The sequence below is a fragment of the Quercus lobata genome, chromosome 1, assembly GCF_001633185.2.
Source record: "Quercus lobata isolate SW786 chromosome 1, ValleyOak3.0 Primary Assembly, whole genome shotgun sequence".
In the NCBI taxonomy this organism is placed as follows: Eukaryota; Viridiplantae; Streptophyta; class Magnoliopsida; order Fagales; family Fagaceae; genus Quercus; species Quercus lobata.
The window spans coordinates 15,950,884-16,017,252 of NC_044904.1; the positions used below are offsets into that span (position 1 = coordinate 15,950,884).

General features: G+C 34.1%; 6 protein-coding genes and 1 pseudogene across 8 annotated transcripts in view; 5 read left to right on the forward strand and 2 right to left on the reverse strand.

The window, feature by feature from the left end:
* Positions 1 to 3,551, forward strand: part of LOC115980872 — a 6,378-nt pseudogene extending 2,827 nt beyond the window's left edge. Inside the window, exons 4-9 of the transcript XR_004089347.1 lie at positions 235 to 1,001; positions 1,231 to 1,452; positions 1,565 to 1,636; positions 1,738 to 2,019; positions 2,293 to 2,652; positions 3,021 to 3,551. The product of XR_004089347.1 is annotated as a cell division cycle protein 48 homolog (transcript). The remainder of the gene's footprint in view (positions 1 to 234; positions 1,002 to 1,230; positions 1,453 to 1,564; positions 1,637 to 1,737; positions 2,020 to 2,292; positions 2,653 to 3,020) is intronic.
* Positions 3,552 to 7,378: 3,827 nt separating this feature from the next.
* On the forward strand, positions 7,379 to 15,864 carry LOC115980888 (cell division cycle protein 48 homolog). Its single transcript, XM_031103092.1, has 9 exons — positions 7,379 to 7,864; positions 7,953 to 8,118; positions 10,359 to 10,587; positions 12,297 to 13,063; positions 13,302 to 13,523; positions 13,635 to 13,706; positions 13,806 to 14,087; positions 14,360 to 14,719; positions 15,345 to 15,864. Exons 1-9 carry the CDS (start codon positions 7,737 to 7,739, stop codon positions 15,678 to 15,680), a joined length of 2,562 nt encoding a protein of 853 aa, XP_030958952.1. The 5' UTR covers positions 7,379 to 7,736; the 3' UTR covers positions 15,681 to 15,864.
* Positions 15,865 to 24,860: 8,996 nt separating this feature from the next.
* On the forward strand, positions 24,861 to 28,553 carry LOC115980896. The gene is made up of 4 exons (XM_031103098.1): positions 24,861 to 24,948; positions 26,303 to 26,454; positions 27,925 to 28,073; positions 28,152 to 28,553. The coding sequence occupies exons 1-4, from the start codon at positions 24,903 to 24,905 to the stop codon at positions 28,237 to 28,239; spliced, it is 435 nt and encodes a 144-aa protein (XP_030958958.1). The 5' UTR covers positions 24,861 to 24,902; the 3' UTR covers positions 28,240 to 28,553.
* Positions 28,554 to 28,806: 253 nt separating this feature from the next.
* LOC115982001 (high-affinity nitrate transporter 2.1) lies at positions 28,807 to 31,254 on the reverse strand. Its single transcript, XM_031104505.1, has 3 exons — positions 30,434 to 31,254; positions 30,221 to 30,336; positions 28,807 to 29,886 (listed from the first exon to the last, which is right to left on the reverse strand). The coding sequence occupies exons 1-3, from the start codon at positions 31,244 to 31,246 to the stop codon at positions 29,220 to 29,222; spliced, it is 1,596 nt and encodes a 531-aa protein (XP_030960365.1). The 5' UTR covers positions 31,247 to 31,254; the 3' UTR covers positions 28,807 to 29,219.
* A 9,608-nt stretch (positions 31,255 to 40,862) lies between these two features.
* Positions 40,863 to 47,945, forward strand: LOC115980903 (dr1-associated corepressor-like). The gene is made up of 6 exons (XM_031103104.1): positions 40,863 to 41,230; positions 45,510 to 45,582; positions 45,912 to 46,005; positions 46,431 to 46,547; positions 46,645 to 46,702; positions 47,120 to 47,945. Exons 1-6 carry the CDS (start codon positions 41,198 to 41,200, stop codon positions 47,603 to 47,605), a joined length of 861 nt encoding a protein of 286 aa, XP_030958964.1. The 5' UTR covers positions 40,863 to 41,197; the 3' UTR covers positions 47,606 to 47,945.
* A 1,838-nt stretch (positions 47,946 to 49,783) lies between these two features.
* On the forward strand, positions 49,784 to 53,793 carry LOC115980911 (ankyrin repeat-containing protein BDA1-like). Its single transcript, XM_031103110.1, has 2 exons — positions 49,784 to 50,428; positions 52,958 to 53,793. Exons 1-2 carry the CDS (start codon positions 49,856 to 49,858, stop codon positions 53,657 to 53,659), a joined length of 1,275 nt encoding a protein of 424 aa, XP_030958970.1. The 5' UTR covers positions 49,784 to 49,855; the 3' UTR covers positions 53,660 to 53,793.
* A 681-nt stretch (positions 53,794 to 54,474) lies between these two features.
* LOC115980922 (cysteine proteinase inhibitor-like) lies at positions 54,475 to 57,130 on the reverse strand. Of its 2 annotated transcripts, none has more exons than XM_031103121.1 (3): positions 56,836 to 57,130; positions 55,841 to 56,048; positions 54,475 to 54,678 (listed from the first exon to the last, which is right to left on the reverse strand). In XM_031103121.1, the coding sequence occupies exons 1-2, from the start codon at positions 56,938 to 56,940 to the stop codon at positions 55,845 to 55,847; spliced, it is 309 nt and encodes a 102-aa protein (XP_030958981.1). In that variant the 5' UTR covers positions 56,941 to 57,130; the 3' UTR covers positions 54,475 to 54,678; positions 55,841 to 55,844. The 2 variants fall into 2 exon arrangements, with proteins under 2 accessions (XP_030958981.1, XP_030958978.1); XM_031103118.1 differs by having other exon boundaries at positions 54,477 to 54,678; positions 55,845 to 56,048.
* Positions 57,131 to 66,369: the final 9,239 nt, after the last annotated feature.

Below are 66,369 nucleotides of genomic sequence, written 5' to 3' on the forward strand. Positions count from 1 at the left end.
CTGATTTCAGTAGAAAAATTGAAACACCGACCATAATAGTTTAAAGTACTTTGATAATGCACTGTTTTTCTTTTAGTGTATGACATTTGCTTCTGTTCAAGGTTATTTAATCCTTGAGATTTCATATTTAATTATCTATTTCATCCTTTTATATATATATATATATATATATTTTAAAATCTTATATGATACTGTTTCCAAATTTTCTTTTTGTTGCCAATGATGGGTTTGCAGCGTATTTCTTGGATGCTTATCGCCCTGTAAGGAAGGGAGACCTATTCCTTGTCGAGGGAGGGATGAAAAGTGTACAGTTCAAGGTTATGGAAACCGACCCAGGGGAGTATTGTGTGGTTTCCCCAGACACAGAAATCTTTTATGAGGGGGATCCTGTCAGAAGGGAGGATGAAGATAGGTTGGATGAAGTTGGATACGATGATGTGGGTGGAGTTCGGAATCAGATGGCTCAGATTCGTGAGTTAGTGGAGCTGCCTCTAAGGCACCCTCAGCTTTTTGAATCAATTGGTGTGAAACCACCTAAAGGCATTTTGCTTTATGGACCCCAAGGTTCTGGAAAGACGTTAATAGGTAGAGCTGTGGCTAATGAAACTGGAGCGTTTTTTTGCAGTATTAATGGACCAGAGATTATGTCCAAATTGGCTGGAGAGAGTGAAAGCAATCTCCGGAAGGTGTTTGAAGAAGCTGAAAGGAATGCTCCATCCATCATTTTCATTGATGAGATTGATTGCATTGCTCCTAAGCGGGAGAAGACACATAGTGAAGTTGAAAGGAGGATTGTTTCACAACTTTTGACTCTTATGGATGGACTGAAATCTCAGGCCCAAGTTATCTTTATTGGGGCTACAAATCGTCCAAATAGCATTGACCCGGCTTTGAGAAGGTTTGGTCGTTTTGATAGGGAAATAGATATTGGTGTTCCGGATGAAGTTGGCCGCCTTGAAGTTCTTCGCATCCATACCAAGAGCATGAAACTCTCTGATGATGTAAGCTCACCCCTTCTAACCTTTGTTATTAAGTGAGATATATTGCATCAAGCAGATTCTGGTGGTGGTGGATCTGGGTCCAATTACGGATACAATTGTGCAGAATCTACTTATATGAGCTTGGCATTTGCTTGATTTTTTTTTCCCTCTCTTGTCTTCCTGTTTTAAGATGCTTATTTATTATGTTTATTATCATTTTTCTGATAATAAATGTTCTACCCCCGTCCAGGTTGATTTGGAAAGAATTGCAAAAGATACCCATGGGTATGTTGGTGCCGATCTTGCTGCTCTCTGCACTGAGGCTGCACTGCAGTGCATTAGAGAGAAGATGGATATGATTGACTTGGACGATGAATCTATTGACGCTGAGATACTTAATTCTATGGCTGTTACTAATGAGCACTTCCAGACTGCTCTTGGAACAAGCAACCCATCCGCTTTACGAGAAATAGTAATTTTTTTCCCCCCTGGTGAAATCTTTTATTATGTGTCAGATGATTATGTTGTACAGATATCAATCTAATATTCAAATTTTTTTTGATCGATTGATTTTTGGTAAACAGGTGGTTGAAGTGCCCAATGTCAGCTGGGAAGACATTGGAGGCCTTGAGAATGTTCAGTGGGAACTTCAAGAGGTAATTATTTTTGCTAAATTGGTTTCAGTGCATTTCTATTGTCATGTGATTCTTAACAAGCTTATAGCTGAGACTTTCTTTTTGCCTTCTATTCCTCACAGACTGTACAGTATCCTGTGGAGCACCCAGAGAAATTGGAGAAATTTGGAATGTCACTTTCAAAAGGGGTCCTTTTATATGGTCCCCCAGGATGTGGGAAAACTCTATTGGCCAAGGCAATTGCAAATGAATGTCAAGCAAACTTCATCAGTATCAAGGGCCCTGAACTGCTTACAATATGGTTTGGTGAGAGTGAAGCCAATGTTCGAGAAATTTTTGACAAGGCTCGACAATCTGCACCATGTGTCCTTTTCTTTGATGAGCTTGATTCAATTGCTTCCCAGGTTGGTTAAGGTTTTTTTTAGTGTATAAAATCTCCTCTTAGCATAAAAAAGAATTAACTCTGGACTAGTCTTGTTGGGAATTGTCATTCAAAACTTTGGATCGTAGACCTTATGGGCAATTCAGGCGCGATTGTTTACAGATAAGTTAGATTATAACTTTGGCTGTGAATTGAGATGAGTTGTTGATATTTTACGTTGTGTGGGTTACATAATTAAATCCAGTTTATAGTTGGTCTCTCATTTAAAATGTTAATACCTCGATTGTTGTTGCAGAGAGGAAGCAGTGTTGGGGATGCAGGTGGTGCTGCTGATCGGGTTCTGGACCAGCTTCTTACTGAAATGGATGGCATGTCTGCAAAGAAGACTCTGTTCATAATTGGGGCTACCAACAGACCTGACATAATTGACCCAGCACTTCTGAGGCCTGGTCGTCTTGACCAATTGATTTATATTCCTCTCCCTGATGAGAAGTCACGCTATCAAATCTTTAAATCCCGCTTGAGAAAATCACCTGTCTCTAAAGATGTTGATTTGAGAGCAATGGCCAAACGTACTAAAGGCTTCAGTGGAGCTGACATCACAGAGATTTGCCAGCGAGCATGCAAGTATGCTATAAGAGAGAACATTAAAAAGGTATTCTCTTCTTCCGGTTCCTCGATTTAACTTTACACGATCACTTTTGAGTACCTGGAGAAATCATTCACCTGCATGCATATATTTTGGATTACTCAATACTTTCACTCATCTTACTGATCAAAAGAAAGAAAAAAAATCACTCATCTTGTTTCTGTCTTAACCATGCTTTATTACCATTTTGCGTCCTTAGGCTTTTTAGGAATGCATTTGAATTGTGATGGTCCTTTTAATTCCTTGGAGATAAACAAACGAGCACCATTAGTGTTCATGGCTAAGTGGAATACCCTTCCTGGTGGAGATATATATTAGTATTGTTCCAGTTGAAAATACATTGACTGTAAGTTTGGAATTTGTTATTATTGCAGGACAGAGAGAAGGAGAGGAGGAGAAGCAAGAATCCTGAGGCTATGGACGAGGATGACAACAATGAAGTGGCAGAGATTAAAGCTGCTCATTTTAAGGAGTCCATGAAGTTTGCCCGTAGGAGTGTTAGTGATGCTGATATACTCGAATACCAGGCATTTGCTCAGACCTTGCAGCAGTCTAGGGGTTTTGGAAGTGAATTTAGGTTCTCTGAGACACATACTGGGGCCAACATTAAATCTGATCCATTTTTAACTTCTGCTAGGCTGATGAAGATGATTTCTTTTTGTTTAGTTTTTTATATTTTTTTGAAATGGTTAGGAACTTAGGAATACATATATTCTAGTAGGCCTGTTTGCACTGAAGAAACTGGCGGGCGCCCCGGATTGACCGTAACAAGGCTCCACTGTAGGTGTCTAGTATGGTGGGTGGGTATTAGAGAAATATAGTGAATATGAATGTTTTTTTTTTTTTTTTTTTAATGATCTGACGTGGTTTGGGTGTGTTAATTGCATTGTGTTTGGTTCTTGAGAAAATGGAGTACAAGAAAGTAATTTTAGTTGAATAATCAAAATAATCATACCTCACTTTGTGTATACTGGTTTCAACCTTTCCACAAGTAAGGTGTGGTTAGGCAGGAGGGGAAATCGCCTCTATAGGTCAAAAAAGGGCTCAAAACCAACAGTGCCGCACTGCTGATATATAATAAAATGCTACAATATTAACAACTTAACCCCTTTCTCCTTGAACCTTTAAGCGCTTAGTGCATGGTTCAAAATATATGAAGATAATTTGACATTATCTTTCTCAACAGTTGAATTAACAAGTTTTTACTGATTCTCATCTAAGCTCACAACTGATATCACTTTTTTACCAACACTAGTACTTTGCCATATTAAAAGGTGTCAAATTTTTTGTGTCTATAGACTTGCTCAAACTTTAGTGAAGAATGATAAATAAAAGAAATCAAAGTTCAAATTTATGCCCGGATATTTTTACTACTACTTCTAGGTCTTGGTTGGTAACTCTGATGTGGCATGGTAATTTTCCCTCAGGTAGGCCCCGGTTTAATGGACCTAGCCAAACTTATGACTGCTTATTATAAAGCATACTCTAATATTGTCTATGTGCACCCCAACCAGCATAAATCTGCAGGCTTAAGCATAACAATCAAGATTATCTTGCTCGATGCAGCTGAGTTTGGTAGCTGATTTTTGTGTCTCATTCATGTGAATGTAGTGATGATGCATAACTGTTTGTACGATACATTTGAAAAGGTGTAATGAATATTGAAGCGTTTACCTCTTTGCATTTAAAAGCTGAAGAGTACATTTATCAATACCTGGGAAATTTTTGTATTCATCTGTGTATATACAAAAAATATACTAAGTCCATACATATGTTAAAAAGAACTAATAGACAGATGTCTGTTAAATCTTTCTATTATATTATAGAAGTCCTAATCATTACATAGGTCGAAGTGTGAATATTGGTTGAAGACTTGAATGTATATATAGAAATGGTAAGAGTGTATATATATATATATATATATATATATATTATATAGTGTATTTAGTATTTGGTATGTGGGGTATAAGTGTGAAGGTTTATCTTACTAGATTGGAAGTGACTTAACTTTATACGATCGCTTTTGAGTACCTGGAAAAATCATTCACCTGCATGCACATATTTGGATGACTCAATACTTTCACTCATCTTACTGATCAAGAGGGGAAAAAAAAATCACTCATCTTGTTTCTGTCTTAACCATGCTTTATTACCATTTTGCACCTATAGGCTTTTTAGGAATGCACCCCATAAATCTAGCTTAGGCATAATTCGAGTATCTTGCATGATGCAACTGAGTGTAGTTGATTTCGTAAAATTATTGTAAAATAGTTTGTGTCTGTAGCATAATTTTTTGTCTTAACTCTCAATTATGTGAATGTAGTGATGATGCATAACTTTGAAAAGGCGTAAATTGCGTAATGAATTAAGGCGCTTTCGGCTCTTGTGGGACTCTTTTATTTTATTTTTATGTGAGCTCTTGTGGGACTTACAATAAGCTAAAGAGTGCATTTATCAATTTCTGGATAATTTTTGTTTGCATCTAGCCGTGTTGAAGTTATCTATAATGTTTGTATGCATATAACCAAAAAAAAAAAAAAAAAAAAATTTGTCCATATATTAAAAGAACTAGAACTAACAGACATTTTTCAAGGGTCAAAATCAACATTTAAAAAAGATGTAGCACTTCTATCAACAAAAAAACAAAAAACAAAAGAAAAAGAAAAAGAAAAAAAGTAGCACTAGCACATCATTCTTGTGGGACTTACAATAAGCTAAAGAGTGCATTTATCAATTCGTGGATAATTTTTGTTTGCATCTAGCCGTGTTGAAGTTATCTATAATGTTTGTATGCATATAACCAAAAAAAAAAATTGTCCATATATTAAAAGAACTAGAACTAATAGACATTTTTCAAGGGTCAAAATCAACATTTAAAAAAGATGTAGCACTTCTATCAACAAAAAATGAAAAAAAAAAAAAAAACAAAAGAAAAAGAAAAAGAAAAAAAAGTAGCACTAGCTATAGCACATCATTGTCGTTATTATTATTTTTTCCTGCTAAATAGCACATCATTGTCATTAACAAAGTAGTCAATTAAATCTTATCATATTATAAGAAGAAAGCAATTGAAAACGTAAAGTGTCCTAAAATCATTACGTAGGTCAAATTTTGAATATTGGTTGAATGGCTTTTTAGAGCGTATGTATTAAAATGGTCAAAGTGAGATTGAGCTCTGGGGTATAATGTTTTGGAATTTTTTTTTTCATTTAGCTTTATTTTTATAATATTTTAGTTAGTTGTCTAGTTTGCAAAATTATTCAGTAAGTTAGCATCTCGAGTGTCTAAAACTCGAGTTGCAAGTGGTGGAAGCTGATGTGGAAAAAAATCCACGTGGACCTCGAGTTCTTAAGACTCGAGTTCCATCGTTTACTTTTTGTGTTGCTTCTTCTTCCCTTGTTCTTCTTTCCTTCACTCGTGATTCTTCTTCATCGGATCAACCAGTGATTCTTCTTCGTCGAATATGCATTCTCTAGCCCATGATTCTTCTTCGTCAGATCTGCGTTCTCTAGAGAGGTTTTCGGATCTGGTACTTCTGCTTCTTCTTCCCATTTTGGTTCCCCTATTCTGCTTTTTCTTCCCATTTCTGGTTCTTCATCATTATCGTCATCTTCGTTCGTCTTTTTCTTTGGAACTCGAGTTCCATGTGGCAAAAACTTGTCCATCTCAGTAATCAGAACTCAAGTCTTTGAAGCTCAATTTTTCCACCAAACTCGAGCCTCACAAGCTCGAGATGTTATTTTCCTAATTTCTTTCCAGTTCTTGCTAACTAACTATATAGTGTGGCAAACTCCTACTATTCTACAAATTACCCCTAATGTTTTGTGTTTGAAAAGCAGAGAAAGGTTTAAGTAAATCAGTGTTGGGAATTTTTTGCCCTTTGGCCCATTTTTGTTATGCAGCCCCAAAACAAATATATTAGTTAAGTAGCATTTCGAGTCTTAAAGACTCGAGTTTTAAGAGTTAGAAAAATTGATGTGGACAAAAAATCCATGTAAAACTTAAGTCTCTAAGACTCAATTTTCTTAAAGAAAACAAAGAGAAACTCTGACCCTGCTCAAATTCACTAGCACAAAATACAAATTCGCCAAAAATGCAGCTTCAAGTACTCAAATTTTCACATACACACTAACTCATTTACATCTCCCTTGCAAACCCAAACTTAACAAAAAACAAATTTATGCGCCACCATCTTATCTTGATCTATGAACCTCTCAACCTCCTTTTCATAAATTTGCTACCTACGCACTACCTAGAGTCCCAGAGGGTATTCGATCAGATAGAGAGAAGGAGGGGAAAGTTCATGGGCTTTGATATGGGGTTTTGACTAAGAGAGATAGGGAATGAGATAGAGCTTGAGGGAACCACCTCAATGGTGGCTCATGGTGTTTGTGCTCGAGCTCAATGAGTGAGCTTCGGCCTTGGAGGCCTGATTTAGGCTTGATCTAGAGAGAAAGCCAAAGAGAAGAGAGAAGAAGAAATTATCGATAAGGCTAAGGTCAAAAAAATTTCTCTTGGTTTTCTTTGAGGGACTCAAGTTTCTAAGACTTAAGTTCCACGTGAGATTTTTTTTTCCACATCAATTTTGTCATCTCTTAGATCTCGAGTATCTAAAACTCAATATGCTACTTAACATTATATATATACTTTTGGGCTACATAATGGAAATGTTAGCAAAACTTGGGCCGAAGGCTAAAAAAAAATAAAAAATAAAAAATCCAATATCAGCAGTGACTTTAATCGGGTCTGTATCAAACTATCAATGTAATCCTTCCCTCCAATATTAGGTACAAGACAGCCTGTAATCCTTCCCTCCAAAACAACCGGATTTGAAAGGGTGGTTGTGTTGTGAGGACCAGAAGTAGAACAAAGAGTAATCTCCAAACTGCAGAATGATGAGAGCTAATGTGGTGAAAAATAACGGAACAGACTACAGTTTGCAGCAAACAAATCTACGACGGAACGAGTATTATTATCATGTATTTATAGACGATACTGTATCGATGTATAACCAGACGTGGGTGTGCTTTTGGTGATTTCTTTGCTACAGTTTCATCGAAAATGCTTTTATATGCAATTTGCATCTCCGGATGCGAATGCTTTACCTTCGTCTCTTTCTCTCTCTCTCTCTCTCTCTCTCTGCATTCGCTTCGTTTTGCTTCGAAACTTTTCCGATCGCAACCACAATGGCGCGCCGCCAGGGCGAATCTTCCGGCTCGTGAGTCAACTCGTCACCCCTCAATTCATTACCAACTCTTTTCGAACCCTAATTTCCCGAATTCAATGTTCAATTCTTTCTTTTTCAGGAAATCGGCGAAGAAGGACTTCTCGACGGCGATTCCGAAGTGGAAAATGTCGCCGAATCGGCTTGTCGTTGACTCGGCGATCAACGACGACAACTCCGTCGTCGCTTTGCACCCTAACACCATGGAAAAGATCCAGATTTTCCGTGGCGACACGATTCTCATCAAGGTATCACAGATTTTATGGAATTCTCATTCTCTCCCATTGTTTGAGACATGGGTTTGTGATATTAAGCTCAAAAGAGTGAGTCTTTAAAGCTTTTCCGATATACCCATTTGATTTTAAGCACAAAGAAGAAAGAGAAAAGTCTTTCTTTGTTGTGTCCACAAAAATCTTCGAAGCTTTTGAAACAAACCCATTAGATTTTTACCAATCTTAAGCTGATTCCCACCTCAAAGTTTCAATCTTTATTTATTTATTTTTTTCTCTTTCTTTATTGTTTCCGAAGAATTTTTAAGACATGAGTTTTGCGATTTTAAGCACAAAAAACCAAGTTTTTGAAGCTTTTGCAGCAAACCCATTTGATTTTAAAGCACTTTCAGTGTCATTTTTTTTTTCTTTTAATCTTCTTTTCCTTAAATGTGATCGTCATTATCATTAATACGTATTCGAAACCCAATGTTTCAGTGTTCTTGCTCTTCAATTTAACACCCAATGTTTCACTGTCCTTCGTCAAACACATCCCTACAGAACTATCAGCCACTCCAGAACCATCTCCAGCAAGAACTCTTTTAGGAGCTCCAACATTTGACGAGGAATGGGAAAAATGAATTGGGTTTCAAAGCTCAAACCAGAAAAATTTGGGAAGCTTCTAGATTTTTGTTTTCTCGTCAACCCCACAACGGCACAATCAACAATTCCAGTGGTTTTTCTAAAGGGAGTTTGCTGAAAGGAGTTGAGAGAGAGAGGGAAATTATATTTGATTTGGCTAAAAATTATATTTGATATGGCTAAATTTTTAAGCGTTAGGTTTCTTCTCTGCGACGTGTCTTCTATCTAGATAAAAATGGAAGAGAATGGGAGGGGAGCCGGACCCGGGAATTTTAATGTTTTTGTGGTCTTTTTTTTCTTTTTAAAATTCGGTTCTGAAGTTTTGGTTTGTGTTGTTTATGTGAATTGTTGTTGTGTTGTGGTTTTTGTTTGTGTGTGTGAAACTTTAGAGTTTTGTTTTGTGGGTTTAGTGTATTAATAGTTAAGCTTTTTAGTTTGGGTTTGAAAAAGTTTGGATTTTGTTTTGTGTTTCAATGAGTTTTGTGAAGGAGGTTTGGTTGTAAATTTGAGCTTTGAGGAGCTGACTATCTGAGTGTGTTATCGTTTGTGTTCTGGTTTGGCTTATGCTTACCTTTTTATTTTTTATTTCAAAACTAATAATTTTTTTAGGGGATTGAGTGTTTCGGAATCTTTCAGTACCTTATTTTTTGGCCAAAGAATGGAGTTCATGATTATGAGCCGTATCTGGGTAGTACAATGGCTTTGAATGCCATAAGATGGTTTTTGTTAGTTTGAATGTTCTGGAATCAGAATTATTCATCTCTGATTCCTGGTTCACTGTTAGGTTGCTAGAAATGAAAGTAGGATGAAGGGTTTTTCCCACATTATTGAAACTCCAAGTTGAATCCCAGTTTGCACAAAAAATTCTGCTCCTAAAAATTTTCTTTTCTTTTTGGCAGTAGGGAACTTTTCTTTTTCTGCCTTTTTTTGTATAGGAATACGATCATGTGTGTTTTGAATTTACAACAAATTGGTAGGGACTTACAACAAGTAGTAGGGGTTTGCTGCACTACTCTTCCAAGTTCCAGTGGACTAAAACGGTAAAACTTGGGTTTTGCACTTTAGTTACTGTTATGGTCGTTCTGTTGTGCCTGCTTGGGTATCTGTTTCTCTAAAATGTATAAATGTGGTGTTTGTGATAACTAAAGAATGGGAATCTTTTGGTTCATTTTTTAGCTCCTGGCTGATGTTGAACAATGTAGGAAAATAAGGATAAAAGAGAAACAAAAGGAACAACAGAACGAATCCTAGAATCTACCTGCAAGCCTTAGGCATCACCACCTAAGGGTTTTTGGCATGACCACCAAACAGAGAGAACAAATGAGGAGACATATTTTCTCAACTCATCATAATAATTTTTATTCCAAATCATACAGCTTTTCATGATTACAGCAGTACTAGTTAAATAGGGTTTAGGGATTACACCAATGGAAAACATCTAATTAAATCCCTTTAAAACCCCCCAACATTAAAACCGAATTCAAAATTTAAATTCCAAAAAAAAAAATTTAATTGCAAATTGAAAAATAAAATCTTGGACGATTTTGGTGCTCCTTGTATCACTGGCAGTCTATGTTTTACAATGTTTTTCATTTAGTGCGCTCAGTTTTATTTATATTTGGTGAACTGGATGGCAGGGCAAGAAACAAAAGGATACAATCTGCATTGCTCTTGCTGATGAAACATGTGAGGAGCCAAAGATTAGTATGAACAGGGTTGTTAGATCAAATCTGAGGGTTCAGCTTGGGGATGTTGTATCTGTGCACCATTGCTCTGATGTTAAGTATGGAAAGCGTGTCCACATACTGCCTGTTGATGATACTATAGAAGGTGTTACTGGCAATCTGTTTGATGCATACTTGAAACGTGAGTTTCTAACCTGCATTGCAGACAAATTTTTCTTCATTTGATGTGTTTGTCAGTGTTTCTTAGGGTCCTCCATTTCAAACAGATAAGTGTACTGGTCTTTTTCTGTTGCTGTCTACCCTTTCATAGTGATTTTAACTTTTTTGTAACTATTGTGATTTATTTGGTAGTAATGAAGTTATATCGCATATTTTTAGTAGATTTATGAACATGTATTTTAATCAGGTTATCCCATTCTCAATCTTTCTCTCTCTCTCTCTCTCACTCCCACCAATGAAGAGATTATCCACCACTAAAATGTTTATACTTTATAGATTGTGGGAATGTGAAAGCTTTGCCATCATTTGTGGCTGTTACTTCTTCCCCTGCTTTGCAATATCTGCCAGAGCATAACACAGTTCCTGTATTTTTCATGGATGATCGCTTTATACAATAGGGTTGTGTGCTCTCCGTTTATGTCTCACTGTACGGGTACTCAAAAAACATTTGAGGCATTCTCAAAGAAATATATACATACACATGCACACACACATAATTTTAATACAGCTTAATTAATTTTTGGTATATGAGCTCCAAAATCAATGAATGTTGATTTAATATTCCTAGCAATGAGGCCAATTAGCTCTTATCTTAGATGACCCTTTTCCCATTGTAAGTGCAAGGTGAAGGGTAAGCTCATGGGTTCAAGACCCACCACAGTCAAGAAATATTTTTGTCTGTGATGTTAAACAAAAAGAAAAGAAAAGAGAGGAAGCATTTTTAGCTGTGTGATTAGGAGTTTTTAATTTTGAAACACCAGAAGGCCTATACAAGTGGTTAGTTAGTTGAAGATTTATATTTAAACTATGTCACACATGTTTGACATCCTGTATTAATTGGTAAAGAGTTCTTTATCTTCTAGTTACACCAAATAACATCCCCCCTGCTTCCTCTCCCCCAACCCCCACCCCCACCCCCTCCCCCCCTGCCCCAAAAGAAAAAGCTCTTTTGGTGGTAATTTCCTCTAGAATTTCCTGAAAATTTTAAAGTTGGATTAAGGTATTCAACATGGAGCATAGAATTTGTGTTTCAACTTATTTTCTCTTGATTCTATAGTGAGTCTAATCCTATATGAATATATGTTGGTTGCAATTCATATCAAATGGACCTTGGATCGATCCTTACATGTATATCACCTGATTTCAATAGAAAAACTGAAATACCTACCATAATAGTTTAAAGTACTTTGATCATGGTTTTAAAAACCGTACCGGACTGGCTGTCCGACCGGTTCAACCGGGAACCGGGTACCGGTCCAGTCCAGCAAAAATGGCCAAAACTGGTCAAAAACTGGGAAAAATCGGGAACTGGAGGCAAATCCAGTTTTGCCCCTGGTCTGGTTTTTAAAACCATGACTTTGATAATGCCCCTGTTTTTCTTTTAAATGTATTACATTTGCATATTTCTTTTTTGATAGGCAAGAAAAAAAAATTAATAAAAAAACTACTCCATCAAAAAAATGAAGTAGGCAACGAAGATATATACAAGCAGCAAAAAGAAGACATAAAACTATGTATAAGACATTTGCATAGTTCAAGGTTATTTAATCCTTGAGATTTCATATTATGGTCGGTTAGATTTCATATTAAATCATTGATTTAATAGTTTTTTTGATCTTATATGATACTGTTTCTAAATTTTCTTTTTTGTTGCCAATGATGGGTTTGCAGCGTATTTCTTGGAAGCTTTTCGCCCTGTAAGGAAGGGAGACCTATTCCTTGTCAGGGGAGGGATGAGAAGTGTAGAGTTCAAGGTTATTGAAACTGACCCAAGAGAGTATTGTGTGGTTGCCCCAGACACAGAAATCTTCTGTGAGGGGGTACCTGTCAGAAGGGAGGATGTGGATAAGTTGGATGAAGTTGGATACGATGATGTGGGTGGTGTTCGGAAGCAGATGGCTCAGATTCATGAATTAGTGGAGCTGCCTCTATGGCACCCTCAACTTTTTGAATCAATTGGTGTGAAACCACCTAAAGGAATTTTGCTTTATGGACCCCCAGGTTCTGGAAAGAAATTAATAGCTAGAGCTGTGGCCAATGAAATTGGAGCTTTCTTTTTCTGTATTAATGGGCTGGAGATTATGTCCAAATTGGTTGGGGAGAGTGAAAGCAATCTCCAGAAGACGTTTGAAGAAGCTGAAAAGAATGGTCCATCCATCATTTTCATTGATGAGATTGATTGCATTGCTCCTAAGCGGGAGAAGAGACATGGTGAAGTTGAAAGGAGGATCGTTTCACAGCTTTTGACTCTTATGGATGGACTTCAATCTAGGGCCCATGTTATCTTTATTGGGGCTACAAATCGTCCAAACAGCATTGACCCAGCTTTGAGAAGGTTTGGTCGTTTTGATAGGGAAATAGACACTGGTGTTCTGGATGAAGTTGGGCGCCTTGAAGTTCTTCACATCCATACCAAGAACATGAAGCTCTCTGATGATGTAAGCTCACCCCTTTTTAACCTTTGTTATTAAGTGAGATATATTGGTTTGAGCAGATTCTGGTGGATCTGGGTCCAATTATGGATACGATTGAGCAGAATCTGCATATATGAGCTTGGCATTTACTTGAATATTTTTTTCTTTTAAATTTTTTTTTCCTCTCGTCTTCCTGTTTTTAGATTCTTATTTATTATTATTATTATCATTTCGCTGATAATAAATGTTCTACCTCCCCTAGGTTGATTTGACAAGAATTGCAAAAGATACCCATGGGTATGTTGGTGCCGATCTTGCTGCTCTCTGCACTGAGGCTGCACTGCAGTACATTAGAGAGAAAATGGATGTAATTGACTTGGAAGATGAATCTATTGATGCTGTGATACTAGATTCCATGGCTGTTACCAATGAGCACTTCCAGACTGCTTTTGGAAAAAGCAACCCATCTGCTTTACGAGAAACAGTGATTTTCGCCCCTGGTGGAATCTTTTATTAAGTGGCAGATGATTATGTTGTACAGATATATTAATCTAATGTTCATCCATTTTTTGATTGATTGGATTTTGCTGAACAGGTGGTTGAATTGCCCAATGTCAGCTGGGAAGACATTGGAGGCCTTGAGAATGTTAAGCGGGAACTTCAAGAAGTAATTATTTTTGCTAAGTTGGTTTCAGTGTATTTCTATTGTCTTGTAATTCTTAACCAGCTTATAGCTGAGACATTGCTTTTGCATTCTCTTCCTCAGACTGTACAGTATCCTGTGGAGCACCCAGAGAAGTTTGAGAAGTTCGGAATGTCACCCTCAAAAGGGGTTCTTTTCTATGGTCCCCCAGGATGTGGGAAAACTCTATTGGCCATGGCAATTGCAACTGAATCTAAAGCAAACTTCATCAGTGTCAAGGGCCCTGAACTGCTTACAATGTGGTTTGGTGAGAGTGAAGCCAATGTTCGAGAAATTTTTTACAAGGCTCGACAATCTGCACCATGTGTCCTTTTTTTTGATGAGCTTGACTCAATTGCTACCCAGGTTGGTTAAGTATTTTTATTGTATAAATCTCCTTCTCACATAAAAAAGAAAATGTATAACTCTGGCCTAAGTCTTATTGTGAATTGTCATTCAAAACTTAGAATTGTATAGCTTACAAGGGATTCATGTGAAATTGTTTACAGGGAAAGATTAAAACTTTGGATCCGAATTGGGCTGAATTGTTGATATTTTACATTGTGTGGTTTACATAATTAAATCCTGTTTATTGTTGGTCTCTCATTTTACAAGTAATACCCCAATTGTTGTTGCAGAGAGGAAGCAGTGTTGGGGATGCAGGTGGTGCTGTTGACCGGGTTCTGAACCAGCTTCTTACTGAAATAGATGACATATCTGCAAAAAAGACTCTGTTCATAATTGGGGCTACCAACAGACCTGACATAATTGACCCAGCACTTCTGAGGCCAGGTCGTCTTGACCAGTTGATTTATATTCCTCTCCCTGAAGAGGAGTCACGTTATCAAATCTTTAAATCCTGCTTGAGAAAATCACCTGTCTCTAAAGATGTTGATTTCAGAGCACTGGCCAAAGGTACTCAAGGCTTCAGTGGAGCTGACATCACAGAGATTTGCCAGCGAGCATGCAAGTATGCTATTAGAGAGGACATAGAAAAGGTATTCTCTTCTCCGTCCCTTGATATAACTTTATATGATCACTTTTTGAGTTTTGAGTACCTGGAAAAATCATTCCCCTGCTTGCAGAGATTTTGATGACTCAATACTTTCACTCATCTCGTTTTTGTCTTTTTAATGCTTTATTACCATCCTGTGTCTTTGTTCTTTCACCTTGTCCTTAAAGTTCAGCTTCTATGCCTCTTTAGGAATGCATTTAGAATTGTGGTTGTCCTAATTCCTTGGGAATAAACAAACGAGCACCATTGGTGTTCATTGCTATGTGGTATATCTCCGCCCATCCTGGTATAGGCCTGAGGTTTTAGCCCTCCTTTTTTTCCTTTGTTTTGGGTGTTTTTCTTTTGGTTCCTTTATTTGTTGGGGAAAAAGGGTAAGGGTTGCAATAGGCTAAAATAGACTGAAGCAATGCTTTCTTTAAAAACTAATCTGTTCAAACAAAGTGGACCCAATTATTAACCAAGATAGCTCCTTCGCATTATGGGACTGAAATTGCAATGATATTATCATATACCTTAGCCCTATGCTTTGCTTGAAATGGAGTAGATCTTAATATTTGTCCCCGTTGAAAATACATTGACTGTAAGTTTGGAATTTGTTATTATTGCAGGATATTAAGAAGGAGAGGAGGAGAAGTGAGAATCCTGAGGCTATAGACAAGGATGAAAATAATGAAGTGACAGAGATTAGGGCTGCTCATTTTGAGGAGTCCATGAAGTTTGCCCGTAGGAGTGTTAGTGATGCTGATATATGCAAATACCAGGTATTTGCTCAGACCTTGCAGCAGTCAAGGGGTTTTGGAAGTGAATTTAGGTTCTCTGAGACACGTACTGGGGCCAACATTGGATCTGATCCATTTGTAACTTCTGCTAGGCTGATGAAGATGATTTCTTTTTGTTTAGTTTTTTATATTTTTTTGAAATGGTTAGGAATACATATATTCTAGTAGGCCTGTATGCACTGAAGAAACTGGCCGGCACCCTGGACTGTCTATGCCAAGGCTCCACTGTAGGTGTTTAGTGTGGTGGGTATTAGAGAAATATTGTGAATATGTATGTTTTTTTTTCTTGCATTTTTTTTTTTTTGTGCGCGTGTGGAATATTTGGGTTTTTTATTATTATTTATTTATGATTCTGATGTGGTTTGGGAGTATTGACTGCATTGTATTTGCTTCATGAGAAAATGGAGGAAAAGAAAGTAATTTTAGTTGAATAATTAAACTAATCACACTGCACTTTGTGTAGATAGGTTTCCACCTCTCCACCACAAGTGAGGTGTGGTCAAGCAATAGGGGAAATTGCCCCAATAGGTGCAGTGCCAAAAAAGAGCCCAAAACCAGCCGCATTGCACTTTGAATATATACTAATATGTTGCAAACCTAGCAACTTCACCCCTCCCTCCTTTAACCCTCAAGCGCTTAGTGCATGGTTCAAAATATATGAAGATGAATTGTCTGATTAGGTTTTATATTTATCAAATCTTTAGTTATACGTTATCAAAGACTCTATACATGTCTTTTAGGGTTAAGAATTTTGTAACTCAACTGATATCTTCAAGTATTTTTAGGTTCAAATCTCCTCTAGAATTTATCAAAAAAATGTATGCCTCTTTGGATCACAATGTCAATGGGGTAAGCTTTCGTGTTAGTCACTGCTTTTTCCTTTTTGTACTTTCTAGGCCTAGGTTAAACACTTAAACTTAAACATGAGGTTTTTAGTTCTCGTACTTCATTATTAATGGATGAAAATTTGGGAGAAATGCTACATGCACGAAAAATTTGATAATATTTTTCACACCAATTAACTTTGCAAGTTTTTACTGGTTCTCATCTAGACTTACTATTGACATCATTTTTTTACCTATCACTAGCACTCTGTGACATCAGCAAATGTCAAATTTTGTGTGTTTATAGACTTTCTCAAACTTTAGTGATGAATTGGAAAACTAAAGAAATCAAAGTTCAAATTTATGCATGTATATTTTTAGAACTACTTCTAGTTCTAGGTAGGTCACTCTGATGTGGCATGGTAATTTTCCCTCAGGTAGGCCCCGGTTTGATGCACCTAGCCTAATTTATGACTGCTTATTATAAAGCATAATCGAATATTGTCTATATGCACCCCAACCAGCATAAATTTGCAGGCTTAAGTATATCATATATGATCAAGATTATCTTGTACGTGCGATGCATATATCTGGCTGAGTTTGGTAGCTGATTTCTGTGTCTCATTCATGTGAATGTAGTGATGATGCATAACTGTTTCTGTTTGTCCAATACAATTGAAAATTTGTAATAAATATTGAGGCGCCATTTACCTCTTTGCATTTAAAAGCTGAAGAGCGCATTTACCAATGCATGCATCTACTTCATGAAGATATCAGTGCGCCGTTTTGCAGATATCTTTAATTTCTTGATATATTTTATGTATCTGTATGTACAAAAAAAATTATGCTATGTCCACATATATATAGACATTTTTTTTTTCATGTGTCAACATCAACATTTAAAAAATGTAGCACACCATTTTCATTGACAAAGATGTCTATTAAATCTTACTATTTATATTATAAAAGAAAGCACGAAATTGTAAAATGTCCTAATCATTACATAGGTCGCAACGTGAATATTGGTTGAAGACTTGAATGTATATATTAAAATGGTAAGAGTATAGTGACTGTGTATTTTCTTTTTTAATAGAATATATTGACAGTGTATTTAGTGTTGGGTACGTGAGGTATATGCGTGGAGGGTTTATCTCGCTAAGATTTTACATTTTTATTTATTTAGGGAAAAAAAATTGTGTTTCTTATGAAATATTTTGGCAATCCAACGGAAAAGAATTGACAACATTGGTGCGTCGTCTCAAAATTATCACAAGTTTTTTAATGTCTGGAATGTAGAGGCCAAATTCATTTATTACCCGACTTTGAAGTGAGAAACTCACATTGAATCAGAACACATTGTTGTAGGTGGGAAGGAGGTGATGGCGGTAGCAGAAATTAAAAGCATGAAAAATCATATTTTTACGCCTAAATAAATGAAACTTTAGAGTAATAGTTAGCATCTTAAAGAAGAATTGAATTTGTGAATTATGAGGGTTGGAGAGTTTTCTATTGCTCTTTTTTAAAAGCCTAACTACTTTCATGTTACATTTTCTTGTCAAATTTAAATCCAACACCTATCCCAATTCACTCAATAAATTACTTGCTCTTATAGCCTGCACTTGGTATATCACATTCACATGGCTATGGAAATGAAAGAATTACTCGGCGACTAGAATTTGCACATGCTAATCTCTTAACATCTAGCCCAAAATAGAGAAGAAGAAGAAGAAGGAAAAGGAACAACTACACCATGAATATAATCATCATCACCAAAATTATAATTATAAGACCTCTTATAATTAATTCTCTTAAAATATGATGGAAAACATAAAAAATTTAAATAAGCACATAACTCAACCGCCCCATGAAAACCCAAAAAACATATACAAACATCACCTCCATATTTCTTAAACTCCCATGCATATACCATGCATCAAGGCTTTTTTCTAGAAAAACACCCTGCAGACGAGCCACCAAGTGTGTGGTAGTTCACAAATCGGCTAGGAGCCGATGAATGTCTAAACCCTTTAGGCAAGCAATTCTTCACTTCTTTCCCTCGAAAAACCCGATGTTTGTGCTTAAACAAAGGCTTCATGGTCACATAATCTTGAGCTTCAGAGACTAATGGCCTCACAATTGTACTAGGAGCACTAGATGGGATTTTTCTTGCTGCCATGTTTGTGTCTATTGAAGACAACAAGAGGAGAAGACACAACACCAATGTGTAATAAAATGAGGTAGACATTTGGGTTTAAGTGTTGCTTTTGTGAGTGTGAGAGCTTATGGGGTTTGGAGGGTTTATATAGGAATGGGAGGGAGAGTTTGAATTGAAAGAGAGTGAGGTGAAATATGTGGGTGGGGGTTGGTCCTTAATTGGGCTCGTGAGTAGCTGAAGAAGGCAGATCTTTCAATTCACACAATTCATTGCTACCAATTGATATTACTTTGGGGGTGTGGTGGTGGTGAGTTAGTGAGGTGGGTGCCTTTTTTTTTTTTGAATGTGGAAGTAGTGATGAACCCCGTGAGTTCACGTTATTGCATTTTAAATGTTTCAAATCAAATCTCTTTCACTATATTTGTTTTGTACCATACCTTATGTTTTCTCTCTTATGTTTGGTCTTTTTCCAACCAATATAAAGTTGTGATTTTGGGGAGAGTTGTGTACTAGTGATTAACTAGGTTGACAAAACTTTCTCAAAAAGGAAACTAGGTTCACAAAAGATCTGCCCAAGAGTATTTTAGTTCGGTTGCATTGGTTGATCTTGTGGCTTAACGACATTATTTGGTATTGGAGTTATATGGTTGACATTTTTTATGAAGAGAATCAATGTTCAAATCTCTTCTCCCCTACTTCTTGTAATAGTTGAATTATCAAAAAGAAAAAAAAAAAATCTAACACCAAAACTCTATTTATCTAGATTAAAGAAAAAAAACAGTTATTTAAATATAATATGGATATATACTGCTAAATCGGATTTGATCATAATATCTCTTGGATATTTATGTATATATCAAGTATTGTTCTACCATCCAATTAGAGTCACTTTAAATATTGAAAATGTTTCTTGCTTAAAAAAACAGAGAGATAAATTTGGCCTCATAAATGGCCGACGAAAAAGTTGCAAATTGTAATTAATAAATATTGAAAAAATTTCTGGAATTTTTTAATACAAGAATGGTCATTGTTTTCATGTGCTGCACCCTTTATGTCCGTTGGGTCCTTGAGATTAAAGTTTCAGGCCAATTGGGAAACTTCGAAACACCATCGCCAAGTCTTTAATCTTAATTATGAAAGCAGAGGCTTTCTATCAAAGGAGTGGATGGCATGAAGTCAGCGATTAAATACTTGTGGTTCCTCATCAAAACCCACCCCTACGAAAGGGTCCCTATTTAATACACATAATTATGATTTAAAAATATGCCAACAACTTCCCCTGTGAAGTTTATTACATGATTAATTTTGATGAGTTTTCTGCAGGGGATTAACTTAACTGGTTTATCTCATGACCCTTGATGTTTCTAGGAAGTGTTGATCAATTGAGCTAAAAGATTATTGGCATTTTGTACCATTGTTGAATAGTATGTAAAAATCAACCTTAATAACTTTATTATTGTCAAGTGGGATTTCGGCTAAGCAATGATTATCATATACTCATTGTTACACACATTTCAAGCTCATGTTTTAAAAGAATTTAAACGAAATATGTGCAACAGTGAGTGTGTAACAAAATTTAACCTTTTCGGCTTGCGATACATGTAACAAAAGTATAGTGGAACTTGGAAGGTGAATGGAGCTCATTGCTGAGCTATGCAGGCTGACAAAGATTTAAAAAAACAAATCTAACATGTCACCCCCTTTGGGACACTTGTCAAAGTTATGGCCCAACCGACAACTTTCGAGGCTCATGCCACGCAGCACAATACAATCCCATGAAGGCATTGAGGATAAATTTAATGCAGGTTGCAATTGCATAGTTGTTGGGTTGTTGCTTTTGTTTCTTTGTTTTTGAGAGTGAATTTGAGAGAGAGTGACTTTGAGAGAGAGAGTAGGTACTATATCAACTTATCAAAGTAGCAAGCAAGAGCAAGAGCTAGTATATGGGGCCCGCTTGTGTGTGAGAGACCCGGCATATATGCCAGTTACAAGATATAATTTTCGAGCAAGAGAATGCAACAACAATAGTAACAAAAGTGTATCATTAATTGGTGGGTGAAACATCGTGCAATGCATGTACACAATGAATGACTATGGGTGGAAGGAAGCGAGTAGCACAACTTGTTTTCTAAAATTTACCTAACTTGCTCTCATATTCAAGATTTTTTAGCTTGCACAAGTAACACTGCCTGATAATTCTGACCATACCGTCTGATATGTTTGTCCCTTATATTTAACCTCAGCCCCAACAACATTTGTTGGTGCTAAATTTTCTGGCTAGATTTACTCGACCTCTTCATCTTCGAACCGTTTGCAATCATAGTCTATTTTTTCGAGGGTCCTATATATAACTCTTCAGCTGACACCAACTCACTCACATAATGACCAATAACAATTTGAATTAATTACTTACCCCTACAAAATTGAATTCATGGTTACAAAAGAAAAAAAAATAATCATATTTTTCTGTATAATAAGATACTAATTATTACAATAAATAGAGAAGAGAAATTTAAACATGGTTCTTCTCATATAGGCAATCGAGATCAGACAGTGTCATTGAGCTACACAGCTTTTGGTAACAAAAAATCATCCATATTCCTAACTCTTATAGAACTTACTAATTAAGGGGGGAAAAAGCCTCAGCCAAAAAATTCTTATAGCAGTTGTATATCTCATTGTTATGATATGATTGATTTGCTCGACAGGTTACATGTCTCATTCACATTAATTCGAGAGCCTTTAACATCGTTTTATATCATACATCACGTTGTAAAATAAGAAACTTGTGCAAGAGAACTTGGTGTGTATAGTATGACATTTACAAAATAAAATTGACTGCAGATTGTTCTCCCCTGGACGAGAGAGTATGGTCCCGAGTGAAATGGGACACAAAGATACAAAAATCAATGATTTTCGGCTTAATAGATCTATGCCATGCTTAACTAGTTGGGCTACTCGTTAGTTTTAAACTAATTTTTAAATTTTTTTAATTCTTAAAATCAAAATTCAAAATTTAAACCATATATATAACAAGGTATAGAAAGTAGGAATAGAACACAACCTTTAACCTTATATTTTGGTATATTATATAGTATTGATTTTCTTAAGGTTATCCATCCATACCATAACTTTACTATACGTTTGGGAAAAGTTTTTACTTTTTTAGAGAACTTTACATGGTAGAGTGCTTTAAGACCTTTAGAGGATTTTTTTTTTTTTTTTTTTTTTTTTTTTTTTGAGAATGAAAACAAAGGACCTTTAGGGGAATTTGATCCTTGTTTATATGCAAAATTTTAAAATTTCACTTTTTCCTAAATACTGGCGTGCCCATGCAAGCATGCCATGGCCTTGGCTGCGTGCCTTGGCCTTGGCAGCATGCACGCAAGCATGCCTTGGCCTTCGCTGCCTGCCCATGGGGGCTGCCTTGGCCTTGGCTGCTGCATGCCCCGGCCTTGGGCAGCATGCCCATAGGGGGCTGCCTTGGCCTTGGCCTTGGCCTTGGATGCATGCCTTGGCCTTTGCCTTGAATGCATGCCTTGCCCATGGCCTTGGCTGCATGCCTTGGCCACATATTTGGAGTGATTTCCTAAAAATGAGGGTTTTTTGGAAAATGAGGTTATTTCCCCACGAGCAGGCAGGCAGTGGGCATCCCAGGGGCATGCCCCTGGGCGCAGGCAGCAGCAAGGCCCTATCATGCCCCGTGGGCGAGGGCGTGGCATGCCCCGTGGGTGGGATGCCAAGGCCGTGGCATGCCCTTGGGACCCCTACAAGTATTTTCTCAAGTTGCTTAGTATTCCCTCCATCCAATCTTGTTGATTTTCTATTTTCTTTTGAAATGCCTAAAAATTATGGATCCTAATAAGTAATGAACACAACATTAATAAAAATTTAAATTTATCCTTTGATGCGATTTGGTTGTGCTTTAATTTGTCACATTTTTTTTCTTTCCTTTGATTGATAGATGTTGTTCTATGACATTATATAGTATATATGATGATATAATATTATTTTATTACATCACATGACTTGGATAATTTGGTGTTTACAATTAAATATTTTCTTTTGAGTATTCTTCTTTTTATTTTTTTTTTATTATATAAATTTGCTATTTCTCCCACATTCTCTTCCAATGGTATATTTATTGGGCATCTTTTTCTAGTGTTATAGCATTGTAACTTGTCCCCAAATTTTTTAGAAGGCAACATCCATTGGACTTTGGGTAATTTGTCTCTTGAAATATTGGACATTTCCAATAACATGCTCTTAGGGACAATTGCACAAAGTTTGACTACAAATGGCAGCTCATACTCATTGGTCTATTTAAATCTATCAAATAGTAATTGTAAGAAAAATACTTCAGGGGGACTTTGACATGCCATGGTTGGAGTGCTAAGTGGCAATCACTTTGAAGGAACCATCTCACTCACTGTATCAAACAACCCCTCATTGATAACCCTAGATGTTAAATAGAGTTACTTGTTTGGAAATATTCCAAGGTGGTTGTACAATCATCCTAGTTTGGTAGCCGTTCTTTTAAGATGAAATCATTTTCGTATGTTTACACTTTTTAAAGAAAATATTTTCTAAATTATCAATGTATTTGACTGTTCAAAGCATATAAAAGAAAAACAATGATAATGGAAAAAATGATAAATAAGAAGTAGTTCTTGCAATTCTTTAAATCCAAGATTAAAAAAAGTACAAAATAAAATATATTTATTAATAATTTTAAAAAATCCTTAAGTTTATTATTTTTATGAATTTTTGTATATATACAATTCAATAATTTAAGGAATATGCATATTTGTTAAACTAGTCGTTTTTCGTTTATGTAAATAATTAATTGTTGAATTTAATATGTTCTTTTATGTATATACATATGTTTATATTTATTTTTATTTATATAATAAAATTTACCTTTTAGAGTCAAATACTTGGTCTATCATTGATTGAAATTTGATATTTTCCTTGATAGAGCAATAAAATACATAATGTTGATTTTGATTGTTGATTTCTTGCCAATGTGTTTGGGAAAAAAAAAAAAAAAAACAATGCTTCATACATCTTAGACCTATAAATGATTAAAAAAAATGTTAGAAATGTGACTCATTAGTAACTAGATGCAAGTTATAAAAACAGAGTACGGAGGTACAAAAATTCATCCAAAGCTTAGGATGAATATAACAAAGTGGTCTAAAAGTTGTGGCAACCCAAATTATTTTTAAAAAAAAAAATTAAAATTTGATATTGATAGACTACTTTATCAATTTAGCACAAAGAGAAAAAAAAAAGGTAAAAAATGAGATACTTAAAAGGGATCTTGCTCAAGCTCTAAAGTATATTGTGTTATGTTATGAGGGTCATAACATAAATACTTTCGTACTTTGAGAAATTAGTTTCAGGAAGGGAGTCCGTCGATAATTAGCATGAGATTTTACTATACCTACCGTTTTTAGTCTTCATATTTACTTAATAAGGTATTGTGGTTTCAGTGGGGGACTTGGATTGATGATTGGTTGGATCTTGAACATAATTGGATTACTCTTCTTTTCAATGGCTCATGATCAAGATGTCTACAACATGTATCATATTCAGCCGTTATGCGCATGGTTGTCTGTAGCAAGAGTGAACTCAAATCTGAGATGTTTTTTATGATCAGTAAAAAAATGTAAATGAAAATATAAGATAAAGACAATAATTTTTAACAAAGTATATTCTACAACAAAAAAAATTATATATGTATAAATATATTGTATTTTAGATGTATAAACATATATTATTTACGATGTTTTTATTTTTATTTTTATATATATATAATTCATTGGCATATAAAGAATATTTTTTAAAAAAAATTTAATATGTACAAACATTTATTAATTGTTATGTAACTATTTACTATTTGATAATAAATACACTCATTGTACATGTATTAACATACAAATTTTACATTCATCAATTTAAACTAAAAACAGAAAAATATTATATTGATTAAAAAATTATTTCTAATTTGATAAACAAATGTGACTACAAAAACTAATTTTTACCTTAAAAAATGCATAAGTTAAGTATTAAAATTTTCAAAATAGAACTGTACTTTTATTATTATAGCATAAACATATACGGGAAAATAACATCATCCAAAAACACACTAAAAATGTTGGATTTTCTAATCATGATCAATTCAACTAGAGAAATGTATGTTGAGACAAACAAGTAAATGAAAGTAACTGAATGTAAGTGGAATTCACAAGTTGGCATTTAGGCACGTGCTCTGCACGGATATTAAATTGAATGGCAGTTCTGGAATTGTACGTATTATCAAGGGCTTTACTGAAAACATCCCCAGCTGCCAGGATAAGGGAACTAACTAACAATGCTGGAAATTAAAAAGGTCACCTTTTTATAATGGAGCTCTCTCTGCGCACTGTCTCAATTCCCTCATTTTCTAAGAGTAAGATAATAAATGATAACTCCCTCTTTCTCCTGTGTGTGTTTAACTGAATTTCCAGGTTTCTTTTAACCGTTTACCTGCCTTGTCATTGTCTGACACCTCTAAATATTTTTGTCCCAAGTTGTCTAGTTCATCGTAGTAATTTCTTCTCTTTCTTCTTAGTAAATGGAACCATTCAATATATAGTATATTGTTTAATTATATGCTTGTTTGGTATATTAGGTAGTGAAACTTAACCAAGAGAAGATACCCTTTAAGAGATTGTTAAATAAAAGTGACAGCAGTAGTTGGTTTATATTAAAATGACTTGCTTATTTGATGTATAGGTTCTGCAAGTTGGTGACGGTAGTTGATACATTTGTGGGACGAAATGGGATAGTGATTAAATGGAGAATCCAATTATAGATTGAGTTATTGGGGGCTTTTATTAGTATGCGGTTGTTGATGGGTAAATTATATGTCTGCATTTGAGTGTTATTTAGAACTGGGTTCTTGCTGATTTGGTGGTTTCACCATACCTATTCATTGTAATCTTTATGGAGGAAGGTTTGTGCTATAATGGGTGTCTTAAATTAAGATAAAGATGTTTTCCCTGTCTCTAAATTTCCAAACCAATTATAGTTGTTGTGGGTGTTGAGGGGAAACATGGAATGGGGACACTAGTACTAATGCTGGTTGAAGTTGTGTGCTTCAATGAGCTTTCTGTGATTTGATGGGTGAAGTGATTACTTTGAGCTAATCTGTATTTGATTGTGGAGGGTGAAATTCTGTATCTTTCTTTATCAAGTTATAAGCATATACCTGCAATGGAGTTGATGCTATTAAATGAGCATTCTGATTGCCTAGTTCTGGGCTTCCAAACGTGACAGTTTTAACCTCTGTTCGAATAAGTTCACCTGCTATCCTATCAGCACTTGTTTTGTAGACAATGTAATGGAAACCAATCATAGTTAATAAACAAACCAATAGATCACTGTGATTATTAGAATTCAATGGAATTGGATGCAAACGTGAAACCTCTGTTTATAAGACATGTCAATTTAAAGAATGAGGCATGGTATATGTGACTCAAACATGTTAGTTAAAGTTCTTGCTTATAGTGTATGTGACCCAAACATGTTAGTTTAAGTCTATGCTTATAGTGCTTTTTCAAATCAGCTAGAAAGAAACTCATATTAGAATGCAAGATATTTCTTTTTGATTCTAAATATATGTACTGATTTTCACAAATAGAAGTGGAATCTGATTGAACTGAGTCAACCAATAGAAGCTTATTGCTTGTTTTTGATGTTGCAAAGCAATTTTGGATTCCAATATTTGATATCGTTGTGTCCTAATTATTGCCTTTTAAAAGGTGGAAAGTCACAAGGACAAGGAAGAAAAATATTTAAGGTGTCTTGTGCTTTACCAGAAACAGCGGCTTCTGTGGCAATTGCTGCCACAGTTGTGGGTGCTGCAGCTACTATTCTTGTAAGGCGAAATACTGAGGCTTCTCAGGCCGCTCAGGTGAGTAATTAATTTGCTTCGACATATAAAATTTATTAAATATTGCTTTAGAGAAGAGTATTCATGTTAAGATACAGGCAATGTGCAACTTACCTGATGTCACTATGAATTTTCAGAGAGGAATCTGCAAGTGTTTTGGTGTGATTTTTCTATTTAACATATATTTCATTAGAAAAGTAATATCAAATGACATCTTGCACTGTTTGAAAAAAAAAAAATCTTATTACTTGTAATTTGCTCCAGGGTGTAATAGTTTGATGAATCATTCATTCATTAACATATGTTATTTTCTGTATATGTTTAGTTGTCTACTCTTATGTGAAGGTTCCTTTGCAAATCTTAAGGGAACAATCGGCCGAATAGGATGCTAGAATTACGATTAAATGATTAAATTCATCATTTCTTAAGAGCTATAGCTTTTGGGACAATTGGTAATTTATTAAAGATTGAAAAAGATTTGTCCTACAAGATGGGATATTTTCCACAAATCAAAGAGTTGTCTTATGTTCGTTATATACTGGAGTATTATTCTTTGTTCAATAAAATCCATATTTACTCATTAGAAATTATTGGTAGCTAAATATCTAAACAATAAATCTTTTTATGTTTCCTTTAATGCTCAATTGCTAATTCGGTGGAACTCTTAAACTGCTTATTTGTTCAACAAGATTCAGTGCCATATATGATTAACCATATCCTAGGAGTAATTTTAAATATAAGATGGTGGTTCTAGGCATCTGATATATGAGAATTTTTGTATTTACTCATAATTCCCTTCTCCCTTTTTCATAATTAAAAAAAAAAAATCATAAGTCAAAAGGAAAAACTAAATATAAAAAGGTTTAATGAGAAAATTATGAGAACAGCTAATAGATTTTCATAACTTCCGCCAGATTTACCATTAATGTGACCACTATATATCAAGTTTTAGTTTGTACCTTAAGAACTCCTTGAGGTGGGGTTAAAGAATTCACAATTGGCCTTGATAGCACCAAGCTATTGAGCGCAAAACTTGGTATGGATCTGGGATGGGCACTTAGAAACAAATGGATTAAAAGAGGAATGATTCTTCCAAACTTGTTGGTTTAATGTAAGAAGATTGGTCAAGAACACTTAACATCTGTTTTCATAACCCTTGGATGGTTGGAACATTGGGCAAGAAAGTCATGTTTCATGCAGTATTTGATAGTTAATCAGAGATTGAATTTCTGCTGGTCTTCTTGAAGTCTTGTTTCAAACCTTTTCTCTTTTCTTGTATTCTCTCTCTCTCTCTTCCCCTTTATGTTCCTTTTTTCTGGGACAATAATGTTATGGAATCACCAAAACTAGGTGCATAGTATTTAGTCATTGCACAATTTGTGCCAAAAGACAAATAAAGGAGTGGGATACTTTGAGCCATCTGCTCGTTCACCTAGAGCTCCTTTCCATGGCCAATACGTTCTTTAACTTGAATTCCTTTTGAAAATTCAGATTCCTACAAAAGTCTGCGAAGACTGTGGTGGTTCTGGCATATGTTCTGAATGCAATGGTGAAGGATTTGTGCTCAAGAAATTGTCAGAGGAAAGTGCTGAGAAGGCAAGATTGACTGCAAAGAATATGGCCACTCGATATACAGCAGGGTATTCTTTCGTCAACTCTCTCTCTCTCTCTCAAGTTTGAATTAGTCCACTGAACTGAACTGAATTGGACTATGTCAGGCTTCCAAAGAAATGGAGCTACTGTACAAGGTGCTCTTCTGCTCGAAACTGTAGTACTTGCGGTGGTCGTGGAAAGCTAAGCTACTAGTGAGCTCTAAAATCTTTTGTTTTTAGTTGAAAAGGCTGCACCCTCCAATGCATTATTAGAAGATACACCAATTTACACTCAGAAGATTGGAAGTGATTTAACTTTTTTTATGTACTTAACTTGCTGGATGATGTATATGCTTTTGTTATAATTGTTCCTTTTTGTTGCAGTGGAACTAAAAAACTTCGTTCAATGTACCTTAATTGATGAGCATGTGTATATCTTTGTTATACCTGAATTTTTCTTTATGCAATATCATAAAACCAAGCCTGTTAGTTGTATCAATCTGGTGCTAGCAGTGTTCGTTTATATTTCTTCTGGGGGCTTATTTGCTTCTGCTTTTGAAGAGACACCTGAGAGTAATTTGAAATTGAATGGCTCATAGGGGTCAGAAAAGCATGTAACTAACTATACATTCGATGTAACCTCTTTCTTTTTGTTTATTTATTTATTTATTTGTGTGTGTGTGTGTGGGGGGGGGGGGGGGGGGGGGGGGGGGGGTGCGCAAAAGCTAGTTTTTACATATACTAAGCAAGGCTGAATAACTGGGTCAAAGAGAAGCCCAATATCAAATGGAGGCGGCACTGCAAACTACTTATAATGGCTGTATCATATCACATTAGTTTGTGGGCTTTGGCCCTTATAAAAATGGTGGGGCAAGAAACTGAACGGACTGAACAGATCTGGGTCAGTCAGAGGAAAGAACAATAATGCATGCAAGTGCGCTCCATGTTGATTTTTAATGAGTTCATGGTTCCCTAGAAATTGGAACATATAGTGCCATCCGACATGTCCTGCAAAACTATATATAGTGATGTTTTATAAATCTTGCATTCATCTTAATGACTATTAAGGTATGCGAGGCAAGAAAGAAGGAGCATGGTACATAAGAGAGACAGAGAACATTGTACACATCCTTTGCTCTCATTATTGGTTTCTATTAGCTCCACCATGACTTTAATTTATCTTTCCTTAATTAACTAAACAAGTGCTGGTGTTGAATCTGGTGGAGTTGGAGCTGAGGCCACCCGCCTGCCTCGCTCTGACCGGCTGTTCTCAGCAAATTTGAGACTTGGTTGGTGCAAACCCTTCTGCTTCTCCTCCTCATTCCACTCTGCGCCATAATAGAATTCTTCGGTATATCTCGCCTTGTCTTGGGAAGGTGGAAGGAACATGCCCCCCCACTGTGGGAAGTGAACCAATGTCACAGGAAGAGTGCAACACACAATCATGACCCCCATGAAAGAGAGGCCTGTTGCAGTGGAGAATCTTGAGCTTGTAAAGAACACTAATTGGGTCAATCCAGAGCCAAAGTTTCCACCAGCACCAGTCATGCCTGATATAATACCCAATGATCTCCGAGAAATGAATGGTATGATGCCAAAAGTTGCTCCACACGCAGCTTGAACTCCAACAGAGAAGAGGATCATTGCCAAGACAGCAACAGCTAATGAATTGGCACGGCCAAGCCAGATACAGAAGACACCTCCTAGAGTTTGGAGGATCCAAAGGGTCCATAGCCTGCCCCTCATGCCAAAATATCTGGCCGAGAAGTCAGAGGCATAACCACCAAATGGACGAGCAACAATGTTGGCCATACCAAAGGAGGCAGCAATCATTCCGGCTGTGTGAAGCTTAAGACTAAACCTGCCACATATCAAACGGACGGTTAGTTTCTAATTCTTAGGCTTAAATACACTGCTATAGTCTCTAAACTTTAACTTACAGGTGATTTTATTCCCTGAAGTATAAAGTGGTCGATTTAATCCTTTAGATGATGTAATCAAACTAAAAACTGACACTTCATCACTTTGTTAGGGACTAAAAAAGATGACTTAAAGTTTTTTAGAGACTAAAATGATTACTTTAAACTTCAGAAACTAAAATTGCTAACGGACTAAAGCTGTTAAGGAACAATTGTTGTATTGTAGCCTGATTCTTGTAATTTTTAATGGGACTAGTGAAGAGGAGGGAGACTAACCTGTCATAGAAATACTCAGAAATGACATTATCTGTGGACAACTCAACACCCATGGAGTAGCCATAGAGGAGGACAAAGATCCATGTCCTATAGTTTGTGACAGCGTTCCACAGCACCTGTGACATAAAACCAAATTAGTCTAATATTTCTTGGCTGTTTTTTTAAAAAAAAAAAAAAAAAAAAACATGAAAAGTAGAGCTCAACAAAACTGACCTTGGAGAATTTATCCTTGGCAACTTCACCCTTCTTCTGTAAGGTACTGAGGTTTCCATCCGGCAAGTCTTGGCCTAGCACTAAGACCAAGAGCCCCGTGATCACATGAAACCACCCAGGGATAAAGAAAGCTATCCTCCAGGCAGTGAAGGGGGTGGCGCCGCCAGCACGATGAATCAATTCATAGAGCAAAGGCATTAGGAGTTGAGTGGCTCCTCCACCCATGTTGCCCCAACCAGCAGCAGTGCCATTGACAAGCCCAATGATCTTGCTGTTAAACATTGTGCTCATCCAGTATTGGCATGACACAAATGTTGCAAGAGAAAATCCAATCATAAAACGGACAGCAATATAGCCTCCAGCATTTGACACGAATGACATGCAAAAGACAGTTGGAGCTGAGAGCATGATTAGAAATGCACATCCATATCTTGGTCCTATTAGGTCACAAACTGCACCCATTACAAGCCTAGAGAAAATGCTTCCTGAGACAGAAGCAACTCCAGCATTTCCAATATCTGCTTTGGTTAGGTTGAGGTTATCACGAATGATTGGAACAAGTGGAGCCGCGGCAAAGGTGGAGATAAAGCAAGTAAAGAAGGAAATCCAAGAAAGGTGGAAGGTTCTCATATGAGGATTGGCAAAGGAGAAGAGCTTGAACACCTTGGCCTTGTGCTCAGAATCAACAGGTAAAGCAAAATTTGCTGTTGTATCAGTTGGGACCATTGGTGAAGCAACAGAAAAGGCAAAGGTTTGTTCTCTGCCTGTTACTCCATGCATGGAGCTTCCTGGGGATTGCTCCACTTCACCCATCTCTCTCTCTCTTTCTTTGGAAAGTGCTCGAGAATGTGTGAAGGGGAGTATAAAAAAGTATAGCTAGCTAGTGTTGGTTTTGTGTAAGGGAGTCAAGGATGTTATGGTATTTATATTGGTATAAACGTTGACCTTCGTAAAGGCCAATCTCCCATGTACTTGAATCTTTAACAAACACGTATAGAATCCTTTTCGCCGCATCTTCGATACAAACAAGAAAAAAGCCTCATCGTACACCGAAGGGGTCAGGTCAGGTATCCATTAATAGAGGAGCTCTTAGCTGCTTGATTATTGATTAATGATTACCAGACTATAATAACTCAAGTTGATTATAGAGTTCTGCTAATATAATATTCTTTATGTCCTACTCTAAATATCTTTGTTTTTTGGAATGTATATACATTTTCTAAAGAGAGAGTTCTTATTTATCTAATTTTATGTAGGACAAAGTTTTCTTTTACATCAGTTTGTAGGAATCCAACCCATTAGACCATGACGTGTAACTGGCTGCATTCTAAGTCGGTCTAGCAATGGTTAACTAATAAATGTCTTTTGTTTTATTTTGAGTATTTCACTTTATACTCCATTAACGGACTGCTTTTAGGAATTGAAAGCAGAACATACTGCAGTTTATGGAACATAAAGTGAAATGGAAGATTTCTATTCGTTTTTTTTTTTTTTTTTTGAGGGGGAAGATTTCTATTCGTTAAGAACAAAGCCATGCACCATTTTATTTCCTTTTTTCATTCTTGGTCACGTAATTTTGCTAGTTCCCATCTGCAAGTTTAGGTATGGTTAGGAACCTACGAAAACAAACAGGTCAGTTCTTGTAACAAGATCAAGTTGATCGAGTATCATCTTGGACAAAGGCACATGGAAGGACAGTACTTAGTGCCAGTGTGACTGTTTATCATACTAAGGTAGTGGAAGTGCATGGAGCGGTTAATTTGGTGATAGTTACACATCGCGTGTATTGAACACACAATTCAAAACACAATTTCAGCTGAACTGTGTATGGTAGTGTATAACTCAATGTGCGCAACAATAATTAGCATTATATTAATATGGTTAATGAATTCTTGAATCTTGATACATGCATCAATATTAACAACATAAGTATAGATCCAATCTATTTTTAAAATAACGGTTTTAAGAGGGGGGACAAAGTTGTACCGGCACACAAATATATAGTATTGATCATTCTGCAGAATCTGCACTACCAACTGGCCAAACTGCTTGAATTTTTTGCTACCTGAAAGTCAATCATCGGCCAGTCAGTTGGATAATTTCTCAGTATTTCCCTCCAAGTTTTCATTCTACAAACAATATATTAATAATGGCGTGCTTTGTTTGCGTGTCCTTACCATACTAATATTAAAATTGCAATGGCCCACATTCTCTTACTAATTTATCAGATCAATCAGACTATATGGCAAGTACATCTTTCCTTTGAACTCAAATTGCAGTTTCTTCTCATGGTTGCTGGCAGGGTTGATGAAGACACAAACTATATAATATAAACTTTAAAGGCCATCTGTGATCTTACCCTTTCACAAGCTCTTAGAGTTCTTTTGTGTTTTATTTTTGGGGCTCCTCAGTGGTTTGTGGTTGGGATCAGGGATAGAGCCAGGACTTGGAATTAGGGGGCAGAAGTATAAACCAAAAAAAAAAAAATTGAAACTCCAAATAAACATTCATTTAATAAACCATCAACAAAGAAAAATACACAAATTATTGTTTTTTAAGATATTACAATGCAATTATTTATGAAAATAGAATCCGCCGTCTTTTTAAATCTTTGAAATCATCTATGATCAAAATCATCTATAATTATTATGTCATTATATGGTCCATAATCTACGATCATTACACACGATAGACAAGCACTATGCACACAAGCATTCAACAGCTAACCAATAAGGGTTTGTTTGGATACTGCTTATTTTTGAAAACTGAAAACACTATAGCAAAATAATTTTTAAATGTATGAATAGTACAATCGAATCTAGTTTTAAAGTTGTTTTTGTTGAAAAAAGTACTTACGGGTCTCGTAAATAGTGTACGGAACCTACTAAAAAACGCACGGATGCAAACGTTGAGTTGAAAACGTTGTATTCAAACTCACACTAAATTTTGAAATTGCAAATAATCTCTTTAATTATTTACCAAAAAAAATATATCTTCAATGTTTTAAAAGACACTAACTAATAGAAAAAAACACTAAAGACAAAACTACAAAAAAAAAAACAAAAATCACAAAACATCACAAGCTATGGCAATAGTCATAGGAGTGACGTGTTGTGTTGTGTTTGTCAAATGACAACTTTTTTATTTATAAAAGAATATAAATTATGGGTTATATTAACGAGAGAGACAAAGATAGGTCAGATGTTTACCTCTCTCTTTGACTCTCTCTCTCTAGTTTCCTCTAGTATATTCTATGTCTCTAAAAGTCTCTTCGTCCCTGCTCTTGCTCTATGCTCTCTTTAAAGTTTTCTTTACAAGTAAAGAGTTTTCTTTACAAGTCTATGAGTCATAACAGTATCAAGTATCAACACATGATTAAATCGAAGTTAACCAAACAAGGATTCAATATGAGATGAGAGAGATACCTTTGCTTTTGCAGACCTATAGTGCCGCTGGCTACCGAACTCCTCTCCTCTATGTTCAATCGTAAGTTAGGTTTTCCTTTTTTTTTTTTTGGAATGGCTTAGAAATCCCCCTCTTTTTTTCCTTTTATTATATGTGTGAGACATGGCAAAACGGGTCATACTTTTCTGACCCGACCTGACTCGAAAAATAATTGATTCGAATCCCATTTTTTTATCCGAAGCAAAAACGGGATGACCCATGACTTGACCCGCAACTTAACCCGAACCCGAACCATTTTTAAAATTTTTTTTTTTTTGGTAAAAAAAATAATGAAATTAAGATAATATTGGTTTAATTGTTTGTTGTGAGTTTTAAGGAAACAATTGAGACATTTACATAATTGCATGTAAATTAATTGAAAAATGAATTATTGAATATTCTATAATGAGTAAAGATTTTTAGATATCAAATAGCAAAATACATGCCAAGATAATCTAGTTACAATACAGTTAAAAATATAGATTTAAAATTGTAGACATGTGTGAAAAACATTCACAAATGTGAAAATAGTGAAGCCAAAATATCAAATTAATATAAATTATGAATACTTAGACCTATTTTTTTACAATTTATGTCCAAAATAAACAGTTTTTCAAAGTAAATTATAATATTTCCTAGAGTGTATGTTGCTTAACAATAATATGATATTCATGAAAGAGACCATATATAAATAAGTAAACAATCAAACTTTAGTGTATATCTCAAATTGAAATAGAGTGTCAACCACAATTGACAATAAATTATAAAATTAATTTTCAAGATTGTAAATTTCTTATATGTTTTTATTTTTTGTCAAATGAATTATCCAATAAGTCATTTGTGATTTTGTTTTATATTTTGGGATATTGATATTGTGTAGAAATAAAATTTGTGTATTTGTTTTACTTATCTTTGTGTTATTTTGTTTTAAATAGTAATGTTCGGATTTGTATAATTTTAAAATTATTAAATTAAGTATTAATAAGTGTAGTTCATTCTTGATATAAGTCATGAATTCAAAGTAATGCATTTTACATCAAGTAATTTGTTGCATGACTTTCGAAATGGCAATGCATGTTGTTTTCTTTATAATAAAAAAATTTATGTGAAAAATACAGGTTAACCCAACCCGACCTGAAACCCAATTGACCCAAACCCCTTTTTAATATTATATATATTATATATATATATACTATTTTTTTTAAAAAAAATCTGGGAGGTCACTCCTCCCTCCCCCTCCCCCTCCCCCCACCCTGCCCCCCAGGTCCAACAACAGCTTCGTCTCTGGTTGAGATGGGAAATGAAGAGTAAGCTAAGTATAGTTAAAGTCTTTTAAAATTCTTTTCAAGCTTTGATTTTTTGGAAACCTGGATGTTTCTTTACATCTTATATGTAAGACCTTTTTGTATATTCAAAAAAAAAAAAAAAAAAAAAACTTCTTCTATTTTTTTAAGTGGAAAAATTTACAAAATAATATTATTTTAATAAAATAATTATTGAAAATGACATTTAATTTCAAATTATTTGGAAAATTAGCTTTAAAAAAAATGATTTAAAGGGTTGAAATTGTAATTTTCAAACACAACTACTAGTAGGGGTGTCAATTCGTGTTTGCGGGTCGGGTTCATGTCATGTCAAGCCATAAGTACTTTGCTATATGGGTTGATCTGAACCCGACCTGTTTAGTAAACGTGTCAAGAATCCTCAACCCTAACCCGACTCGTTTATTAAACAGGTTGATCCAACCCGACACGTTTAACCTGTTTAATTAATAAGTCATATAAAAGTTAATACAAATAGCTCGTTTAATAACCTGTTTGATTAATAGGTCATACATGACCTAAATAATCTATTATTAGTTTCTATATATCTAAAATTAAAATACAATTACAACCATAAATATAGTAATAAACATATAATTACAACAAAAAATTAAGCAATAATAACAAATTTATACCTTTATTATCTAAACGGGTCAAACAGGTTAGATGGGTTCACATGTTGAACATGAACACGACCCGTTTATTAAATGGGTCAGCCGTGTCGACCCGAATATGACCCAAACCCATTTAGCCTCAACCTATGACCTGTTTATAAACGGGTTAGTCATGTCAAGTTCACGGGTCGTGTTAGATTTTGTCACCCCTAACTACTAGGTTGTTCGTACAATGTACGGATAATGTTGTAATAAATGTAAAATAGTTTTGGAGAATGTTGTGCATATATTATAGCATAATTATTATAGAACTTAGTTAGTAATGAGTTCATCATAAAAAATAATAATTATAAATTGAACATACATATCCATTATTATTATTATTATTATTATTCAGTTCAAGTAATGAGAAACAAAAAAATAACTTTGGAGGAATATTATAAAATAAAAGTTGATATAGAATATGTCTTTTCCTTTTTCCTAAATCCAAAACAAAATACACATTTCAAACACCCAAAATCAATCACAACCTTTACAAAACTCACAAGTTTACAACATCCGACCTAACATCAAAATCATAATTGCCGATGTCATTCAATTTACATGGGTATAATACTAGTATATATATATATTCAAGGAAGAATAACACCTTACCACCCTAAGTTATACTACATATTACATTTTACACTCCGACGTTAAGTTTGATGTTAACTTAGATGGAAATTCAAAGTTTAGGGTGCAAAGTGTAATAAGGAAAATAGTTTAGAGCAATGAAGTGTAATTTTTAATTTGTTTTTAATAGATTGAGAAGAGGGGTAATTAGGTCTTTTCATATAGTGTCATATTTTTCCATCCAAATTAATATCAAACTTAATGTCGGGGTGCAAAGTGTAACAAAAGTCATAGTTTTGCATCCTAAACTATGACTTTTAGGATACAAAACATGCATTCAAAAAGTTTATGATGCAAAGTGTAACATAGGATATAGTTTAGGATTGTAAAGCATAATTTTTTCTATATTCAATCGATCTAAGTATAAGTTGACGTGACAATCTGTCTACGTTAAAATTACATTTTGAAATTACATTTTAATTTGAAAATATGGTAAAATTTCGTTTAAAAAAATTATCAAGTGGAGCTTTTTAATTTGGATTCACATCAGTGGTCCCCTTGGATGCTTACCTAGAATCATTGCAAAACAAAATTCGGAAGGCCATCTATCAAATATTATAAAGTTGGCATGTGTGACCTCACACAACGATGCTGCTATTTGCTAACCAATTAAATGCCTAGACTAGAGCCACTAGGCATCTTTGAAGTTACAAGCATACATTGGACAAACTGGCATGACATCATAATTTGTATCACAAAATTATCCTCCCGGTGTTACAAATTGTGAACCTTCTTGATGGGTAAAATGGATATTTTGTTCAATATTGCAATGGAGAAGGATTTAGTGCACTGAATCTGTCATGTCCATAGCGTTATCGTTTATCTTCTTAGGTTGCTATTTCAACTTGACCATCAGTTTTAGGAAAAATAACAAGGTGTTTCGGATGCATGCATCATCATACTCACATGAAGATGGGGTCCATATTTGTGGGAACTAGACAATATTCTACACTTGTGGGACCTATCTTCGTGTGAGTGTGAGAATGCATACATTCGAAACACCTTATACCACCTCCAATTTTAGACTCACCTTCTTGATCATCGACAAGAAAGTTTCTTGATTTAACACAAGGGGAGACCTCTTCATATAAGTGCTATGCCCTCTTAATTTCAAGATCTCCAATTTTATTTATTGGCTAATATTTGGATTTAATTAATACTATTACAGGGATTGGTTAAAATTTTGGGTCTTTTTCTACTTGGAGGCCTTAGGCGACCATCTTATTTGCCTATACTATATCCTAAGGGCGGATCTAGGATTTCAATATGGGGGGGAGGGGGGGGGGGGGGGGCAAGTATAAAAAGAAAAAAAAAAATCCAAATAGGTATCCATATAGTACTAACAAACTATCAACTAAGATCAATACACAAAATCATTATTTCTTAATACAAGATGTAATCATTTACCAACAAAGACAAAAAAAATACAAAAAATATTGTTTCTTAAGAGCATCAACTGTTGCAAAATATATATATATATATATATATATTTTCACAAACCAAAACTTACTTTTGCTATTTTAATATAGTATTTAAAATGTCTCGTACAATAGTGTTTTTGGTATTTGGTGTTCTAAATACTAAATATTTATCATTTAGAATACTTAATGCTAATATTCTAATTAAAAGAGAGGAAGTCTAAGTTTTTGGAAGAGTGAGTCACAACTCTAGAAATAAAAAAATATATATAATCATTAAAAAAATCTCTTTTTTTATTTGGGCTGGGGGGCCCAAAATTTTTTTTTTTCCATTTTTTTCTTTTGGGCCAGGGGGGCCCGGGCCCCCTTGGCCCCCCCCTGTGGGTTCGTCCCTCTATAGAGCCGACTCCGTAGAGGTCCAATTACGATTTATCTTACCAACCTCTCAAAAGAATTGCTACTGTGTCTAATAAAGTGCCGAGTGATGCACTGATACCACTCCATGTTCGAATCATGTACACCATGGGAGCAACACAGTTGGTTCATTCACTGCGATCGATCATGCCAGTTCCTACCTATTGCATCAATTACGTGTTAAGGTCGACACCAGTGTTAATGGCTAGATCACAGGAATCAAAATGATGCCACCCTCTAATATATGAAAACATGTCACAGGAATCACTGGCTGCCGGATCTTACAGCCCATAATAAGATAATATTGAGCCAGCTTCTCTATGGTGTCCTCAATATATGGTTGCCTTACAACCTACACAAGCATAAAATAGTTTAAATTAAAGAAGACTTCATCACTTATGAGTTATGATAATGATTCTTGTTGAACAGGTTATCATTATTGTAAGTAACTTTTTATTATATATATATATATATATATATATATAAATATATAAATCATATTAGAAACAAAAAAGAAAAAGAAAAAAGAAGAAGATACTCTGTCTTTTCCTATATCTAATCCTTTACGTAGAGTTTTATCTTCTAAATTGGTTTGTTGACTTTCTATTCTTTCTACCATTTCTTTTACTTTACCTTTTTTACCATTATCTATTAACTTCTCATGTAAAGATTCTATCTTACTTGTTTCTAGTAGGTTCTTTTGTCTTTCTGTGTCTAGCTTTTTACATATAATTTGTACTGAACTAGAAATTTCTTTATTGTTTTGCTTTTCCACCATTTCTTTTAGTCTGTCATTTTCTATAGTACTTCTTTCTTTTGTGAGATATTTTATTTTATCCTCTACACGTGTTACTCTTTCCTTAATTGGGCCAATTTCTTCGTCAACTAATCTGTTAGTTGCTTTTAATGTATGTAAATTCTTATCTACAACTTCTTTTGAATTACTATTTATATATCAATTATCTGTCATAGTTTCTGTAAAAGATAATCTATGATGGGGTTCAAATTTGCTTTCTTTTTTCAAAGGTGAATTTAAAACTTTCATTCTTTCATAGAGGTCCAAAAAACTATCAATTTTATTTTCAACTTTAGTATGTATAGTGGATCTGTTAATATTTTCTAAAGATTCTAATTTTCTATTAATTCTATCTAAAAAACTATCATTATGTTTATTAGTCTGTCGGTTGATTTTATCTCCTGTTAAAGTACTTCAATTATTTGTGTTACTATTATAATTATAATCATCAATTTCACTATCAAAATCAGAATCTGTTTCATAATCCATATCACTATTTGACCAATTATAATCCATATCTTTCATGCTATAACCTTCATCATAATCTATATCTTTCATGCTATAACCTTCATCATAATCTATATCATCATAGTCCATGTTTCAAATTAGTGTGTGCATAGCCTAAGTGTGAACAAGCAAACAGATGATGAACAGATAAATGTATTTATTCTCTTTCTAAGCAATTAATGATTACTGGCGGAACTATTACTAACCATTGGTTTCCTTGCTATCTTGGATTCTTCTTTCTTGTCTTTAGACTTACCTTTATAATATCTTATATTATTGTTCTTATATCTATCACTTCTGTCATCTTTCTTTTCTTTTCTTCTTTTTCTAGAAGGAGCAATTAATGGATCAAAACTATATTGCTCACAAAAAGTTCGTAGCTCTTTTTTAGCAAATCTTTTTTCTGTTTCTATTTGGTTTTTTAGTCTTAAGTTATTACAAAGCCATAAACCTGTTTTATTAATTGAAGATATCATGTCTCCATATGTTAGGCTAGGATAGTCTATAGTTCCGTCATTATTAACTATATCTATCTTATATATAAAATAAAATATAAAAAAATTCATCAACATAATTGATAAAATCTTCTTCAATAGAAAATAAAAATGATAATTAAATATATTCTAAAGATATAAAGTATATAGAATAATTTATAAATAAGTTTATAACTATAAAACATTATAAAATGGCATGACTCTTGAATGTTAATTTTGAAAATACGAACTCAATTAGATAGAAATTAATTGATCAATAAACTGCATTATCTTCATTTGTTTAATGGGTTTTTCACATACCAAATGTAAAAATAAAGAATAAAATTTCTCGCTTTAGCATCTCATACAACAAGTAACAACAATTGATTTTGATAATATAAACAACACCCTTCAGAGTTAACAAAAAAAGAAGCCTACTAGTCAACTACCATGTCAACTAGAGGATTTATCTAGAAAATTAGGTGAATGATTTATTATAAAAAAAATAATTGGTAGGAGGATCACCCATCTTAGTAGAAATCTCATGAATTAGATTTTACTAATTAAGGACAATCTAAATCATTTAATAGTATTAAGTATAATAAACAACTTGGTTTAGATTCAGTGTAATGACATATGTCACCATTGCGAAAATCTAGTGCAAGGATATAAACTTTGACCTAAAAACAAAGATTTTGAGAACATTCCAAAAAAAAATAAAAAATAAATAAAAAGAAAAAGAAAAAGAAGAAGTAGGGATAGATAGTGTAGGGTCTTCTCATAGTCATAGAGTTCCTATATGTGACTAATATTTGAGAGTTTCGTGGCCCCCTTTTGTCGGAAAACAGCAGTTTGGAAAAGGCCAAAGCCAATCTCTACAAAAATACAAAAAAATTTCGTCTTCTTCGTCGTGCCTTTTAAGTGTTGGACCGTTTTGGTCTTTGTCTCTGCTTTGTTTTTTTCTTCCTTTTTTTTAAACTGTTTCTATTTGTGACTGTACAGACAAAACCAGAGGAAACAGAGAGACACAGACACAGAGAGATATAGAGAGATTCTGGGTTTATTCTTCTCTCTCTCTCTGTTAGGGTTCCAAGTTTTGACAACATGAGGAAGAAACTTGATACTCGTTTTCCAGCCGTAAGTCTTTCTTTCTTTTTCTTTATTCTCTGTTTGTGTGTGTGTATGTGTTGGTTTGTTTCTTTGCTTGTTTTACTTCAATATATCCGCTTACTTTTGTTTTCATGGACATGGGGTTTTTCTTTTTCTTCTTTTTGTTCACTTGGGTTGTGTGAGTTTTAGACTGTTTGTTTTATATGTGTCATGTATGAAATAGTTAATCTGATTCTGATAATTTTTAAACCTTGCAATGTTATTGTTATTGGATAAGCCAGGTTGTGTTCAATACTTGAATTTGTTGTTAGTTTAGTTTACTAGGAGGTTTTTTGTGTTCTTGGCTTCTAAGATAATGGACACATAATAGAGAGTCTGGGGTGGAAGCAAAGGAGTTTCTGTTTTGTAGTGGGAAAGATAGCTATGTTTCACAGCACTTTAGTTACAGTATGGTAGTTGTGGTTTTTTGAGCCCTCAACTATTTAAATTTATATATCGGGTTTTGGTGCAATGACAAGTCCCTTCCATCCAAAGTGACATGTTGTAGGTTTGAGTTTGGGAATCAGTCTCTCTAAAAAGGTGGGGTTAAGGTTGCCTACCAAGTACCAATCATCTCTCCCAAACCCCACAGAAGTGGGAATTTTGTGCACTAAGTGTGACCTTTTTATTGTAGCCGAGCAAGCCATCTGCATAGTGACAATCTTCTTTTTTTCCCTTCCTTGCTCATAGGATGGAAGTAAATGGCACTATTCCAAAGGCCAGTTTGGTTTTCCTTGTGAATTGGTTCAGAGGAACCATTGGAAGTTCTTTAATCATATTAAGTTTGCTTTGCAAGAGAGAGAGAGAGAGAGAGAGAGAGCAAGCCATCTGCATAGTGACAATCTTCTTTTTTTCCCTTCCTTGCTCATAGGATGGAAGTAAATGGCACTATTCCAAAGGCCAGTTTGGTTTTCCTTGTGAATTGGTTCAGAGGAACCATTGGAAGTTCTTTAATCATATTAAGTTTGCTTTGCAACTCATGCAAAAGGACTTTTATTTATGATGTACACTAGCTGTTGTCTAATTAGAGCATTGGCATCAGGCACTTTATTACGCTTTCTTTAGCTAAAAATTAGATAAACTCACTCCAAATTCCCTTGCATCAGGATCAACACACCATAGCCAAAAAATATGAAATTTACAGTATCTCACTCCATCAGGCAAGGCATTGTAGCTTTAACAATTGATTTTTATTTTCTTCTTTTTTCAGCCAACATCTCTTTGCAATTGTCTCTCTCTCCTGAAATATATACATATTTTTTTGATAAGTTTCTCTCTAGAAATATTACAAACCCACCACAACCAATCCACTGCCAGAGTGTTTACAACAACCCATAACCCAACAAGGAATCCAACCAAATATTAGCAAACTTTACGGTTTAGGAGGAAATTGAAGAACAAAAGAAACTACCTTGATTTTCATGGCCACTGAGTAGGACTGAAAGAAATTGGTTGGCGTTAACAAATGATGAATCAACAAACTCCAAGGACCAACCAATGACCTCTGGTAGTGAAGGAAAGAAATCGAGTGGCACCACAGGATAGAGAATCGACAAGCTTAAAGCCTCAAAGAAAGCGCCATGATGGCACCCATGCTGCCCAAGGTGGCTTTTCACCAGGGTCGCTAATTGATCAATAAAGGCCTGTGAGGGAAGAAAGAGGCACTAGAGGGGAGGAATATTTGAGGATGAGTACTCCCCCAACAGCGAGAGAAAAGAGAAGGTGAAAGATGAGGAAGATATAAGAAATGGGAAAGATTTAGGGTTGATAATGGGGTGGAGGGTGAGGTTTTGGGTTCAAGACCTGTTGGGTGCATGTGAAACTCTAAAGAATAAAGTCAAGAGCCATGAATTTCAGTGGCATTGCCTGCTCTACTTTATAAGGAGAGCCAGGGTTCAAACCCCCTCTTCTCCATTGTTATAACTATTGAATTATTAAAAAAGAAAAAGGAAAGAAAAGTAACTCTTGTGAACAAAAAATCATTTGATATGTTAAGTTGTTGTCTTAAGGTGATGTTTCTCAAAAATCCTGAATGTTGTTTGAATTGAGATGGTATTGTACGTTGCTATGGTTTAAATTATTAACCAGTAATATATGTGTAGAAAATTTGTCTCCTCCAATTAACATTCATGGCCTTACTGTTGAGTTTGGTGCATGGCACTCTGTGATCTGTTTTCGTTAGACATTGGTGGGCATTTCTGAAGGTTCTCTGTTACTAAAAAATGGGGCCTTGGAGATGTGACAGTTTCATCCATGATTCTCTTTTTATTTATCTTTTAACATTTCACCTCTCCTTGTTTTCTTGAAGTCTGTTGACATAGAGTAGACTTCGTGACTACCATGGTGCCATTTTATTGTGCATATGGAATGCTTTGATACATATATATATATATATATATATTTTTTTTTTAAATTAAAAATCCATATACATGAAACAATGGCATGTGAATTGTGTTTGCAATTTTATTTCTAGGAATCTAGTTCTTCCACACTTGTTTGATCTAGCTGCTTGTTTAAGCTCATCATAATCATTTTCTAAATTATCTTTATTCCATCTTTTCCTCTGTGAATAAGAGAATGCTATCTATTTGACTTGAATCTAGATAGATATGCTAGACTATTAGCTTTCAAGCATGACATTTGTCCATGATTGGCTTTGAGTGACCCTTTACAGCTTGTTAGGTCTTAATGCCCTGCCGACATAAGAAATATTAGTAATAAGCATTGAATTGGTTCTTTTTATTTGCACAAGTTAAATTAATGGAGATGTCACTTGATTGGAATTTTTAAACAATTTGTCTATAATCTTCTATTTGGAATCTAAGAAATCCTACAATTGAACTTTTAGTTCAGTACTTTCACCATACATTAGGCAAATTAGGTCTAAATCTATTCTCTATGGATTTTTTTTCCCTACGAATGGGGTCCCTCATGTGCAGTTTATCCTATAGAGGCCTTCAGTGATAAGTGGTATAGTCCACTTCTTTCTCTATGTTAATGTTATGCATAAGCTAAAGAATTTTTATTATGTTGCAACTGGGAGAAAGCTGCAGAATCAGTTTGAGAATAAAATGCTTTTGTTATCCTAAATATGTATAGCTGTTGCGTAAGAGATGATCCTGTATATGGGGCTCAAAGGAAGCACACAAGTCATCCCTCCAAAGCAAAGCACTTTTTTTGTAGGAAAATCCCCTTCTCTAGTTTGGAAATTGAAGTGAACCACCCACATAATTATGTATTTTTTCGTAAGCAAATCATTCTCAATCCTGACAATGTGATGTCAGCTTCACAACTCATTTGCATTTTGCTCTATGTAGAGGATATCCTTTTTGGTCCTTTGCTATGATATTGTTCATGCCTTTTTAGGCCTTGCTCTTATTTACTTCTTAGCTTCTACTTGCAGTGTGTTGCTCCTCTGTCCTGTTGCATTTGTGGTCTTTATCTCATCTTGTCCCAGCTTGTTCCACTTTATTATGCATAAAATGTATTGTTTCCATACCATATCTTGTGTTTTATTACGACTAATTTGGTGTGACATCCTCATTTAGATTTTTTTTTTTTTTTTTAAAAGGAAAAAATTTATAATTTTCTCTTTCATTATAATACTGGGTTTTGTGGATAACCACTAGTGTTGTAGCAGTTCTATAAATTTTCTTTAAGTGTGATAGGTTTTCTAAGAACAGTTCTCTTTTATGAATACTTGATCCAAGATAAATGAATTTCATTAGTTAAAGCTATATGATTAGTAAACAGACTTAAAGGAGAAAACTTTGGCAAACTTCATGTCAATTTGAATGTATTATATTTTATATGGTGTAAAAGTAGCATCTCTATGTTGTAGACCTGACATGGATTTGGAATTTTGCTTAGCACCATATTTTCTCTATATGCGCAAGATCCAAATCTTATTTAGGGAACCTCAACTGGATTATACCTGCATGGCACTCACTTTCAATACTCTTTCTTTCTATTTGATCTTTTTTTAGCTAAATTATTCTAGGTTTTTTTGGTGAATATTTACTTCTTAGGTTTGCTTATGCCATGTTTCTGATAGGTTTCCCTGTACTGGGTCCAGAAATTCTTCACACTAAATGTATTTTCTCTTTTTTAGTTAGAAGTGTGATTATAGCATCTATGATTCTATGTGGTGTTGCTTCACAAATTAAATATTTTTTCTTTCTATATAGTAGCCTATATTGACATTCATTCAATGCAGTGGGTTTAAAAATGGGATCATGTTATCTGATTTGGTATGGTTGTTCCACAGGCTCGGATTAAGAAGATTATGCAAGCAGATGAGGATATTGGGAAGATTGCCATGGCTGTGCCTCTTCTAGTTTGTAAGTAACTTTTAAAACCCTAGCTACTGCTTGTTTATAACTTTATATATATATACACACACATACATACTTCTAGTTCTATTTTTAATGATTCTTTGTTTAGTAGTTCACAGATTTTGTTTCACCTTCAACATTTTTCCTTCTCTTTTTTTGGTTATAATTTAGTCTATGAGTGGCATTGCTTGGTCTTCTTTATGAGGAGAACTAGGGTTTTGAATCTCCCCTCCCCCACTTGTTGTAACAATTATTAAAAAAAAAAAAAAAAAATTAACATTGCAGTTTCGTTATTATTTATGATACTTATCGCCTGTTGCCAATGTAATGTGCAGCTAAAGCTTTGGAACTCTTTCTGCAAGATCTATGTGCTCAGACATATGAGATTACTTTGAAGAGAGGAGCAAAGACCCTGAATTCTTTGCATTTGTAAGTGAAAATTTCATTTATTTACTTTTAGGTTGTAAATATCTCCTTTGAGGATGGGCAATTACTTTTATAGTTCAGTGAGAATCAAACCCTGTACCGACTCTTTTCTATCAAACACCATGCCTATATGATTTAAGGATCAGTTATTAAGATTAAAGACAGTGGCTCCTTCTGTAGCATTTGTTTTAGGTGTAGTTTCCGAGATATTCGGCAATTTGGCGTTTGCACTGGCTTAAAGTACATGGGAAGAAAATAGTGATATCTATGTCTCCTCTCTCTCTCTCCCCTTCTCATGCACACAGGCACAGGGACTTCGGCACACATTAGACAATAGGGTTCATTCTTGCTATGAGAAAAATTATTCTTTTTGTGCTTTTTCAAGATGTAAATCTAAGATGCTTAAAATTTTATCCTTTTATGTACAGAAAACAGTGTGTCCAGGCCTTTAACGTTTTTGATTTTCTGAAAGATATCGTCAGCAAGGTTCCTGATTTAGGCGTTTCAGAAGCTGCTGGTGAAGATCGTTCTGTTGCCAAAAGAAGGTTTGGAAAAATGTGATGTTATCTCTTGTAAATAGCTGACAAAGAAAGTTTAGTTATTTTATGGCTAATATACTATGTTAATACTCTGATTTATCAGGAAAATTACCGATAACATTGAAAATGATAGTGATGATGAGTCCAAGAGGCATAAAATGGTAAGACATGTACTGCACTCAGATTCACATTATTATCAAATCGTTTTTATGGAAGTCTTTCACTCTTAGTGGGTGTTCAGTATCTTATTCTCTCTTTGTTCTAAGAATTATTTTTTGATTTTTTCATTAATGTGTTTGAACATGCTTCAATTTGGATATTTAACTGAGATGTAGAAATTATATGCTCATCTTCCTGGGTTTTCTGAACTTCAATTACTGGGAAATTTGTATCTCAGAAATCCAAATTGGAAAACAGAAAATAGAGTCAGATGAGTATTACTGAAACTTGGTTTGTAAAATTGTATGACATTATAATAGGAGAGGCATTTATAGAACTTGGGATGCATCTTTTAAGCCAACATATAATCTGTCTTAACAGAATGATTTTGCTTGATGATTTTTTCCTCTGTGTTCCAGCATGATGCAGTCCACAATAGCAGCAGTGGCAGAGGAAGGGGTAGGGGCAGAGGTAGAGGTAGAGGTCGTGGGCGAGGTAGTCAAACAGTTGAGAGAGAGACGACTGCACAATATGAGAAGTTTGAAGATGATCCAGATGATTCTGAGCATGATGAAAAACTCAATCAAAGTCTTGAGAGGCTTGATGATAATGGGGCAGAAACCAAAGAATGGAAGGAAAATATTCTGGCTGTCAAAAGTGAAGAAGCACCCGTTAGAAACTTTGACTTGAATATGGACTTAGATGAGAATGGGGACTCAACAACTACAGCTGCTGTCCCTGCTAGTTCATCTGCAGAGCCCATTCCAGAAATAAAGCCCAAGGAATACCCTGACTGGTCTGAATCTGAAATGAAAAATATCGCCATTGATCCCGTACAACTTGCCAACTTAAGTAGAAGGATAGATGAGGATGAGGATGAGGAAGATTATGATGAAGAAGGTTGAATGACAATGACCATGCATTTCTGGTGCTTGTCTTAACTTATCTCACATAGGTTGGTAGTTCTTATTTTCTGATATACAAGTAGATGTTAGGCTAATATTATTGTGATAGATGGTTAGGAATAGAAAATGAAGATGAAAACTGCAAATACCATTCTAGGCAAGGCTGTAACTGTAGTTCTTTAGGTCTTTAGATGTTCATGGTATATGCTTCTGTACCATTAACTGACAGTTTCAAACTTATTTCTTCCTTCAGCATATTGAAATCTTAAATTTTGGTGCAATCATCCCCGTGTTGTACCCGAAAATATTTTGTATTGTTTCTCTCATGTGCAGAATTAGATCTTCAAATGGCTTCGGTGTTTGATCTATAGGTAACTCTCACAAGTTGCTTGGCGAAAAAAGTAGTGAACTAATTTTATTTTATCCATAAAAACCATGAAATAATATGTATATAAAAAGAAGGAAGCTAAGATGTGTAATGCCAGTTTTGTTAATGTTTTGCACCAGAATTACCCACCACCAACAAATTGCCTACAGTTGCAGGATTGACTGACTGAGAAACCAATAATGGGCTCACATTTCATGTGTAATATGTGGGATCTATCCTATATATGTATACAATGAAGTCATGAACCCGGTGTGTTTTGTGCATTAGCATAGGGTCCCTGATTGGTGGTTGATGATTGGATGCCAATCTGCTTAGACTGCTTACTACAAATCAAACCTAATGGTCCCATAGTCCCATTTGGATAGAAAGAATCATGCTGGTGGTTTGAACTTTGCTTCCTGGGAGCAGCTATGGTTAGTTGCGTATAGTTCATGATTTATTTAAATTTTATTTTATTTTTTTTAAAAGAGAGATAATAAAAGGATAAAGATGGCCACATCGGCTATGAGAGATCCTTGTCAACGTGAGGCTGTATTCTTTCTCCAATTCCAACAATGGGGGCTAGAATTCGGTTAGATTCCCATTCCTTTCTTGTCATAAGTAAAAACTGCATATCAGCCTGCAATATCTGTTTGACAAAAATTCAGTCTCATCATATGTATTAAAAAAAAAAAAAATCAACAAAATTAGTTTTCTTTTTAAGCTAAATTTTATCTCTATCTCACACATACGATTTTCCTCTTAAGAATTTGTTGTTAAAGAATTTGTATTCCGACTCTATATATGTATTATTTTATTCTTTTTTAGAATTATAAATAATAGTATTTGTAAGTGCTAGATTTGAAAGCCCAAGTCCACTTAAATTAGTAGTGCCTAGCACTTCAACCCAAGCCCAGACAATAGAATTGTTTTAGTGTAGAGATGGGAAGGCAATTACAATAGAATGATTATCCAAGCTTAGAGCTAATGATGTGGTTGCCTTGCACTTCAACCCAAGCCTAGACAATAGAATTGTTTTAGTGTAGAGATGGGAAGGCAATTACAATAGAATGATTACCCAAGCTTAGAGCTAATGATGTGGTTCACAGACAAGGAAGAATATGAATCAAGCAATTGATGAAGAAAAGTGCTCCTCCCTTTCACGTGTACGTCCCAAAACTCTTCCTTTGATATTTGTCCCATCAAGGCTCTACTAAAGGTGGTAGAAGGGGTTATTAGCTGTAAAGACACTGTTCAGGAGTCACTTCTTCATTAATGCAGCTGATAAGTTTGTTGCAGAGCATTCAATGCGAGGATGGTAGGTATACCCTTTCAGAGAGCTTCCTACCACCACACTGTTCCTCCCCTAGAGTGTTACCTCTCCTCCTCGGGCGCTCATAAGACATCATGCACCTTTCCCATCCTCTTCTCAGGCAGATCACCTTCTCGGATCTAAGGCACTTTACAAATGGCTTGGTGAAGGATGTCCCACTCCTTGTTCTTCTCGGTCCTCGGACACCCCACAGTATCAATAAGTTCAAGTTATGTACATGTATAAGAAAATATCTCCACATTTCATTTCAAAAATAACCACCGTTAAGTTTGAAAATCCCTCTCTAAAGTTCCTCTGATAAAATGTATAAAAAAGAAGTGTAAATTTTATCCATTTTGGTAATTCAAAATAGCAATAAATATTTCAATTGTACGCAATAATCTTTGGAATTAATGGTTCATCCAAGGTCGTTTTCCTTTTGAAACTAGTATAGAAAATGGGAGCCACATCTCCTTTTACATAAAACCCATGTCAAATAGTCTCCCACTTCATAAAACAAGCACCACAAACACATAATCAAAGTTTTATCATTTATTCATTTCATTCTCCTATGGATCCACGATTGTCCATGGCTGCTCAACTTGGAGATGTCATCACCCTCAAAGCATTACTAGAAGAAGATCCACTAATCCTTGAAAAAGTTTCTCTAGCACCCTTTGCAGAGACTCCTTTGCATATTGCCACACTAGCCAGAAAAACCGAGTTTGTAAAAGAAATTTTAAGTCAAAAGCCTTCATTTGCTAGTGAGCTGAACCAAGATGGTTTTAGCCCCTTGCACATAGCTGCAGCCTCTGGTCAAGTTGAGATAGTGAGAGAATTGTTGAAACTCAGCCCTGATCTTAGCCTTGTCAAGGACAAAGGTGGTCGAACTCCTCTCCATTTTGCAGCCATTAGAGGAAGAGTTTTTGTCATTGACAAGTTGCTGTCTCACTGTCCACATGCTATTAGGTGTGTCACCTCTCGAGGCGAGACAGCTCTTCACCTGGCTGTGAAGAACAACCAATTTGAGGCGCTTAAGGCTTTGGTTGAAAAGCTTGACAATGATGATGATGAGATTTTAAACGCCAATGACAAAGAAGGCAACACAATCTTGCAGCTGGCTGTGACTAACAACCAACTCCAAGTAAGTTAATGATTACTCCACGACCATGTTAGCTTCATGTGCATTAGTTTATTAGAACTAGCGTTTGTCTTCTACCAACGATTTGTCGGGAATCACATTAGTTCGATTCTCTCCTCCATTCTAGGAAAACAGAATCCTTTTTATTTCGTGGTTAAAATTTTATTTAATTAGTTTTATGGTTTACAAAGTGGCACCTTATTTAATATTGCGTTTCATTAGCGTATCTCTGCAATATCTTAAAGGAATAGTTTAAATGAGGTTTCTAAAACCAATATTTTTTTTACCCTGAGAAAAAATTGATTTATTTAACTCAAGTTACTTAATATTCATTAGCTGTAAGATTCAGCAATCTTAAGTTGGCATAATTCTTACAATCCTTGATGATTTCTACTAATTTAAACACTAACATGAAAGGGTTTAGCTCAAAACATCAAAGGATGGCCATATAATGGTGTTTCACTAAAACATTCAGCTTTTTTAAAAGAAGTCCCTCATCTTATCATTTTGGACCTTTAAGTCACACTCTCTCATTTACTAGAGCTTCCAAGTCTTCAACTAACACTAACTACCAAAAGCCTCAACTAACAAATTAAGCAAAGACTCAACTATGCGTCAATGCCTGATCAACCAACCAAAGGACCTCTTTCCTTTTGGGCTTCCAGTCTCCGACTGTGTCCAACATGATCTGTTGCAGTATTACTACTTATTGATAATCACCATTAATGTCCCACCACGTCATCTTAAATAGATGATCATACATCGATGACTCTAGAGTTAGCATATTGATATTGATAGCTTCTCTCATTATCTTGTCACATCAGAAAAGTAATTATATATGAGGACCCCATAATTATAATTCATGCCTCAATAATTTAGCATAATAAATAAAGAAAAGAAAAGAATGAAAGAAAGAAAAAGCTCATTTATTTATTTGATAAATTGGAGCGTTACTATCTTCAATTCTTTGTGAATAGGTTTCAAAGGCATGGATCGAGCAAGTAAAGATGCACAAAAATATAAGATGAAATCTGGAAAACTTTATTTGTGATAAACATGATTATGATATACTAATTAATGATAATGTACAGTTCCATTATTAATCAGTTGTGATTTAATTCTCTATTTCTTTCCTGAATAACCTTTGTTCCAAAAAAAAAAGTAATTTGAAATATGAATAGCATGCAGTTTTGAGAATACTTAAAATACAAACATGTATCTTTGTTTTTTGGTATTAAGTAACAAAAAAAAATCATTCTGAAAAAAAAAAGAAAAAAGAAAAGGTAACAAACTACGTAAATTTAATAAAGACTAAAGTCACGAAACTTCCTAAGTTTACTTGGTGGTCTTCACATAGCTATCTAGACATTTTGGGGGTGGTCTTTCTTTTTTCTTCTTCTTCTTTTTCTATTTCCCTTCTTCTTCTTTTTTTTATCTTTTTTCTTTTTTGGATTTAAACGAAAGATGGTGGTCTTTCTTTCTTTCTTCTTTTTCTTCTCTTTTTTCTATTTAATTTTTTTTTTTAATTTTTTGTGTGTGTGGAGAGTGCGTTTGGCCCTCAGGCCTCAACATATACATATTAGTTAGCTCATGAAATAGTTTTCCCTGATATTAAATGAAAAGTAGGTTAGGCTCAAGCATTGATAATTGAACAAACTCGATCAGGACTCAGCCTATCTCATTATTATAATGATAATGATATTAATCTATTTTACAACACGAATTATCCTTCAATTTTTGGTTTCTTTCAAACTGTTTCCAAAGTATTATTATTGATTTTTTTAATATCTTTAATTAGTTTTTTAGAAAAATGTTATCTAAATTAACCATATTAGAATTGAAACTTCTAATTATCCTTCTGATGGAGGATAACTCCTGCTAGTGTATAGGGATATGATAGCTTAATCATAGCTTAAGCAATAGTATAATGCAATAGTAAACAATAAGATAAAGGAATATGATAGCTGCATTATTAACATGCAATATGGATCATGTCACATGAAATTGTTGGACTAGTTTGGCCATAAATTTTCTTGTCTGCCAAATAATTTGGAGCTTGAAACTGACATGCCTTGTATTTGCTGCACGACTAGCTAATATATGATTATGAAGCAATTCTACTGAAATGCATGTCTTATACATTTTACAACCTAGTGGTTATGTGTATTTACAAAATTTGACTCTACCATTTTTGCCACTCTTCTATCTTTTTTCTTCTTGCTTCTCTTTCCCTGCTTTTAACTAAAATACCCTGCTGAGTGCTGAGTTCAACCATGCCTCTTCATGGTCAACTAATTTTCACCTTAAGGAGGTTTGTGTTTCAATATCTAGCATAGACATAGCTTATTAAATGCTGAGGTGCCGTTAAAAATGATGATATTAGAGATATTATAAATTTTACCATACATACAGCAAAAAGTAATTAAGAAATTTATTTAACGTTAGTTTGTAAGTCTTTTGTAATAAACCAGTAGTAACTTCAACATTTTTATTAAAGATTATATGATTTTCTTGACAAACATTATTTGGCAGGTATTAGACTTACTAAGAACTCAAAGCAAGCTAGACAAGAAATTCATAGAGATTCTACCAGGGGAGCAATCTACAGTTGAGACTGATATCTTGCCTCAAGCTACTACTCAAGCTGGTAAATTTGACTTGACACAACCGCAACAGTCAGATCAATCTGCAGAAGATAGTTCCAATACCATTTGGGAGAGTGTACAGGAAATGGTACTAGTTGTGGCCAGTTTGATTGCAACAGTGACTTATGAAGCAGGACTGTCCCCTCCTCAAACTATTTGGAGGGATGACAAAAAACTAGACCCCAAATGCATCTTCCATCATTCAAATAGCGCAACAAATACATGTCCATCTGCAACATATTACCTATTCATGTCTTTCAACACTGCTGGGTTCTTTTCCTCTGTCTTCCTCATATTCTTTTATGGAAACAAAACTTATGTGAAAGTCTTACTACCAATTGCCCTAATCTCCATGATGATAACTTATATAACACTATCAGTCACCATGTTGCAAAATGGTCTCTCCTTGCTTATTGTATACTTGATAACTGTGGGCATTTTCGCTTATTGTGTCTTGGCAATTGAAGTAGTCAAAAAAATTGTTCAAAGTATCTATGGTTTTGCAGCAGAAAGAGTTGGTCATATATCGACATTAGCTCGAAGAAAGTGGAAGCCATCTTCTGCAGATGTCTCCAAAGAAGAAGCTTGACCAGCTAGGTCCCATGATCATCTTGTGAATTTTAAGTCTCCTAAGGACCCTAATGTACTCCACCTTGTTTATTTGATTTTTTTTTTTTTTTTTGGGTTAAATATTTGTAAACATTTCAGGAAAGCCTACTTTAAATATATATATATATATATATATATTTTTTTTTTTTTTAAGAGTATCTAGTATATTTATTTGTAAACATTTTACAATTTGTGTTGAGACTACCACGCCTAGTAGTATTTTCTATTTCAAATTATATTGTTCTTAAGTGCTCTTTAAAGATTCCAATTGCTCTGCAAATATTTCAAAGTGTTATTGTTTTTTAAATGTGCCCTACAAAGATTTCAAGTGCATTAAACATCACTCGCGTGAATGACCAGAAATCATGGTGGAAGCAGGCATGTTTAAGATATCAAATGTAGAAGAACGCTTTGAATACATAAATCAGCTTCTTTTTAATAATTCAGTTTTTTTTTCTTTCTTTCTTTCTATCCCAAATAATGTATCTTTCTCCGAGGATTGAAAGCAATAAGTTATCTCTTTTTCTCCTGAAGTTGTTGGAATTATTTGTAATAATTTATTGGCTGCAATTGAAAAGGTCTTATCAATATCCATTTATCCAATATCTAGGCATAAGTAACAATCCATTCTATAATTTCTTTTATTTAATTACCTCTTGTGAAAAAATGATTCCAAAAACAAAGGAATTAATTGTTTAGTACGCAATAAGATAAGTTATAACAATAGGGGAAGAGGGATTTGAATCATAGGTGTTTGTTGGAAATATCAAAAAGTGTCAATTGAGCTTTAAGGCATTTGATAATACGAAAGTACACATTTTAAAATTCATAGCTATATTGTCACAATGAAAGATGAATACACCAGCTCCTGAGTTATAATAGAAGGCTGAGAAACCAATTCAGATTAATTTACATTTTATTTCAATAAAAACACGCCTTCGATGTTTTAATATACTTCTTAACTTGGAGCATTGCAAGATCCATCCAATCTTCAGTCACCTGAATATACAACGAAAGTATTATTAGTGAGATAGATTGAGCTACACCAGAACCATATACTACTTAATCCGAGATATTAACATAATAAGTTTGTACAGAAGTACCGACAGATCAATAAGTACACCATTGTTGCTATATAGATTAATCTTAAAAGAACTATATTTTAATTTACAAAGCTAAATAAATCTGAAATGACAATATATAGCTGTGAGAAAAGAGTTTAAATAACAATAGTTATAAGGAATAATACGGGAGGGGGTGCTAACTGCTAACTATGATATTGAAGCAATGTGCATCTCTGCACCACACAACACACAACACACAATGATACAATCAAAATTGATGAGCACGTTGCCCACCTTTTTTGGGAGTATGTTTCTTACCTACGAAAAAGAGAAAAGAGCAATGCCAATACAGAGCAGTGATACCATTTTACTTGAAACTAAACAAGTAACTAAAGTAAACTCTAATGCCAGTTACCAGCAAAAGCATATTCTAACAAGCATTCGAAATGGCAAGAGACTCAGAGTACGACCAATGGGGGCTGCTATTTAATCCAATTATAGAGTCGATCATGTCCTAAATTTTATCAAAGGTAATTCATGTTTTCAGTTAATACATATATTATTATAATCATCAATTCCAACGCTCTATACAGAGTTTGGGGTTCCACTAAAACACTATATAAGAGGGTTGTTAGTATATGCCATTGATAGATAAATGAATGTAATACTTATCCAAAAACAAAAAGATAAATGAATGTAAGCGTCTATAAGATGCTATGGTCTCAAAGCTCCTCAAATTTGGTAGGAAACTAATGGTGGGTCCACAGAGGGCAGTCATTCAAATAACAATTCCTTCTCAACAGTATTCAAACCCCAATTCAATTCTGCATGAATGAAACGTGATGCAACAAAAACACAACTTAACTTTTCACATAATCCCAATTCCCTTTTTCTTTTCTTTTTCTTTTTTTGTGTTTCCATTCAAATAAGCTGATGTAATGTCAGTTAAGTAAAATCTGAAAAGGAAATAATAGAAATATATCTAGATACACATAATTGAAATCCACAAAAGGATAACACATATTTATAGCATTATAAATCCTCAAGAAAATGATACCACAAATTGAATCAGGACCACTGTGTTCTGAAACGAATACCTACTTAAGCACTATGGTGTGTAGGGGCATCACCAATGAGCTTAAATTCCTGCACCTCCTTGAAGTTCAACCATGCCTTCTCCCAAATCTTGGCTTCATAAATTTTTTTCTTCCCGCCATCCTCCACCTCCAACGTTAGAATGTATATTGTTCCAGAAACCACCTGCTGTTTCGCATTCACCACCTTCTTAAACTGCAGCAGTGTATTCTACACACAGCATAACATAATTAGACAAATGAACATTTAAACAAATATTAATCCCACCACCAAAATTTCAGCAAAACCAATCATTCATCTATGCACATTAGTATATATATACATATATGGCCAAAGAGTTTCTTTTTTGTGCAAGTCGGAATGTCAAATTAAATCCCATTGAACTGATTAAACCCCCACACATAATTGAGATGCATATAACTTTTAAGGTCGTGAAAAATTAACTCATTCCCATATTCTCAAATGGAAATTTCACTAACAAACAAAAACAAAAATAACAAGCCTTAGCATCCATTCAGCAACAGCTTATTTTGCTGAAACTAAAAACTTTTTGCCGAAAGTACGAATAAAAAAAATTTAAAACCTGACTTTTGGAACAATAGGACTCTCTTAACAATACAATGGAACCCACTTTAAGAGTAAAAATAAACTAAAAAGTAAAATATGCTAACTTTTTTTTCAAATCCCAAATAACCAACCTTAATCTCAAAATTTTGGGTCACATGTATTCATTTCCTCCGTTCCATTCTATTTAAAATCATATTCACTCCTTAATTTCATCATTAGTCCTCTTTTATTACTTGTACTAATGAATTAATTGGAAATTTCACAAACAATTGTAAAAAATCACCAATAAACGACAGACGATCTAGAATAAAATTCCCCATGTTTGTTTATTTTCGGTATAAATTGCCAAACAAAAAAAGAAAAAAAAAAAAAGCATACTATGAAAGATGATAACAACGTTAAAACATAAGAGTGATATAGATAAGAGTACCTCTTTCTTGTTGTGGTCGTCGACAGCAAAACGAGCGAGGTCGTCGATCTGCAAGCTGTTCTCATGTCCCTTAACATCTGACACTCCTCCAGGTAGTGCTGCCATTTTTCTCTTTCGATAAACAAACAACCAAACACTCTTGTAAATATTCTTCTTTTTTTTAAGCTTCGATTCGATTTGTGTATCTATCAGTGTTTGTGTATAGGCTTTAAATAGGGGGAAAGAAAAAAAAAAAAAAAAAAGAGGCTCTCGTTTTTCTTTTTTCTTTTTTTACTTTACTTTATTTTATTATATTATATTCCAAATAGAGATTTACAAATCGCAGGCAATTACAGATATTTAACGCGTTTGATGAAATCGTGTACGACCGACACTTCTCTTCTTCTTCTTCTTCTTATCGCTACGTGACGTGGCAAACTATGATTTGTTAGGAGATGGTGGTCAACGTTGATTATTATAGTAGTAGTGTAGGAGTTACGTACGGCATTATTCCTACGAGTTGTTCCTAATTCCTATCCTTAATGCCTAAGAATTGGAAAAGTCAAAACCAGAAGCCCATAGACGTGGATCAATTTGCCAAATATTATTGCTGTTTGAACCGCAGCCAACAGGATTGGGTGGAGGCGCAGGACAGCAACGTAAAATACTATACACCAAAGATTTTTATTTTTTATTTTTTTGGGTGTCGATTTGGTCCTCTTTTTAAACCACAGTTTTTAGTATTTAAACAATAATAACACTTCTAACATGTATTTCTGTAATACTTAAATATGTATTTCTACAATACTAAAAACTAAACAACAATATTTAAACACTACTACCAAATGAACCCTTAGTTATTAAATTTGCTAGTGTTGGAGGTCTAATAATCAGGCCACCAAAACCAACAACAAAAACCATTTTAACTCATAAGTTGAATCCCCACTTATACCAAAAATCAATTGGTGTATTAATCTAAGAATAAAGAGCTATTATTAGGAGCGGTAGTGGCAACGTCACGTTGAGGGCAGGATATTCCCAAGAACACCCTAACCCGAAAATAAATTTTTTTATATATATAATAATGAATTTTTTTTTATTTGTTTACCCTTTAAAAAAAAAAAAAAAGAACACCCTCAAGCAAAATCAAGAACACCCTCAAATAAATAAATATTATTTTTTTCTACTTTCAAGCAAAAAAAAAAAAAAAAAAAAAAAAAGTAACAAAGCAAGCCCACTGCCTAAAGCCCAACATCAATCCTGAACAATAGATGGGAAAGCAAACCCAATCTAAAGAAATAAAAAATAAAAAATAAAAAAAACAACAACAACATATGGCAAGTCCAACAGATGGTAGCAAACCCACGGGTCACAGATTCTCAAAAAAAAAAAAAAAAAAAAAAAAAAAAAAAAAAAAAAAAAACCAAAACCCAACCTAAAGACAGATGGTAGCAAACCTAACCACGGATGGTAGCAAAAATTGAAATAAAAAACGGAGAAACAGAGCTCATTGCCTCCACCTCAAACTCGAGCAACAGAGCTCATGCCAGTTAGATCGGAGATCGGTCATCGCCTTAGCCTTGCCAGTCGGATCGGAGAACAGAATAGCACAAATCGGATCGGAGATTCCTTTCTTGCCAGTTGCCTCGACATGCTGCCCAGCCCGATGACGCCGCCCCTCAGCCTCAACCTCCCTGCTCCCTCAACCTTAAGGTATTTCATCTTTACTTTACACTTTTCTTCTCTTTGACTCTCTCTTTTTCTCTAATGGGTTTACTCTCTACTCTCTTACTTCTCTCTGTCTCTTTCTCTCTTTTATCTGAAGACTGAAACTATGAAAGTGAAATGAGAGTCTCTCTCTTTTTAAGACTAAAGACTTAATCTGATTGGCTGATTCTCTTTTCTTTCTTTTTTTTCTTTCTTTTTTTGGTGAAATTGCTTAGCTTTATTTTTATTTTTATTTTTTTGATACTGGCTTGCTTGGCTTTATTGAACTGTAATTGCTTAGCTTTATTGTAACTTTATTAATATTTGTGATTGGCTGATTCTCTTTTTTGTCTTTCAGTGTATTGTCTATTGTGATTGGTGATTGTGAATTTTTGATTGGCTCTTATGATTGGGGCTTGTCTGTTGAGTGGGGGGAGGGGTGAATGGGGCATGGGATCGGGTGGGAAGTAAAGGCACGAAAGGCAGGCAGTGGAGAATGCACATGGGGTGTGTGCTAATAGTTAGTAAAGAAAAATAATGAAGCAACTAATAAATAATAATTAATAATTTAATTAACTAATACATTATAAAAGATAAACAAATTAAATTATGTTAGGCTAAACAACAATTAAAAAATTTATAATTAATGAAACAACAATATAACAAATTATAGTTTATAAAAGACAAACAAATTAATGAAACAACTAAATAACAATAATTAATAATTTTATTAATATTTCAAATAAACTTATAGTTTATTGTATAAGTAACTTTGTTCATTTCTTTTCTTTTCATTTTTTTTCCTTTTGAGGTTTTTCGGTGTACAGAATGCAAATTTGTTTTGGTTTTAAGAACATTTTTTTTTAAGCACACTTCATGCCGGCCAAATTTTGAATTTCGGCCGGTATTTCCCGAAACAACCGAAATGACCCGAAATTTTTTCAAAGTAGAATAGGAACTCCCTGGACAAAATTCCTAGAGCCGCCACTAAGGAGCGGAAGTCATAGGTTGAAACTCTCCCTAAAAAAAAAAAAAAAAACATTACAAGAGAATATCAGTTGCCTAATAGCACATACCTTACAAAAGAAAATAAATGTTGTCTACAAAATTTTCATAACACTTTCATAATAAATTCTAAGTGGTAAGTTGTTATTTTATTTTTAGTTGTTATTGGTATGTAAAAATGTAATGTTAATAGTAAGTTCAAATTATAACTATTAACAATTTACCACGTAGAATAGATTTGTTGTAAAAAAGTTGTACAAATATTATGGATCGCAAAAGAAAAAACATATATAGTTTTTTTTTTTATGAGTAAAATGTAGTTAATGCTACTTTTTTTTTTTTTTTTTGCAAGTAGTTGGTGCAGTATATTAAGTTTTTTAATTAAACTCAATACATAATTTTATTGAATTAATTATCTTTATCTTTAGTCTTTATAAATGATAATATTAATTTTTTGTGTTTTAGTATTCAATGTAGTTAGATGTTTAAATTTAATTGGAGATTCTAAGATATTATACCTAAGTTTTGTCATTTTTCTTATTAAATGATATTATAAAAGTGGCAATGTATATTATTTTTACTAAGACCAAAATAAAAAATGACAATGTATAGGACATGTATAAAATACTACTATAGATGAACCAACCAACTAAAAAAATTACATTATGAAAATTTGAACTTGATATATGCAAAACATTATAACAGCATGACAAGGTACATTATGAAAAAAAAAAGAATTCCACAAATGTGCCAACTAACAAAAGGTATAATATATTATTATTTAACCCAAGTTTGCCTTTATATAATCTGTTTATTTGTTTAGACCCCTTAAAATAGATTGTTTAACCTAATATATTAGCCAAGTGTTCACTTAGGTTAGTAATGAGATCTAGGTAAAACAGTAATAAATCATATCATGCACAACGAAAAAGAAAATAACACACAGATATGATCACTCAGGAAAACCAATGAAATGAACAGTCTTAAGGTAAAAACCTAGGGGGAGTTTGACCTAACTATCCTTAATGTAAATAAATCCACTATAAAGAATTGAAGTTTACAAAAGATTTAACCCTATATCTATTGCTACCACTAGTAGAACTTACTGACACGACCAAGTGTGAGCCTCAACTCCATGGACTCTTTTCTCTTGGATTTGCAGTACACAAGTTCCCACACTCATGACTTTAAGATCTCACTCAAAGGTTTAGATCATCAGTTGTTGATCTTGTATTAGCAACTAAATTCTACCAGCACTTGATTGTAGATCTTGTTCCAGTTTACACTTGGAGAGTTAGAAGGTTACAGAACCTCTCAAATCTCACAAGAATAACTCACAAGTCTTCTAAGAGTTTTCAAAACGTAATTAGGTTTTGCTTTTATACTTAGGAGTGTTGGACTAAAATCCTAAACATTTTAGTGGGCTTGAGCCTGATTTAAATTCTGCAGAAACTAATTAATTGCAATGTTCGATCGGTCAAGCTTTACTGAATTTGAACTCTTCTTTCTATTGCTTGAATGTCCTTAGAACTTGATTTGTACCACCTTGAGTAATGTCTAACACCTAATCTAGATAGTTTTTGTTCTCGGTTTGCCAACATAAATAAAATAGGAATCTAAACATTTAATTCTAAATCTTTAGAACCTAATATAATTGATGATAGGGAAAAATAATGTTCACTAAGGAAATTGATTGTTTCAACTAAATTTTTTTTTTGGGGGGATAGGAACTAAATTTGTTCTTGTGAGACCATTTGGCAATTGCTCTTATCGATCGTCGAGAAAGATGCGGCGTGAAATTGTGTGTTAATTCATGATAATTTATTTATTTTACATGTTATATGATGTTCATAACAACAACCTTGCTAATTAAAATGGTCTTGCATGCTGTTGCTTAAAAATATTTTTACAGATTAAAAAAAGGATATAATTTACAGTTCGTTGGTGACAAAGTCACAGAATTCATCATTGAGTTTAAGGGTCCCAAAGACAGTAAGTTCAATTTTTATTTCCATAAATTGTTGTGTCATCATCATATAAATTAAAATTTTAGATTTAAAAAATATAAAAATGATAATTTTTACTTCATTTTCTTATTTACTTCCTTTGCTACAACTCTAACATGACAGATTGTAAGTAGTTAACAATCACTTATACATGAACCCACTATTTTTTTTTTTAACCAATCACATTTTGTCACGGCACAGTTGTGAAAAGATGTTGTGAAAATTTGTGTGATCCTAAACTTTTTCCCTAAACAATGCCATTTAGATCTTGCCTACCTACTAAACCTTGACTCGTGCATCAACATCATGGTAAAGTAAATGGACTAAGAGAGTTTATAATAGAAATTAATTAACCATTTTATGAAAACAAAAAAGTAATTAATTGTTTTAACAGTTTTTTCAATTCTCCAAAAAAACTTTTTTAAATGAATGATTTTAAATGAATGATTAATGTGTGCTTAAGGGCATACATTAACCAGACCCTAGAAAAAAAATGTGTAGAATTTACATTGTTTTGCTTAAAAATGGCTCACATCAGTTTATGTATAATTGTGTAAATTTATAAGTTTATTATAGTAACCGTATAAATTTACATTAACACTATTTATTTTGTATTTAGTTATTTATTCTTTTTTTTATGTATCTCGAAGATTAAGGAAAATAGTGAAGGGAGGTTGTTGTGTCTAAAGAAATAGAATTTTTTTTTTTTAAATCAAGTAATTTGATATTTGTTGAGGTCTAAAAGGGGTCATAATAAAAATAAGCCCAAGAAAAAAATGGAAGAGCAAGTCAAGCCCAAAAGGAAGAATCTCAGGCTAAGCCCAAAATAATAGGCACGGATGACCCATGGGGATAAAAGGAAGGCCCAGAGGATCCTGCAGCCCAGAAAAGGAAGAAACATCCCAAAAAAGACCACGGCAAAAAATATAAAGAAACAAGGATCCTCAAATCCCTTCAAGCACAAATAAAAAAGGAAGACTGGGACAGATCGGTAGAAAGAAGACAGGAAAAGAAAAAAACAAGAAACGCGAGCGACCTTTCATGGCACAGACAGTAAAAGGGCTTCGGGAAACCAGGACAGGGAAGAAAGAATGGCAACGAATGACTTTCAAAAATGGCAGAACAGGATTCCGCCCAAATAGGAAAGAAAGGAATACGCCAGAAATGGGGATACCGAGAAGGGCATACCTCAGCACGTCCCAAAGAGGATGGCCAACCAGAAGCTTTCAAAGGAATCAGAACCAAGAGAAGGAAAGAGTGAGAGAAAACGGCAAAGGGACTTACCGAGGCGACAGAGACAGAACATGCTCTGTTTGCAAAAGAACAAAACAGGGGAACCCGGGACACCCAGAAAAACTCCATTATAAAAGGAGGGGACGGGTTGTGAAGAAGGCAGCGAGAAAAAAGGAAAGAAGCACAAAAAAAGAAGAAACTCTCTAGAAAGAACCATCAGAAAAATCCACCCAGAAAGAAAATACTAAGGAAAGAACGAAATACTTTTTCCCGATATCCTGTAAAGGCCACTATTGCACATACTCGGATCCAACGGGAATCAAACTTTGCAAGTTTTGAAGGCTGAAATAGCCATTCAAGACTGCAATTTTTGAGCTTGATTGGACCTTGTATCACGTCCTAGTGAGCTTTCTGTAATTAAACAGATAATTTGTTAATGAAATACTGCTTCATAACTTCCAGGATCCCACAGCACCTTTTCTTTATCGTTTTGCTAATCCTGTCTTTCTTCTGAATTTACGTTGTTAACATTTTTGGCATTCTACGATATTCTTGTTTGTCATTTTTTTGTATATTGTCAGGAGTATTCTCTGCACCTACTTGATTCTTAAACAGCTCGTTAGCTGCGGTGAGTCAAGGCCCGGTCCACCAAATCCCTCTTTTTATTTAGGCCCGGGATCCTTGGGCCTGAGTATCCTAAAAAAGGGCACTCTCACAATATTTTAATGAAATGTAATATAAAATAGATAATCTAATACATGGTGTTTTAAAAAGAAAAAAAAAAAAGTTTTTTTATATGTTAAAATAGACCAAAACTTTTGCACCACGTGAATACTCTAAAAAAGGGCCACATTATTTATTATCATTATTTTTCATCCACTGAATAACAAAGGACCGCTTTTTCACATATTATTGAGCTCTCTCTGTGCAAATGTACACGTGGCATTATTTAGTCGATGCCTTGAGAGTTTTCTCTTACGATTTCATGATTTTGAAGAGGTAGAAGGTCATGGTTCATATCTACCACTTGCGACCATATGTATATATATACTAGTATTATGCCCGTGCGATGCACGGTTTAATCAAGAATCACGTGTAAATTAATGAAAATAAAAATAATAATTTTTATATTAATTAAAATTAAATAGATAATAAAAATAAAGTAATCTTTTACTCTCTCTTTTTTTTTTTTAAATAAATAAAGTAACTTTAAGTTATATAATGAATATATATTGTGTAAGATTAAGTTTTTATTAAAAAAAAATCATATATAAGTCCAAAATGAATTGAATGGAATATGGTGGATAATTATGCAGTTAATATAAAAGGATATGCCTTAAAAATATAAAGGGAGTTTGCTTAATTAAAACTCAAGTGCATATTTAAATGAAAAACCTTCAATTCAATAATTAAAAAAAAAATTGAAAGCATATTTAAGTGGTAACCTCAATGTAATAGTTAAGTATTATGAACAACCCAAATTACTAAGCTTTAAAAAATAAAAGTAGTTAAACTTACGTAAGAATTAAATTTTTATCTTTGAAAGTGAGGGAAGAGACACCAAATTTCACCCTATCAAAACAAAATGTGTAAATATAAACTTCAAGAAATTTTTTGAGAAAAACTTTTGATCGAGTGCTTCGGAAGTTCAATGAAACTACCTGAAAAAATAAAAATAAAAAACTTCATGAATAATAATAAAATTCACTGAAAAAAATAATAAAAAACAACATGAATAATATTAATAAGAAATTGGGAAGTTATTTTTTGAAGCGAAGAGGGACTGAATTTGACAAAAAAACAAATAAAAAATAACCCTAAAAATTGATAGATACTTGGACATTCAAAATATTAATAAAATAAATTATGAATTTGGCCTTATTATTTATAGTGACCTAAAAATCTAAAGATGAGAGTCATGGTATAATAAAACTATTATCCATAATCATCCCTACATTTATCCAACAAACAAAATTTCAACCATGGTAAACTTCAACCCCCCAAAAAATAAAATGTTAAAAAGTTATTTCTATTTAAAATAATAATTTTAAGTTGTAAAAAAGTTGTTATAAGGAAAAAAAAAAAGAATAAATTTATTTAAAATCAAATACCATAACAATCAAGTTATTAACGTTAATTACAATTTTTTTTCCTAATATACAGTAAATATCAAGTTGTTAACGTTATTAGTTTTTTTTTGGTTATCCAAAAATTTGATATTCATTCAAAAAATAAATAGATTAAAACAAAATATATTTGAAAAAGTAGATAACAAATTTATTATTAATTCCTTACGTGTGTATATCCTCCCAATGAAAGTGGTTTTTATTTTTATTTTTTTAAATTTATGGGATTAGCTATACTTCTACTTACACAACTACACATTTTAATATTTTATGCTTTGGATTTTTTTTTTCTTTCTATCCTATTATTTTAGGCTTTGTTGATAATATTTAGATAGACACAATTGTAGGTTGTAGTTGTGTGGCACCAACCAACTAAATTTACTTTTCAAAGAAGAAAACCAACTAAATTTAATCTCTTTTTAAAATTTTACGTCAAAACACTTATTTTTTAATGTAAGTTGCATGTTTTGTTAAAACTGCTTTATTTTTATTTTTTATAATACACTACACCTTAAAAAAAGGATTAAATGGATTAGATGAAGAATTTAGATTATAATACACTACACTTGAAAAATAAGGATTATGTGGATTAGATGAAAAATTTGGATTGTAATCAAATTAAGATTTTTATCAATTTATAAATTATAGGAGAAGAAAAATTATATATATTTTGAAAATCTAAAAATCTAAAAAAATTTATGCAATTAAATTTTTTTATATTCACGTTTTATCTAATTAGCTTTTTTTTTTAATAAACTTATCTAATTAGTTTTAGAAGTGGTATTTGATGCGGATTAGTATTTCAATTATGATCAAATTCAAGTAGGATATAGTGATATGCATAGGGCTTAATATTTATTTTATTTTGTTTTTTGTTTTTATCTATAAATTTCTTGCAATTTGGGGCAGCCAACCTTTTTTTTTAATTAAGATTTAAATTTTTACAATTTGGTGAAGTCACGTGGCGCAACCACGACATCTAAGTCCAACTTTTATTATATATAATATGATATGATATGTATGCAGAATTGACCCTTACAACCACGCTTGTGAAGCTGGCTACCGACCCAGCCATATGTAAGTCGGACGGAACCAGGAAGGGGCCTAAGGGGGCCCGGGCCCCCCCTGGGCCCAAAAAAAAAAAAATTTAGTAGGTAAAGTTTTTCAAAAAAAAAAAAAAAAAAAGGACTTGGCCCCCCTATACCAGCCAACCCGCCCAGTCAAGAGCCCATCAGCCCATGTAAGTCTAAAAAAAAAAATGTAAAAAAGAAAAATTGAAAACCTAGCAAAAAGGAACAAACGGAACAGACACAGCGAAAACCGAAAACGAAGGAAAAAAAAGAAAAGAGAGGGGAGAGGTGAAACAGACACAGTGAAAAAAAACTCACGCCGCCGTTCACCGGTTCACGCCGCCGCTCACGCCTCACGCCGCCACCACGCCTCACGCCTCACGCTGCCACCGGTTCCCATCGCATACA

Excerpts from the sequence above, each read along its gene's own strand:
- LOC115980888 (XM_031103092.1), top strand. The coding sequence starts at position 7,737 with ATGCGAATGCTTTACCTTCGTCTCTTTCTCTCTCTCTCTCTCTCTCTC. Across the intron at positions 8,119-10,358 it reads GCGACACGATTCTCATCAAG|GGCAAGAAACAAAAGGATAC; the intron begins GTATCACAGATT and ends ACTGGATGGCAG. Across the intron at positions 10,588-12,296 it reads GTTTGATGCATACTTGAAAC|CGTATTTCTTGGAAGCTTTT; the intron begins GTGAGTTTCTAA and ends ATGGGTTTGCAG.
- LOC115980896 (XM_031103098.1), top strand. The coding sequence starts at position 24,903 with ATGGAGCTCTCTCTGCGCACTGTCTCAATTCCCTCATTTTCTAAGA. Across the intron at positions 26,455-27,924 it reads AGGCTTCTCAGGCCGCTCAG|ATTCCTACAAAAGTCTGCGA; the intron begins GTGAGTAATTAA and ends TTGAAAATTCAG. Across the intron at positions 28,074-28,151 it reads GCCACTCGATATACAGCAGG|GCTTCCAAAGAAATGGAGCT; the intron begins GTATTCTTTCGT and ends GGACTATGTCAG.
- LOC115982001 (XM_031104505.1), bottom strand. The coding sequence starts at position 31,246 with ATGGGTGAAGTGGAGCAATCCCCAGGAAGCTCCATGCATGGAGTAACA. Across the intron at positions 30,337-30,433 it reads CCAAGGATAAATTCTCCAAG|GTGCTGTGGAACGCTGTCAC; the intron begins GTCAGTTTTGTT and ends TTTATGTCACAG. Across the intron at positions 29,887-30,220 it reads TCTGAGTATTTCTATGACAG|GTTTAGTCTTAAGCTTCACA; the intron begins GTTAGTCTCCCT and ends GATATGTGGCAG.
- LOC115980903 (XM_031103104.1), top strand. The coding sequence starts at position 41,198 with ATGAGGAAGAAACTTGATACTCGTTTTCCAGCC. Across the intron at positions 45,583-45,911 it reads GGCTGTGCCTCTTCTAGTTT|CTAAAGCTTTGGAACTCTTT; the intron begins GTAAGTAACTTT and ends TGTAATGTGCAG. Across the intron at positions 46,006-46,430 it reads ACCCTGAATTCTTTGCATTT|AAAACAGTGTGTCCAGGCCT; the intron begins GTAAGTGAAAAT and ends TTTTATGTACAG.
- LOC115980911 (XM_031103110.1), top strand. The coding sequence starts at position 49,856 with ATGGATCCACGATTGTCCATGGCTGCTCAACTTGGAGATGTCATCACC. Across the intron at positions 50,429-52,957 it reads TGACTAACAACCAACTCCAA|GTATTAGACTTACTAAGAAC; the intron begins GTAAGTTAATGA and ends ATTATTTGGCAG.
- LOC115980922 (XM_031103121.1), bottom strand. The coding sequence starts at position 56,940 with ATGGCAGCACTACCTGGAGGAGTGTCAGATGTTAAGGGACATGAGAAC. Across the intron at positions 56,049-56,835 it reads ACGACCACAACAAGAAAGAG|AATACACTGCTGCAGTTTAA; the intron begins GTACTCTTATCT and ends TGCTGTGTGTAG.